The sequence below is a fragment of the Sebastes umbrosus genome, chromosome 6 (assembly GCF_015220745.1).
Source record: "Sebastes umbrosus isolate fSebUmb1 chromosome 6, fSebUmb1.pri, whole genome shotgun sequence".
Classification (NCBI taxonomy): Eukaryota; Metazoa; Chordata; class Actinopteri; order Perciformes; family Sebastidae; genus Sebastes; species Sebastes umbrosus.
This window is the reverse complement of record NC_051274.1, coordinates 9627290-9699378: the sequence shown is the minus strand read 5'-3', so window position 1 is coordinate 9699378 and position 72089 is coordinate 9627290. Positions and strand designations below refer to the sequence as shown.

The 72089-nt window shown below is 41.2% G+C and overlaps 1 protein-coding gene across 1 annotated transcript; it reads left to right on the top strand.

Moving 5' to 3' along the window:
• The first annotated feature begins 61785 nt into the window (after positions 1–61785).
• gata5 (GATA binding protein 5) lies at positions 61786–70517 on the top strand. The gene is made up of 7 exons (XM_037771554.1): positions 61786–62545; positions 63658–64364; positions 67226–67395; positions 68802–68930; positions 69236–69320; positions 69444–69571; positions 70266–70517. Exons 2-7 carry the CDS (start codon positions 63827–63829, stop codon positions 70383–70385), a joined length of 1170 nt encoding a protein of 389 aa, XP_037627482.1. The 5' UTR covers positions 61786–62545; positions 63658–63826; the 3' UTR covers positions 70386–70517.
• The last annotated feature ends 1572 nt before the right edge of the window (positions 70518–72089 follow it).

Below are 72089 nucleotides of genomic sequence, written 5' to 3'. Positions count from 1 at the left end.
TAGGTGTGTGTGTGTGTGTGTGTGTGTGTGTGTGTGTGTGTGGGAACAACAGACTGCGATTCTGGGACTTTGACACCAAAGAAAAAAGTAGAGAGAAAGAAAGAATTAAATTTTAGAAATAAGAGACATTGGAAATAGCAGACAAAACAAGAAGCAAAGGTGGGTGAATGAATGGATGTGTTAAAGTCAGGAAGCAAGAAAGAAACATAATCGCACTGCTGCGGGACGGCCAGCAAAAGAGGAAGAGGAGGTGGGGGGGAGAGATGGAGCCATTGAGGGAGTAACAGGTTACAGGTTGGCTGTTATCTGCCAACTGATTGCTGTTAAATTGACTTTTGTCCCCCTGGCTGAGATGAAACACAGTGGATGTCCTCACCTTCTATTCTTTCTTCTCCTCTTCTCTCCTCCTTTCACCTCCTCATCCTCCACCCCTTCCTCCCCATCCTTAGGCGAGGCCAATCACTCATGCATGAAGAAGACAGCTTGACTGATACCAGACCTTCAGCAGCACATTCTCCTCAGAATGTTAATGCTGCTAACGTTTGCATGTGCCGATGAGGAAGAGGGCCGAGAGGGGCCAAGCACAACGCAAACTGCTCCTCAATAATGCCTGTGTAACCTTGTCCCCAGGTGATTGTATGCTATAAAACTACAAAACTAAGTAAACTTAAATTTAGGTGTAAGCCTGGAGGGGATGATGTGTTTGCGTGTGTTCATCTGTCTGCCTGTCCATGGCTAATCATCTTTCATACTACTTATACTTTGTGCTCATTTATGACTTTATCCTCAAGTACCTCTTTCGTGGTTGTGGTGATGAAAACTTGTAGAAAAAAAGTATTTTACTGACTGTTTTATATCGTCAATGGGTGCTGACTCTGCACTCCTCTTAACCGGCCGGTAGGGGCCGCAAAGTGAACAAAAACTGCTTTAGTTGACTCTTGTTTCCGCTAGCGATTAAGGATGTTCCTGTCCAGATTTGCACGCCTAAGTAAGTCTAGTGCTCCTCATCTCATTTTTTCATCAACAATGATCGTGTGTCAATGTGGTTGAGCGAGAGAGAGACAGAGAGAGAAGACAGGTGTTGGTGATCGGAGCAGAGGGAACAGTTAACAGTGAAGTTGTCTAGTGGCAGTAAATGTACAATGTGTATAGGTTACAGTTTGCCCATGAATAAACACTGCAGCTTCTCAATACCAAAGAAGTTCCCGTTTCTTGCTTTCCAGCTGCTGGGCAAAAGTGAAGGGAGAGTCTGTGGAGTAGAGTCCAGAGAGCAGCACACTCTGCTCCGCCTATAGGTTGCAAAATGTAGATAAATATATTTATTCAGTGCCTTTTCATTGGGCATTAACCTCACGTTTAGGCACGTATTGTAAAAAAAATAGACTTAAAAAACATTTCAGGTCGTGGTTACACCCATGAAACTGAACTATGATCAGTTATGGTTTAAGTCATTGGAACCAAGTGTGTATATTAAATGTTGAATAAGTTAAACAGTACCATGAGAAAATTACCATTTACAGTAAGTGTGTATTTATGTGATTCACATGAACACAAAGGGAGCTGCTACAGTGTTCTATCTATAGACTCCAGTGTTGTCCTAATTACCTCAGAGACCATATGTATGCAAACAAAGATAACTACTAGAAACAGCTCTTTGGGGCTGTGTGAACCAGTGCAGTAACTGACCGTACAATCAGCACGGAACGTAGAAACAGAGACAAACAGCAACAAAGGCAAAAGAAACGCTGAGTGAGAGGGAAAAGTTTGCCAATTGGTGCTGTCACTTCCCGTCATCGCTCTGTGAAACTGCGACTCATTTATAATCTCAGCTCCTCTGTTAATAATCACTGGGATACGCGAGCTGCAATGTTTCATAAGGCACAAAGCAGATTTTGACGTCTGCGTTCTCCACGAGATGAGGCGATCACACCGGGAGGCTGTACCCTCGCCAGTTGGGACAGATCTCCTGCAATGCAGTAAACAGCCAATGCAGATATATACTGCCCCAGTGGCGCGCACACACACACACACACACACTCATGCAAGCACATGAACACAGCAGCATACACCCAATCATGCTCATAACTGCATGCATCACACATAATACACATTATTCTAAATTCACCCACTCACTCAAAAAAATAAGCACATATATGCACATACATTTAAGACACATTTTTAACAAAATAAAAGCACTATTCCTCATTAGCTGCATTTAGCTGCATTCAGAATATGGAGGCCACAGACGCTGCTGCTGCTGCCCGCCCCCACCAGGCTCCACTGTATTACTTCAGCTCACTAAGCTGAGTTCATCTAAAAATGTAATCACGATAGGATGTAGAAATTCTGCGCATTCTACTCTTCAATTATTGTGAGCAAAAATAAAACACTTGATATAAATTGTTGAAATGTATCTTGTGCAGTATTAAGTTTCTGCCCTACTTTAAGAAATGTATTACAAATAATGTTTAGGACTGGGACAATACAACTATCTCCCGATTCGATACTATCCCCATACTTGGGTGCCGATTCGATATGTATTGAGATTGTTAAGTATTGTGATTCAATATTAAGATCTATTGCAATTTTTGTCAACTTGTTTTGAACACTAGACCATGGGAAAATGTTGAATCATACACTTCTAGGGACATTTACTTGGGAATATCTCTAAATTCCTAAAGTAAAAATGCTTGATTTTGTGTCTGTATGTAGTTAGAGATGTCCTGAAGTCAAATATTTCAGTCATTGTCAGGAATTATTAATCAAATTTTTTTCAGCAAACCCCAAATCAAAGAATAAAGACATTTCCCTCACAAATAAGTGGTATTTTCTTTTTAATTTATAAGGGACATGTAATGTTTTATACTTCTGGTGAATATAAGCCAATCAATTTTATTTCCATATATGTATTTTGTATATACAGTTCCCTTTGTTAACACCTTACTTTAAAAACCGGACATAGTCACACGTGTATACTTCCTCTAACTTTGCCAACTCCGTCCCTAGCTCTCCCGTCAGCTTCGTTCTCTTTATACATCCATGGTCAGCTCCATCGGGGCCGTTTGAATGCATTTAACAATAACGTTAGTATATGGGTGAGGAAATATTACTGCAATACGATAACATTACAGAACAGATTCATGACAGAGCCAGCATTTTGATATGTAGGTGAATCAATATTTTTTTCCCCACCCCCTAGTCATTTCTGGTGTGCATGAGATGGGATTAAATAAAAAATCCTGCTGTAATTTTTAAATATAACCTTTTGTTCACTAACTGTTCCTGATTTCTGTGCAGATTCAGAGTGACTGTGAAGACGGAGTGTTTGGCTAAGCGAGAGTGTGTGTGTGTGTGTGTGTGTGTGTGTGTGTGTGTGTGTGTGCGTGTGTGTGCGCGTGTGTGTGTGTGTGAGAGAGAGAGAGGAAGCGAGGTGGAGGAGGAAAGACCTTGGTGGGAAGCAGAGGGCGTCCAGGAAAACATCAATGAAACTCAACTGATGAGGGCTAAAACTGAGTGAGAGCGAAAAACCTTGACTTTGACGAAGAGTTGAGCAAAGATATAGAAGACTTCAAAAACAGACAGTGAGAGAGTGAGCGAGTGATGGAGTGAGTTTGGAGGGAAAGAGAGGGAGACGAGGAGACATGCGGAGAGAGAGTGATAAAGACAGAGATAGATAGGTGACAGGCAGAGAGCATAAATAGACAGGCAGGCAGGCAGAGAGAGATTGACAGAGATGGATAGCTGACATGCAGAGAGAGATGTTCATTTGGACGGAGCGTATGTCGGTGTCGGGGTCACTGGCTGTCATTACTGGCCACGGCCCAATGTCAGCATAACTAAGTCAGGCACAGTACCTGAGCCCCTTAGCATGGCCCCTCATCCCTGTATCTGTGTGTGTGTTGGTGTGTCATCAGTGTAAGCCATGTCCACAGGCAGTTGTACAGGAAAAGCACTGCACAGTCACACAGACACACACAGCATAGTTTCCTCATATAATGGAGGCCAGAAGATTCTGAGCTGTAGATGTGTGTGTGTGTAAACCTGTGTACACTATACAAGCATCTGTCACAGAGAAGAACACAAATGACAACCCTGTCTCCTACAAAGTTACGTTAACGTACAGCTAAACCGCATTCTTAAGTAGAAACAAAACAAAACAAAACCACAAAAAAAACTACTAAAACATCAAGGGACATTGTCGAATATTTAGGGATATATATACTGGCAGAAATGGAATACAAGTAACTAAGAATTGGGGGTTTTTTTAGATGCTGGTGGTTCTACAGTAGCCCAGAACGGTCAAACCAAACACTGGCTCTAGATAGGGCCATTCACGTTTTTGCATCGGCCACCGTAGTTCTCCTCCACGCTTGGCACACGGAAGAAGTTTCAGTTGGTTCCAATCTGCAACTTCACTGCTAGATGTAGCTGATTCCTACACACTGCACCTTTAACATGACTATGTTTGTTATACGTTATTTAAGTTACGGATGTAAATTAAAATAATTCAACATTGAATTTTGGTTTCATATGGGACACGAACAGCGTCCTTCTGAGTGAAAGTCCTGCGTTGCCAGATGGGAAACATTATAAGTATTGTACCAGAGGCTTAAAATGATCGTATTTTGAGGAAAATTGTTGTTTGTGAGTCATAACCGCGAGAACAAATAGGCATGAATGTGTAATTTTACAAAATACATATTTAAACAACTTTTTGACGTGGCTGATCAAACAACGATCCTGCCCTCCTCTTCGCCTCTCCCCTGTCCTCCGCACCTTTCTGTTGCTCAGCACTCATCAACATAGCCTACACCAAACATGATTGGCTGGAAAGAGGTCACGTGAGAAGAGGTGCATGTGTAAACACAGACATAGGATCCATATTTAGTTATCCGGAAATTAATTAAAATGAGATGCAGGGTCTGTGTAGATACAGACACCAGCACACACTTCTAGTGGGACATAGTGATGATTGAGAGGGATTCTTTTTGTATCAGTCTATACATTGTTTTTGTTTTTTTAATTCCTGCATATTATACCGTTAAATTTGACAACAAATATTATTTCAATACAAAAAATTGAATATTTTTTCATCATTAGATGTGTCAGATTAGCGGCCCTTTTGGCATCAAGAGTGTTTGACTGAGTTATACATTATTCACAGCACTCTGACAGGCTGTATGTGAAAAAGCTGACCAATTACACATCATTGCTGTGTAAAAACATATCAGAGTACGTACATTACAGTGCCATTTCTCAATGTCTGGGCCAGGGTCCAGGCCCGAGTGGCAAAAAGATTTAAAACCGTCCTCAAATTATAGTAAAATTAGTATCCAAAGCTATTAGCCGTGTGACGTTGCCAAATCCTTCCCGGGACTCTCCAACAAATAACAGGATGAAGAAAAAAAACGCTGTGACGCAGTAGGTCATGTCTGAAAACACTTTGTTACATTAGCCATAATGTAGGATCTGCACCGCAGTCAGCAAAAGCAGCGGAGGGGAAACTTGGAGAGAAAATATAGCCCCCCTGAGAAAAAAAAAGTTTGAAAACCCCCTGTGATAAAACACAGGAGACGAGTTGATGGGGAGATGGAGAGGTGAAAGGGAGTGACGGGGAGGGCGAATGAAAAGCAGAGAATGATTATGGTGAATGTCTTATCACTCATATTCCTCAGCAGCTTTATTCCCACCACCAGCCGCGTCCTAAAACACAGGTCTATCCTTCATCGCCAAGCAGTGTGTGCTTTATGTGCGTGTGCTTGAATTTGCCAGTCCGGAGCATGAATATGCTGCTGCATTATGTGCACAACTCTGTGTGTGTGTGTGTGTGTGTGTGTGCGTGTGTGTGTGTGTGTGTGTGATTTGAGGAGTCTGTCAGTAAAATGGACTGTCCTCAAAATCACTTCATTAATCTAGAGCGCTGTACATTAATCTCCCGGTTCCTGTTTAATACTCGGGGTGTGTACAGGCTGTCGGGGGTGTGGAGACACACCATCCTGCTTCAATAGCGAGGCCACAATCAGCAAAGGAGAGAGAGAGAAAGAGAGAGAGAGAGAGAGAGAGAGAGAAAGAGAGAGTGGGAGAATGAGGAAGAAACAAAAGAGCAAAGGTCGAAGAGAGACAGTCAGTGACCGTTAGACAGGAAAGAAAAGAAGAAAACAAGAGTGGGAGAGAGAAGAGGGTCGAGCAGACAGATGGATAAACAGACGGATTAATGTAGACAACCTAAAGAGACAGAACTTAGCAAGAGATGACAGAGATGGAAAGATAACACAGACAGAGCGAGCAGTCGAGAGAAAAAGAAAAGAGAACGCCGGTCGTGAGGGGAGAGACAGATGAGACGAGCTGAGAAAAGAGATGACATATAGCTGTATATAAAGGTGGCAACAGCTGGTATAGTCTGCTGTTGTCAGGGCCTTTGCGGTGCTGGAAAAGTAAAGTTCCCTGCCAATGCATCCTTGAATAGCCAGGGCTAAAGACAGACTGCCAATATAGCCTGCTGAACAGCCAGGGCTAAAGAAAGACCCAAACACTGGAGCCATGCAGGGACACAGCCGGGGATATTAAGGGGGAAAGCAGCTGGGATGGCAGTGGTGGAGAGTTGGGTGTTGGGTTGGTGGGTAGGGGCCTTTGGGACACCCTGCCAGGGACAATGTCACCTTAATGTTAGGTAATAGCAGGACGGCAGCCTGTCACTGCATACTCCCTTCACACCCGTCTCGCCCTACTCTCTCTCTTCTTCTATGGATGGACTGTACTGTATGTTTAACACGTGTTTGAATGGCCAGCTCATATGTCTTCATGTTTAACTTGTTTATCTTCCTTTCTTAATCCTATAGACTATAATGAAACAGCTATTATGTGTATTTTATCCATTCCATTTTCCTTTTCCATTGAAAAGATGATAAAGGGCGTTTTTGAATATATACTCCCCAGTCAGTTGGCTGACATTTGAGAGCAGCTATAGCTTTTCGTTCATTTTATTCCAACTCCTTCTGAACACCATCGTAGCAAGTGACCAGACTGTTTAAAAATCACAGCGACGGGTAGTACTGAAACCTCAGCTCTAAATATGATGCCCCATGATTATGATTCATAACATGGAGAAATGTACGGAGTAACTAATGTGCGGAGTAACTGACGGACGGAGTAACTAATGTGTGGATTAACTAACATAGAGAGTAACATATGGAATAACGAACGTACGGAGTAACGAATGAGTAACGAATGAGTAACGAACGTACAGAGTAACGTACAGATTAATGTTCGGTTTAACGTATGGAATGGAGTAACTAACGTACAGATTAACATACTGAAGAGTACAGAGTAACGTACGGAGTATAGAGTAACTCATGTACAAAGTAACTAACATATGGAGTAATATACAGAGTAATGTACAGAGTAACTCACAGATTAATGTACGGAGTAGGCCTAATGTATGGAGTAACCCACGGATTAATGTTTGGAACGGTGTAACTAACATACGGATTGACATACTGAATGGAGTAACGGTGCCAGTAATTGGTGAATTTTGTGAATTTGTGCAGTTGACCTATGAATATGTTTATGAATAAACTTAGCGAACGAGCTAAAAAGCTTTCTAACTGTCACTTAGGAAAGACGCTAAGGGAGCTGTTGTAAATAACTAGCACTAGCAGGCTCCTGGCTGGGAGCATCATGTAGGGGTGTAAATCACCAGTTTCATCACAATACGATATTATAACAATTCTCTGGACAACAATACATTATTTGCCGATATCACAAAGTCTGCCATGATACGACTTTGATTTGATCCAATTCAGGGTCCTGCCATCGATATGAGATGATATCATATCCATCTAACACAGTCAGTTACATTTATATCAACTCACAAAAAGCAACTCAAATTTCTCTTACAGACATTTAAATGAAAAACAATCTTTTCTTTTTTAATAAAAAGAATAAAAACAGACCTCCTTGAACGGAAATGGTAGGCCTATGTATCGATATTTTTACTTTGCATAAATGGTATTGGATCGTTGATCATTGAATCGATACATTGATCTGGATTGATGGATCGCTACACCCCTCGGGACTTGACTTGACATGACTTGATGCAAGTAGTCAATACACTACCAAACCTCCAGAACCAAATTAACGAAAAACATGCGGATGAATTTCACTGTGCCACTTTCTGGTGTGACCAGGTTTTACACTTTTAATGGGAAAATATTGAATATTACCAGCCTTATCCTTTAAAATATATCATTCTATTCTTGTTTTCATGTCTTCTGGTTTCAGATTATATCAAACTGCACAGTGACCCCAAAACCCACCTTATTCTCTATAGTGCCAGTCACAAAGACCAGCTTGTATGACAGCATTGCAATGATGATAATTTATGTGGGGAAGATAATCAGGCCAGGTAGGCTATTAAATGAGCCTGACTTGTAGGCTATAGTCTGCTTTTAAGAAAAAAAATCTCATCTTTAAAATGCTCAAAATGATGCTACTGAACTGGACAAAAAGAAAAAGTCTAATAAAGCCGATACACCCTTGTGCAAGCATTTTATACTGTCTGCTCACACATTGTACAAACATTACTTAGAACATGAAAATGCTGATGCAGGCAATTGTATTTTTGTACATATATTTTGGCAAGACAGTGAAAATATACCAGTTTAGACAGCTGCAGTTTGTAAAGATGACTAATTCCCATTGAACAAAAGTCTTGAAGAAACAACTTCCTAAGTACATCAAAGGATGGTCCGGTTGTATGATCTGATCTGTGAACAAACTTTTGTAGTCATTTGTAGTAAGTTGAGTCTGAGACACTATTTCCAAGTCTTTGCAGGGAATTTAGTATTTCTCCACCATTATATACCAGCCCGGTCTCATTCCCAGGGCGTCAAATACTGACATTTTGTCACAGCCCTCTATGTCTGATACTGACGCACTAGGTACCCTTTATAGCATCTGTATGAGACGCACCAGGCTTTCAACTAAGTCCAATATAAACCCACCCGCGGCAATACGCTCAGTACTGCTCCAGAAGTCAGGTGATTTAGTATAAAGAGCGTCAAAGTTCACATACAGAGGAGGATGAGGTGGATGGATGGATCAAACAAACACAGGACTTTCACCCAGGAGGACGCTGTTTGTGTCCCGTGTGAAAACAAAAGTCAACCTTGACTTATTTTAAGTTATGGAAGTACATTACTTAAACATACGTCACATGCGTAACATAGGATATGTTAACAGATGTACTTATTTTTTACCCAAACCACAATCTTTTACTAAACCTAACCAAGTAATTTTGTTGCCTAAACCTAGGGGTACCCAGTGCATAAAAAAATGAGGCGAAGGGGTCCGGTCCTGAAATATGAGGACTACTTGACAGAAACATTGTTCTAATCTCTTAGAAGTTTTTCGACCATAGTTAAGAGAAGTAGTTTACGTGACATTGAGAACTTTGAATGTTTTTGATATCTTACTGTTTCTAACGGGCTGATATCATCAGCCTAATTTATGCTCCTGAGCGATCTGCTGGCACACCTGGTGTTTATTAGCTGTATCCTGAATATCATTTTTTTGGAGTAACCTATACGTACTGAATATCAGTGAATCTCTAAGTTGAAATAATTCAAACTAGTGGCCACAATGTAAACCTCCAGGATCGTCACATTATCCGAGAGAGTTCGATGTTTCTATGTTAAGAAACATTGAAGATATTGTTGAAAGAAAGATTTGAAATGGAAATACAGAATGTGGAAAAACAGAACCAGCGGCCTCTCCCACATCTCAACTTTAGGGAGGATTCGTTTTTACTGAAATGCTGCCGACTGTTCCCAGGTCAGAGCCATCCATATACAGTCATGATCTTAATTTATCATTTTCAGCAACCCCATATTGGCGCAGCATATCTTTGTAAATAAAACAGCTTATGGCCTCAGTTATTACCTTTCACAGGAGTTTGGGGGCTTATTTGGAAGTAGTGTTACCTGCTAATGCAAGCATTACTTGCCTCGGGTAAACTGCTCCTGCCAGTAATTTTAACGTCAGCACCCACGTATTCTTGATAAATGAGTACCAAGGTTTCCCACAGGCATATTTTATGATACTGCTGCATGTTTCGATGATTGCGAACACCAAGTAGATACACAGCAGTCCTAGTGTCTGAGCAAGGTTGGGTAAAAGGGGAAACGCAGGTGACGGTTTCCCAGCTGCCTGTAACTCACTCGCAAAGGTTCCACAGAACAGAAGGAATTCGGTACAGCAGTTTTACTGCTTTTTGTACACACTAAAGCCCCTAAAGGAATAGCAAGGGACAGACCAGCAGATGGCGGTAATGCAACACTTATGGATGCCAACCGCCATTAAACTCAACAGAAGAAGAAGAAGATGATGGGGGGGGGCAAGACCAGATGTACATGCACACAAGGCGGAAGACATCTCTTATTATGTTCAGGAACATGGCGGGCGAGGAGCTGTCCTTGTCCGGTGCCAATGTCCTTGTAATGTATTTAATATTTTAAAAGTTTTCAAGAGAAGTAGAAATGAAAGCGAAAGCATCGGTGTAAATGCTAAACCGTGAACAAGTCGTAGATTCAAATACGCAATCAGCCGAATGTTGTGATTGGTTCCCTTGCTGCTTGTGAAAGCGTCTTGCGTCAGACGAACGTAACCCTTTACATGTTTGTCGCTGCAATGCTTTTATCCACAACACAGCCATATCCGCATTTTACCCTGAAATGTTATGAGGTCTTGAGGCGGGGATTTCCCTGCTCCCATTCACACATGCAGGAAAGGTTCCTGAACATTTCAGGGATATATAACATGTGTGAAAGGGACTTAACACAAACATGTAAACAGGAATATTGTTGATCTCTGAGGCCCTACATACAGCTCACTGTAATGCCCGCCCATCCTGTCTATGATCAGTCTGTAGTGTTTTCCCTGGGTGCGTTGTCACCGAGCTTACTAGCTCAAACTTCCCACAAATAAAAATGACCAGAACACTGTTGATGCTGTTATTATTTGTCCCGCCATGTTTTCTTCTTCTTCTCCTCCTCTTTCTATCTGTCCTTATTTTCTCCTTCAGACACTTTTTAATTATTTCCCTGCCACATTTCCCTACAGCCAGCTATCAGATCAAATGGGACGTGTTGAGGAGAACGGGTGTGATGTGTTGAGAGAGTGTGTGTACGTGTGTGCCTGTGTGTCTATGTGGCTGCATCTGCCCATATGTCTGCCTGTATGTTTCTGTGCATACTATAGATGTGTGTATGTGAGTTTATGTCAGTGTGCCTGCATTTTACTGTGTGTGTGTGTGTGTGTGCGTGTGTGTGTGTGTGTGTACATGCAAGGGATGTCCTATTGCTCCTAGAGAGGTGATGAAAATGTCATTTTATCAACATTTTCTGACAGAAAGGCTGAGTGAATACTGATGGATGCTGGCTGCTCTGGACTGTGGGGCTCTCGCGGTGTGTGCACTGAGAGCCGGTAAACAGTTGTGAAGGCTGATCTCTGCAGGTGTTGGAAGCCTGTGAGTCCTTTTGATGGAAACAGCATGCAGATGAGCTGAAATGTGTTTGGTCAAACCTGTCCTTCTGCATTTACAAAGGTTTAGTGAGATGTCTTTTACAGTGAAGGCTGCAAACTGTAGAAGGTGTAGCACTACATGGTTTGATATAAAAATACTATAAGGTAAATAGATAAAAAAAATAAACAAATAAAAAAACAGCCAATTCATTTCTCCGTCCTAACACCTAGATCCCACCAGGTGTGCATGCTGCGTTCCGACTGCAATGCAGTCGCCGGAGCAATCGTGGCCATTCCAGACAATGCTTGTGATTTCACCAGACGCGGTTGTTGCACAGAGCAGATCAACCCAGGAAGGTACGGCCTTCAAGGAAGTGGTACGGTCAGAGCATAAGGCCAATTTTCAAAATAAACACCTTTGGCAGACTCCCAATCGTATCACATCACTACAGCCACACATTTTTTGACCTATGTTGTTCATAACTGGACTTTTAATGGTATTGAATTAATGGTAATGGTACTTTGTCTGTAGTCTACAGCACAACAAAGTAGGAAAACACAACAATACACACAATTAAAACAGACAAAAATAAACCATTTAACTACGTAGCCTACTGGTAGAAATAAATCAAATCTGCAAGTCGGGCAGGCAAAGCGCTACGCTTATGAAACGCTCCTGGTGTGGTACCATAGATGTTGAAATCTCCAAGAACAAGAAGATTATCTGAGCAATGTGGGAGAGGAGTTGAGAGGATTCACTGATAATATCAATATTGTGTTTAGGGGGTCTGTATACTAGTAGGCAGAAGACCAGCGGGGCGCTATCTATCACAAAAGTCAAAACTTCAAAAGATGAAAAGGGGCCTTTAGAGATAATGGAGCACTTTAGGGCATTTTGTGAATTACGGCAAACCCACCACCTCGTGCATGTGACCTGGGTTGATGAAAGTGAGAGAAGCTTCAATGAAAGGGGAAGAGGTCATCAGGGGTGAGCCGTGACTCAGTGATAAAGAAACAGTTTAGATTTTGAGACACAATAAACTCTTGACAGATAAATGATTTGTTTGACAGCAATCTCACATTTAGCTGACCGAATTTGGAGGGAGGAGACGACGATGGAGTTCTTGTGTGGTGTAACGGTAATGAGATTGTCATAATTTACTGAACGGGATACTTTGTAGACAGAATTATGGTGTCTGAGTGTTAGACAGATTGGGATGTGATTTACAGGCAGGTCAGCTGAATGTGAGTTTGACACACCATGCCCCATTAGTGGTAGGGGAGGACTTTGGCCAGATGTTGCAGAAATGTGAACAGTACCAGTAAATTTACAGTGGCAGTGAACATTATTTTGATTGTATGTGTGAATTACCTCATAGTGGCAAGGACTGTCTCAGACAGTCTGACAGGCATTTTCCGATAGGATACAATACAATACAATATACTTTATTGTCCCCATAGGGAAATTTGTCTTGGACTCAAATGCCGCACACGTGACATGAACTATCGTCTTATCACATAGCTGCCTCCATAGTGGTCATATTGTATGTATGCAGGTTAACCAATGCATAGTCAATGTTTGCAGAGAGTAGCTTTGCCCCATGCAGGTTTGGATGGAGTCTGTCCGGTCTGTACAGTTCGGTCTACGGTTCCAGAACAGGTCAAAATTGTCAATAAACTCCAGGTTCATTTGTGCTGCACTGGATTCTCCTTTCAGCTAAGTGTGCAGTGACAGTAAACGGGAAAAGCGACCACAGCCCCCACCCAAGGGACACGATTGGACCAGATATAAGGATGTGTTTCCCAGTGTCCTTTAGGGCAGAGATGAGTAGTTGGGAATCCACACTGATGATTTCCGACCATTGGCTAACGTCATTTGATCCTTCGTGGATGACCAGGTTGGAGCAGTCTGCCCAGGACACGGGCCCCAGGAAAGCGATATATGTAGTGGAATCTTTGAGCTCTAATGTTCCTTACCATGGAGTTTCAAGAATCAGTGTCGAGGGACAAGGCTGAGATAGGGATTGTGGCAGTCGGGGTGGCAGATTTCGGTGACTCCAATTATTTTGCCTGGGGAGGCGAGACCAGGAATTCCCAGGCCGTGATATGGAAGAGGAGCCAGTTGAGATGACCACAGGAGGATCAGCGGTGGTAGGATGTGAGATGGCCGCTGCAGCAGAGGAGGAACCTGGGGCACTGTCTCATTGTAGCCAGCGTTGGATTGAGCGAGGAAAGCACGAGCAGCAGTGGAAAGTATAACTTGACAAGCAACAGAGCTTTTAGATTTACACTTTTTTTTATATTGTCAAACAGTATATTTCTCTTTTACAAGACAAAAGGCTTTTAGGATGAGGACAAACATAAAGCTATCTTGGGTAACAAGTTTGGTCTGGGTTGCAGAGTGTATACTACCTAACCCCAAATCTACAAAGACCAGCACAGAGCTCCTAGCATTATAACTCTCATATATAGGAATCCTAGAACACTGAGTGAATGTGTCAGTCCTGAACCAGGCTTTTTTGAAAGTTTCCTGTAACTTCACAAAATAAGGCGATTTACTACTACACTGGTTGTCTTCAGGAGAAATGCTAAGTAACTGCAATCGGTAGTAAGCTTGTTGTTTTGGCATGCGGAGGTTTGCAGCAACCACAACTGCATGGCAGGCCTTTCAGGCTTTAGATTCCTCCACAGGTTGAAGTGGTGTGCTGGTGTCTTTTTCAACCTTTCCAAAACAATGGACTTAATGAACTGCCAAAGCACACAGGATACAAGCACAACAGACCAGACAGTTTTAAACTACTTTTGACTGTCTGATTGATCAGGGAAAATCTCTTCACGCACGTGCTGAGGCGCATAGTATGTGTCATCATGGTATTTATGAAAATATATACTGTGCATGGCTTATACAAATCAATCGTAGGTTCGCTTCCTAAACAGTTCGTGACCCACAGATGGATTTAGTTAAGCTTTTGTAATCATGCTGAAATCACATATGTACTGTCAAAAAGTCCTGTGGTCGGTACACTCTCGCATCACAAATGAACCATACCAGAGTCCGATTGGAAACATACTGAGACCCTCCTTTTCAGGTGGTCTTGGTCCAATTGTTTGGTCCGCACCAGAGATTGATTGACAGCTTTCAGACCGGCCTAAACAAACCAGGCAAATGCACCGGGGTTTCTTTCAACCGAATCAAACAGGTTAGGTTGTGGAAGCACCCTAAGATGATAATTATCTCTAATAAGCCATAATATCAGTCATCATTTTGAGATCACTTTCTTTTGGGGTCCTCTTGTGTTTTTGCCCCGGTATGAGGAAGATTACTATCTAAAAGTCAGATTTCTATATGCATTTCAGAGTCTTCAAAGCAGACATTTTTTCTCCCTGAACATCATAAATAAACTGTCGTTGCTCTCTGCTTTGCCTTGGCATCCTATCCAGATTGCCAATATTGCTGAATCAAGCAGTAAGAGCAGCTTTGCATTCCCTAATGAGCATCAGCAGCACTGCTCCTCCCGTCCATACCACACACACACACACACAAGATTTGCAAACACAAACACATGACTGTTAAGGAGGTGAGCATATTGACTGATTAATTCCTGTCTGTGTGACCCCGGGGTCTGAGTCGATACGCAGCTGATCATCAGGACTGGACGAGGCCTGGGCTCAGCCTCTCCAGCTCATAAACCCCCAGTGGAAACATCAGACCACAGAGACGTGAGCGAGTCATTTCAACGCCGCCCTTCCCTCCTGATTTGATTTTAATAGGGTCATTATCTTTCAGATTTTTCACTTTAAAGTAGAGGAGCTACATCATTTCTTTCAAATGGTTCACTCTTGAGTTAAACCCTCCAGCAGTTGTTGAGAAGTATTGAGTTTCCTCTTTGTATAGTCACCCTGTAAATTAATAAACTGGAACTTCACTAATGTCACATCTACATCAGAATCTGTTTGGGCCTGAAGTCACATAAGCAGCTTGTCTCTTACTGTAATACATACTCTGTCAGCACTGTGTAGGCTTGTGAAACACTACACAGAAATTCACTTAACTGAAATTAGAGCCAATATCCCACAATTATAGATTATAATATCCTATAAAATATTAATATTGAATCTAATTTCAACTGGAATACATATTGTTTTGGAGTAAATTATGTCCGACATGTAATTACTTTTGCGTGTGTGTGTAAGTCCCCAGCAACAGTGACATAATCATGTAACGATGCAATACCGTATCAGTGAGTGAAGGGCATGGATGTATAAAGAGAACTGGATACAGCGTTGGAGGCGGGGCCCCGTTCATTCCTATGAACGTTGCTCAGTGGTGCATGAAACCTAAATGGCTCGACTTCCGTCTGAAAAAGTACCCGGATCTTGGACACATGGAAGTAGTGTCCGCTCGGTCACATGACTCTGTCACGGGGTCCCAACGTCCCGCCTTCGTAACGGCTTGTTTTCTAGCCTTGGTCTGTGTCTCATTCACATAAACGGAGGATGGGATATAACTCTGGATTCAGCTATTAGTGCATTTACAACTTTAAAAACGTAATTTTTTAAATAAGGGCTATTAGAGTGTCCGTACTGGGAAGTTGATTCACCTAAAAAAAAAAGATCCGCTGAGTTACAGACGTCTCTGTCCCAATGTAAGTCTATGGGAAAAAGTATTTTTGGGCCCAATGGCATCACGTGACAGACACAGAAGTTGCAGTACCGCCGTTTGGCCACTACGAAAGTTGGGATCGACGATCGGTGCTCTTCCTGGGGGCTTGGAGTAGACAGAAGGGGATGAGAGGATGAGGTGTGTGTATGTGTGTGTGTGTGTGTGTGTGTGTGGTCCAGGGAGGGGTGCATTCGGGGTTAGAGGGCTGGTTACCAGAGCAGAGGAGAAAGGTGGTGTTGGTGCGTCTCTAATATCTGAACAGCTGTCAGTAATTTGGCTCCGCCACTCGTACAGCTTTGAACAAATCTGCTTCAGCTGCTGAATTGCAAAGTGTACGTGTCAGTGGAGCGTGTGTGTGTGTGTGTGTGTGTGTGTGCGCACGCATATGGGCATACAAACAGAATTTTTTAACGGCGCTCCAAAAGTGAATTCAAGGTCACCATATATTAAAATATGTTTCATTTTTCTAATGCATCTGTCAATGCAACTTTTACTGTAACCTCTTGGTCAGTACTAAATAAACAGCCAACATGCTTGTAATACTGTCCCATCTTAGTTCATGATCACATTTAAAATAATGACTTGCTGAGCTGATTGTCTGACAAAGTTTGACTAAGAATATATGAATGGACACCGGGGGAAATGGTTCTAATTTTCTGATAATATTCTCATTGGGACTGGGACTCTATTCCTTTGTGAATTTAAAATTAACTCACCAAACACAATCTTTTTAAGCCCATAACGCTGCCACTCTGGGAGTTTGGCTCTTTAAATGTCAAACTAATTTTACAAGAGCTAGAATCAACATAATAAAATCATTACCTACACAATATGATGCAAATAAATGATCAGCTCAGTACGTGAGATACTATACCTTTGTCAGCCCTGTATTGTTTATCTTAAACCTCAGTGCCAATGCCGGAAACACTATGCCCTTTACTGTAGGCTATGCAGCAAAGTATAGAAAGTGAGTGTGGAGGTTGGAGGCTGGATGGGCCTGTAGTGCATCAGACTTTCATGCTGGAGACCAGAATTTGCATCCTGTCACAGACCTGCAATAAACAGCCACCTTTAAAATAATTATAACCGCCCCAATATCAAAAATAAAAGTAGGCTCCTCATTATACAGAATGACCCCTTCCAGAATAATGTATATTATATTATTGGATTATAATTATTGATCCCTTTATAATTAACATCCCTTTCATGTTCTCATAAGGTGGGGCTGATTACTTTATATACTGCAGGGTAGCTTTCCTATAATAACTAACCTTTAATAATAAATCATCATTTAATTGTTAATTATATGTTGCATTATTAAACTGAATCTGCAAAGTAACTGTAACTAAAGTTATCAAGTACATGTAGTGGAGTAAAAAGTACAATTTTGCCTCTGAATTGTAGGAGTCGATGTACAAAGAAGCAGAAAATGGAGGTCCACGTACCTCAAAATTGCACTTGAGTACAGTACTTGAGTAAATGTACTTAGTTACTCTCTTAACCATACCTTACACAGTACTGTTCCCCGTAGCCAGCCCGGTCTCTTAAAAATTACACTTCCATACAACTAAACTGAATTGTCAATTACATTTCGAGGGAAAATATTTTCTCCCGGATTACGTTTGTTTTTGACGTATGACAAATACATGTGTGATCAAAGTCCACAGGACTTTCGCCCAGGAAATCTCTGTTTGTGTCCCGTGTGAGGCTGTTTGTAACTTCTTACACGTATAACTCACCCGGGTCGGTGTCCCATGCGCGCTCGCGCGAGCTCGCATATGCGCACTCGCATATGCACGCTCGCGTGTGGCTACGCTGTTCAGACAAGACTTCAACACAAACTACACAGAAGCACCAAAACCGCAAAGTTATATCTAGTGAAGCCCGTCTTGCAAAACAGTGTTGGCCGCGGTAGAAAGAAAATATGTTTCTCTCAAAAGGTAATTGAAAATCCAGTTTGGTTTTATGGGAACGTAATTTTGTGGGGCACAGGGTTGGTGGGGCCCTACCCGCTAGCACTCACGTGGAACAGGCAAGAGAACTAAATAAATGCCTGTGAAATATTTTATAGTACCCAACTCTGCTTCTATATTTATGTCACTGCCTCTTATACTGTATATAATATATATATGTTCTTAATATGCCCTTTACAAAGTATTTCCTTTTATTATTGTAATATAACTTATTCTTTTTAATGGAGCTTCCCAGCAAAAAGTATTTCACACGATTGTACTTGTATAACTGGCGTGACAATAAACATCTTGAGTCTTGAATCTTGAATCCCACATCTGTAGCTTGTTCAAGCAATTTTCATACTTTTTTTAGCTCCTCATCAGACACCGATAATGGCTGCTCGACAGATGATTTAGTCCCTGGTCTGTCTCTGCAGTGACGGCGTTGAGAGATGTTGTTTTGACTCGTTTTCACTTGTCAAGAATTTATTTCCTCTGTGGCAGCAAAACACATTACACGAGCCATCAGAAAGTCTTGAACGTTAAACTGGACTAAATGAAAACTCTTAGGACTGGATAAAAACACACACTATAAACAGACTTTGACAGACTTGCCAGCCTAGTGACAAAAAGGTTACAAACCACCCATAGTGCACTCTGTAATGCAGGGACAGAGCAATGTTTGCTATTTAATTTCAATATCATTTCTGCAGGATTCTTTGCATTATTATGAATTATTGTTTAAGGGTGGTCCCCTGTGGGGGCTGTGGCGGTACATTTCACGGCCTTAGCTGTATAGTTTATTTGCCATATAACACTATCTTTCCCCAACCATACCCTATGGAGATTTTGATCTCATTATCAGTGTTGCCATGTCCGCGGTTTTCCTGCAGAATTGGGCTACTTTTGTGCACTGGTTGGGTAGACCTATTTTACATGCAAATGACATGGATAATATCTATAAATAAAAATCCATCAGATCAGCATGTACAAACATGGACGGGACATATCACATGCCCACATCCGTATACTCAGTACAAAGTCAATCACGTTTCCGGTGGGTGTTGACCTCCCCCAGGGTTGTCCCTTGTCACCGATCCTGTTCGTGATTTTCATTGACAGGATCTCAAGGCGCAGCCATGAGGAGGAGAGTGTCCGGTTTGGGGACCTCAGAATTGCATCTCTGCAGATGATGTGGTTCTGTTGGCTTCATCAGACCGTGACCTTCAGCACGTACTGGGGCGGTTTGTAGCAGAGTGTGAAGCAGTCGGGATGAGAGTCAGTACCTCCAAGTCTGAGGCCATGGTTCTCTGCTGGAAAGCGGTGGATTGCGCCCTCCGGGTTTGGAGTTAATCATTGCCCCAAGCGATAAGTATCTTGGGGTCTTATTCATTAGTGAGGGTAAAATGGAGCAGGAGATGGACAGGCAGTTCGGTGCACCGTCCGCAGTTATGCAGGCGTTGTACCGGACCGTTGTGGAGAAGAGGGAGCTGAGCCAGAAGGCAAAGCTCTCTATTTACCAGTCCATCTACGTTCCAACCCTCACCTATGGTCATGAGTAGTGGGTAGTGACCGGAAGAATGAAGACGCGGACACAAGCGGCCGAAATGAGTTTCCTTTGTAGGGTGGCTGGACTCAGCCTTAGTGATAGGGTGAGGAGCTCAGACATCCGGAGAGAGCTCGGAGTATATCCGCTGCTCCTTCGCGTCAAAAGGGGAAAGCTGAGGTGGTTCGGGCATCTGATCAGGATGCCTCCTGGATGCCTCCTTTTAGAGGTTTTCCGGGCATGGACAACAGGTAAGAGGCCCCGGGGTAGACCCGGAACACGCTGCAGAGATTATATATCTCGTCTGGCCTGGGAACGCCTCGGGGTCGCCCAGGAAGAGCTGGAAAACACTGCTGGGGAGAGGGACGTCTGATTGCGTCCTGCCCCCGCGACCCGGCCCCGGATAAGAGGAAGAGAATGGATGGATGGATGGTGCATCAGTTGATATAAAATAAACAAAAAAGCTAACAGTGTATGTCGGCTATATGATTAAAATATAGTGAACCAACATGATAGGGTGTAGTTGAACTAAGGTATTAACTACAGTATGAAGTAAAATTCATGTTCATGTTCATGTTGTCCAGGCCACTCTTATTCTTGTCAATCCAAACTTTATTACGGGCTCATGGTAGTTCTTTATTAAAACATAGAAGCTGTTGTGAACCTTGCCGGCATGTTGTGTGTCTCTTTAAACACACATCTACATATGAATGAATTGCACCGGCATTAAGCGCAGATTTATATATCTGTCCCCAAACAAAGCACATGGACCACAGGTCCAGAGCCACCGCTGAGGGCAGCTTTAAGTTCTAAATTGGTCTGGCAATTTCCCCTGTCGCATGTTGAGTGATAATAGTGAGGTCAGCCTCTGGTCAGCCAAATAGTTATGGGAGAATAGAGACGTTACAATCTGTTTTACTGTTCCACCCCTATCAGCAAGATTCCACCATTTTACAGAGACAGAGAATAAGTAAGATAGAGAGGGAAGGAGAGAGAGAGAAAGAAAGAGAGAGAAAGAGAGAGAGAGAGAAGGAGGAAGGGGTGGTCTTTTTCAGCACAACGGACAGTCGGTTCATTAGAATTAATTGTTTGGTAAAACGTTGAAAGTTTTTGGCTAAGAGAATTCTCCGTTCAATTTGTAATTTGGACAGTTTCCAGTTTGTCTTTCCGCTCCTCCAATCGATTATGATGACACTTTTAACTGCAAAGAGCCCGAGGTGTATCACTCAAACCAGGCCTGTCCTGAACCTCCTGTGTGTGTGTGTGTGTGTGTGTGTGTGTGTGTATGCATGTGTTTGAGCCACACCAGAAGAGCTGAAGGCTGCTGCCTCAGTAGTAATGAATGTCAAGAGGCGTGCGTTAATAAATTAGCCATGCGTGTATTTTACCTTATTAATGGTCTCAGAGGCAAATCACAACCTCTTTAATGCATTTCACTTAGTGTAGCTTATGGGTGCATTTCATAAAACATGGCAGCTTTTTAGACACTTATTCTGGGTGTAAATTTATCACCCTCTCTGCTTCCTTTCAGGCCTCTCTCTCTTCTCCTGTTTCATTTCCCCGTGCACCTTTTCCTTGTATTGCTGCTACTGCAAGTTCTTTCCCTGCATGCATGTCTAAGGTAACTTTCTGAATGAAATGTGTTCAATCTATGATTTAATCTGGAAGACTTTGTCATTATGAACCATTTCAGTGAGGGCAAAGATGAGCACAGATGTTCAAACAGAAGCACAGGCCACATACTGTGCTGCTATCCCCGAACCGCACACATAAGTGATACATGATGATCTGAATAGATCATTTGGTGTCTCTGATTCCTTACTTCAATAGATTAACCATCACATACTTGCATTTTCTATTTATGTATAATGATAGCTTCACTTTAATGTCCCCCCCCAAAAAATACATGTGAGTTCTGCTACTCTAACAATGCACAATATAGACTCATATCAACCAATAGCTATACATAAAGGGACTGTTTGTAAGAATCAGAAATGGTTGGTAACAGCGACACCTGTGGCCATTAAGTCAACGAAAGTCAGATGCTCGCTCTACATAGACATGAACGACCATCGCTCAAAACAGTGAGGCGACACACGTCAGCTAAAACCACAATATCACTCTATATTTCACCTGCTTTGCAACCGGTCGGAGACAAAAACGTTTCTCTCTGCGGAGCCCCGTCACTTCACAAGACACAGAAAACCTCTGTTGGTCTGGAGGAGCTGCAGCATTTATTTCTGCGTAAACGTCCACTGTACATTTACTAGATATTCTCAGAGCTACGAAGTCTTCTGCAGTGTGTAGTGTGCGCACATGCACGTGAGGTGGAGCAAGCTGAGTGAAGGCAAGTAGCAGGCAGAGGAGCAGAGGAGCAGAGTACAGCAGAGACTCCGGCCCTGGAGACCAAAGCTACGGTCTCCTCCGCGTACTACGACCGCAGCCAACACTGTTTAACAGACGGGCTTCACTAAATATAACTTTGAGGTTTTGGTGCTTCGGTGTAGTTTGTGTTGAAGTCTGAGTCTGAACAGCGTAGCCACACCTGAGCGCGCATGGGACACCGACCCAGATTGATTTATACGTGAACACCTGGTCCTAATTAAACTGTTCTTCTCTTGTTCATATAGACCCTCTATTTCTCCCTATAACACCTCTCTGCTTCCTCTTTCCTTCCTCCCCTACGTCCCTCCCACCTCCGAAGTGCCTCCACTATCCCTCCCCCCCCCCCCCCAGATCCTGAAGGTCAGCTCCTGGTGAGTGATCTCCCATTCTGCTGAGTCCACCAAACGCTGGAGCAGAGTGGCGCTGCGTTGCGACCCGGCCGGCCACTGACGTCCATAAACCAAACCGGGAATGACAGGTGTCGCTGGGTCCCTTCTTCTGCCTCCCCTCTTCACACACTTTTCCTTTCCCTTTTTCTTTCTTCCCCTCTTTTTTCCCACAATGCCTTCCCCGCCATTCCGTGTTGATTTATGGTTTATTGTTCCTTGTCGTGTTTCAAGGTCGCTGCTAACGCGGGCCAAACTAGGCCCAGGGGGGGTGTCTTTCAGCGTACCTGCCAGGGAGCCACCAACACGGCCGTGGCTGCCGTCAGAGCTCCTTCTGCCAGTGAAAAAGGCTAAAATAAGGCTGGGGGTCCCACTGAGTCTCCCCAACACTCTCCCTCTGTGGTTCATGAACTACATCATCAGCCTGAGAGGTGACGCTAATCAATAGCAATAATGTCAGAGGTTACATCAGCACTGCACCTTTGAAAAACCCACAAGGCAGAGCCTTACAGAAGCTTACTGTTCCCGTGTGTTGTTGCCAGACTGGAATCATTTTTTAGACTTCTCTCTTTCTTTTACAAAATCCTCTCTTCAGCTGTTTTTTTTATTTTTCCAATCGATTTCCTGATTTGTGTATTAGTGTTAATTGCCCTGGGAGACCGAGAATATAAGAGGGAGAAAGGGAGCATTAAAAAGCAAGAACACATGCTCACTGCGGCAGACGTGGTTCCTCCCTGAACTGTAGTCAATGAAAGAAAGATCCATCATGGCGCTCCCAGGGGAGTCGCAGATATCTAAATAGAAATTAGCAGGACACTACCAGGCAGTATAGATCTCTCTGCTCACTGGTAGACAATTTACCTCTGTTGGAGAGTGTGTGTGTGTGTGTGTGTGTGTGTGTGTGTGTGTGTGTGTGCCCTGTGGTGGCGTTCTGTTTCCAAAGGATCTTAGTTGTTTCCTGGTTGACTCTGGATCTCTCTACTACTAAATGGAACCTGTCAGGACATTAACATCTGTGATGGGCGTCAACAGAGAGTGTGTCGGAGGGAATTGTCTTTGCGCCTGTGTGTGTTTGTGTGTGAGTCAGAGTCTCCACCCAGACATGCATACAAATGTCCGTTGCAGGCTTGTATCGGCGCAGAGAGCTGTCATTAGGACTTTGATAGAGTGTGTTTGCGTGTGTGTATGCCCATGCATGCTCATGAGAACAAGCCTCAGTGTGTGGCACACTGCACTTCACCTTTGGGGCACGGTTTGTGGTGATTTGGATAAGGTTAGTCATTTGTCATATTGATCATAGATAGATTATTTCGGTCCATCCTAACTCATTAATCACTATACGGATTAGCTATTGGAAAGAAACTATTGCCTATTATGGTCTTGAACAGGACTTGTTCTTGACTTGGACTCGATTAAGTCCGACTTGACTACATTCTTGTCATATTCTCATCCTTCCTGTTTCTCTGATATTGTAACCTCCTCTCCCTCCCAGCCCTTACCTTTCCTTTCCTATAATCCCTTTAACCCGTCCACATCACCTTCTTCCACTTTCTTTTTTTTTTTTCTTCTTAAATTTTCTTTGGTCCAAGGGATGCTTCCTCCCTCCTCCTCCTCCTCCCTCCTCCCTCCTCCCCTGTTTGAAATGTGCGTGTGAGAGGAGCAGCTCTGCAACAGTCCTTCCTGAGTTTTCCAGGTCACGCTCTCCCTACAGACAAATCAACCTCTGGCTTCCCTCTCTTTTTCTCCTCCATCCTACCTTTGTTACACTTCATTCTGACTCAGAGCATTTCTTATTTTACTTTTAGCGTGATTGCTTGACATGTAAGTCAAAGAAAGATAAATTGTCAAATTCAAAAATCACTTTTGATGATATCATTTGAGAGAGAGGAGCCGAGGTAATAGTCATGCTAATATCACTATACTTACAGTCCATGCTTCTATTTTAGGAAACTTATGTTACATTTCTTCTGTATTCGCAGAGACGTAATATAATGTGACATTTGTAAAAAGTACACAAGCAAAATGTTTTCTCCCTACACATACAGTAGTAGCAATAAAGCTGTGGTCGGCAGAATGGAGCAGATATGATTAAAAAAAGTTATTTTTATAAAACGGTCACTATATCCTGACAGTAGTGCATAAAACAGGTAATCTGGAAAAAATGATGTCCCTCTGTGTCCTCCGGTGTCCTCTGGTGGTCTTAATGGCATCTGCAAGATTTCACAGACCGGAGGAAACAACCAATCACAGCTGAGCTGGAGCCTGCCGTTTCTGGTAGCTGCTGTCAATCACTCGCAAAGTCTGACAAAACAGTCAAACTAGGCAGCGCTGATCAAACATGAATCAATATTCTGTTACTGTAATGCCCTTTTCTCACATAAAATATTTTCAGAAACATCTTGTAGTGTACTGTTTAGCTGTAAAATGTAAAAGTTTGTGACCCGGCAGCCATGTTGAGATCAGTTGAGGAAATACCAAGCACCGCCCCCCAGCCGGAGCAAACTTTCTCATTATATTATATTTGATCAGCGCTGCCTTTTTGGACTGTTTATGCTGAAAGGTTATTATGGAATTTTTGCCCAATGACACCAAAAACATTCTGCCTACTGCCACTTTAAAGGTTACAGTGTTGTGTATGTATTTCGTTTCAGAGATGTCTACTGAAATTAGCATGCTAACCAGCTAGCCCCAGTGGTAGAAGTGAAATGCTGCCCCATATTTGTTTGGAGCATGTGGCCAGGTATTACTCCTTGCACCTTTAAATGTGCTCCACTCATACTGTAAGAATGGCGCACCTTTGCCACGGTTGCAATGGGCTTTAAACACAGCTTTGCACAGGTAAAACACTGTGGGTTGGAATGTCATGTCACATCATGCTGCATAGGGATTTTACAGCACACTGTCGGCACCATCAAGTAGCCTATATGTCTTTGAAAATACTGTGAAGCATATATGACGGGGAGGAGAGGGAGAAACGGTCACTTCTCCTTGTAGGGAAGTGTGACCTGAACAGGTAGCGGGGACGCCCAGCTCCCGCAATACCGGCACCCACACTTAAATCCCAAATATGGACTGATGCTGAAAATGGAAAACAATACAACATATAGAGGTGTTTCCCTATCATATCATAGATTTGTTTATGTTGAGATCAGCTGTACGTAGCGGAGCATCATAAAACACGCGCCATCAGTTACGCTGCGCATGTCTTAAGGCCTGTGGTGTAAATGCACAGGCTTAGCGGAGTTATTAAAAGAAATTCCTGAAGCCGGATCATGATCCGGATCGCCACCAAAATCAAATGGATTGTTCATTGTGCCACACCCCACCCCTCCAAAAAATTTCATTCAAATCCTCCGAGGACTTTTGGAGTAATCCTCGAAACCAACAAACCAACAAACAAACTAACGCCGGTGAAAACATAACCTCCTTCCTAGGCCTTCGGCCTTGGCGTAATAAAATAAAAGTGTTCCAACATAAAATATATTAAAAAAAACAAAAACAAATCAGCATTACCACCGTCATATTTGGGGAAATAAGTTGTGTAAACATAGTGTGCAGATGTCACTTTGGAGTGTTATGGTCCAATTTGAATGTTTCCTCTGAACAGTCTGGGTCATCTTCAAGTCAAAAAGATTGGCTTTCACTTTACTGCTGCAGTAGTTAAATTCCTGGCTCAGCAGAGAAAGATGTTGTCTGTGATGAAATGCATTTATTTACATACCAAATAGATGAGTTGTACACTTGTGTGGACTGATCTGCAAACTGCAGCCATTTCTAACCAAATAAAACCTCATTGACCTCCATTCACATGATTTACTGGAGATGCTTACATCCACTCCCCGAGCAAATTGTTTCATGTTCATTAATGGCCCAGTAGCAGATATTTACTTGTTAAATACCAAAGAAAAAAATGTAGTTAATTTGCCAGTCCTCTCTAGAGAAATCACCAAAACCATAACCACAAACTGCAGCCCTTTGCTTGTACTGTGCCTGTGTATCCTCAGAACTGCTAAAAAAAAAAACACACTTAACTTTTGAGTTTGGTGATCTGTTTGTCCCTGTTGTGCTCACTAACGTCAGTTTTTTTTTAACTAGTGGTCAAAATGTCATTATACATCATTAAAACGAGCAGCGGGAAATGGCACAGAATGTCTTTGCACTCCTCTGTGACTGTGAGCGAGTGGATGACTGCTGCAGCACCGACCCAAAGCACAGGGTTGATCAAGGGCCATCTCAAATTTATGCTTTCTTCTCTCTCTGTCTCTCTCACTCTCGCCCACACACACACTAGTTGGGAGGTAAAACTCAAGCAGAGCAACTGAGGGGAAACCCAAATGTCAAGAGAGAAACAGTTTTATGCTAAAGTCCACCTTGATATGAACGCACCCCTGCAGAAGTAATTGATTTTCATTTTTGGTGAGCCGCTGGGTGCTTTGCTCTGGAGTCTGATGTTGAGTGTTTGTTGCCATCTACATATCAGGCCATGCACCAGTGATGACTCAACTTAGTACAAAATGTTAAAGTACAGCATAGCCCTGGGAAAACCTTTGAGAGTTTGCCAGAAACTCTTTTTATCCCTTTACCTTTGATCAGCTTGTCCCAATGAATGCACAAAAGCATGTACAACATTTAACATTTAGAGTTACTGGGAGGAACTTTTAACTGGTTATGAAACAGTGTCAATACTGATGTCTCTGTATGACCTACATACTGTAAGTAAACGAGACCATCAGAGAAAAGATTGGCTATTTCTATATAGTTATTCTTAATGCTTGTCATCGGTGAATCAGACGAAATCATGCAGGTTGAGCAGAAAGTCCTTCAGCTCAGACTCTATGATACCTCCAGCAGCGACCAGCCCACCGCGGACAGACTCAGATCCGGCTTCGCTGCCGCCTTCGACCTGCAGTCGTTTTAGGTGTTTTTCAAAGGCTTTGATGAATGCCGCTGGTCTGTGGCTCTGAGGCCGACTGGTTGTATTGGTGAAGGTCAGAGCCAGCTGTTCCAGTGGTTCCACAACCACACACCACCGATTCCTCAGGACACTTTCCGGGTTTTAGATGGAGCAAAATGAAACTCTCCTAATGAGTATAATTTTACTTTTTGAATATGACTGATCTTCACAGTCCCAAAGGAAGGGGTGGGGTCGGCCTACTGCTTTCTCCGTCTTCCTCTAGAACACACACATAAGCACACATTACTCTCTGCGTTTGCATTGTGACAACGCCCCATCTTACTGACAGGCCTCGATCTGTAAGAATCAATGGCTCAAGCCAAGAGTCAGGAAAGAGAGGCTGCCTTAGCTGGAGTCAGCACTCTCTCTCTCTATCGCTCTGTCACTTGCTTCCTCTCTGTTTCCTCACACTCACAATCTCTCTCTCTCTCTCTCACACACACACACACCTCATTTTAAAATCAGAAGCACTACGACATGGTTTGTTGGTCAGAGGAAAAAACTGCTCTGTGTTGTACTGAGTCTTACTTCAGTCAAGGTGATTAGTTACAGTCTCCCTCTACTGGCACTGAGGCCTTACTGCAGCAGGCAGACACTACCAAATAACTGCTAAATACCATATTAACCAGCAGGTAATGTGGGCTTTTATGTGTTCTTTACACATGAGAACTATGCATATAAATATAGAAAGACAGGAACATGGGAGAAAGAAATTTGACAAATTTGAGTATAAATGGAGGAGAAAGATTAATGACAATCTAAATGGTTGTAGGAATCACATCTGAGAAGCAAGGAATAAATGATTAAGAAAGTGAAAGAGAAACAGACCTAGAAAAGCTGTGTTGACATACGAAAAAAAGATGTGTACAATGTGTAAAAGAACATAAACCAAGTGAGAAGGACATGATATGCACCCTGGCCGTCCTGAGCTAGCAGAACAGCCAATTTGTATTTTTAACCTGTCCAGAGCACAGCTGGTTGAATCCTGTCATGTCAGGTTTCCATGTTCATGATAGATGCCCCGTTTCCCTCTGGCTCCAGGCATGTAGCCGAGGCTCAGTAGAATTCCTCTATCTGGTATTGTCCTTTTCTGACGAGATATCCATTTTCCTCCTACTCCCTTCGGTCACCACCATACCTGTCTTTGCAATTATCCATCCATCCCCATTATCCATCCTAATGTGGCAGATACCTGCCCGCATCTCTCCAGACAGACAGATCTCAGAGGGCATGAGCAGGGGATATCTCTGTGATTGAGTGAAACAGAAATGTGGGTCTTCACACTGTAGGGTGGAACATGTGTGGAGTTAAAAAGTAATAATTACTATATAATGTCTGCACACAAATATGACCATTGTCAACGTACCTATTAATTTCTATCTTGTGTCATGATTCTCAAAATTAAGACGTTTCCCATGAATTCTGTTGGCTCTTGTGAAGGGTAAAAAAGTTGAAATTTGCATCAACCTTAAAGGTGCTCAGTACGGAATTCAGAGCATATCTATTGATTCCACATGGCTCTCAACATGGAGACGGGTGAAGATGGCTAGCAGCTAATGGTGCTAACAAGACGAACAGTGCAAACAATGGCAAGCGTGCTGACAGAGCTAACTGAGGGCAACGTGAACTAACCCCTACTCATAATATTTTAGTGCTTTGAAAGAAGCCTTTTGCATAGTGTCTTGATGCTGACAGGTCGCGCGTGATTAAAGGTGCTAAATATAAGATTGGGAGCATTTCTATTTCCTCCATACGGCTCTCAATATGGTGAACTAAGCTGGCTGATGGTGCTAACAGCGAAAACAACGGCATCAGTGCTGACAGAGCTAACAGTGTTAATGTGAGGGAGAACTGCAGGGCGGGTGCTACGCTTCCGCAAAGGCGCATTCAGTTGGGACAGCGTTATCACGCGCTAACGGCCGGCTGGCTATGTAAACAAAGAACAGAAGACATAAGCGTGTCACCATGTGGTCGCGGACATTTTCCCTGATACATATCATAAAGTTAAAAAGGAGTTAAAGCAGAGGTGTGTTGAGCTCCGTGTATTTTAACAGTTCCCCAATAAAAAGTGAGTGAAACGTACCAACCCCACAGTAACTATCCTTCTATAATATTACCATACAAAATGCCTCTTTTTCATCCTGTGTTTTTGGGATGATCCATACCGTAAAAAAAACATACCGCTACTCGATTCTCTCTGGAATCAGAAGACGGAGAGGTGCAGGTGAACAGTCTCATGACAAAATTAAATATAGTGACACAGTGTTTGGTCGCGCTGACCTGCTAGTTAGTGGAATAAATAGCTCACTAAATGAAATGTGAACTAATGTTTGAAAATACCAACTCAACCCAAACGTTACTGGGAAATGTCCTTAAACTAGTAACATACCCCCCAGATTACGAGGAACCAGGACTTAATACCGAAATTCCCAAGAAACTCACCGCCAAAATCTCTGCTCTTTGCAGATGATGTGGTTCTGTTGGCTTCATCGAACTGTGACCTGCAGCACGCACTGGGGCAGTTTGCAGCCGAGTATGAAGCGGTCGGGATGAATGTCAGTACCTCCAAGTCTGAGGCCATGGTTCTCTGCCGGAAACCAGTGGATTGCACCCTCTGGGTGGGGAGTGAGTCTTTGCCCCAAGCGCGGGAGTTTAAGTATCTCAGGGTCTTGTTCATGAGTAAACATTAATATTTGCCCATGACGACTTTTCACTAAAATGACTCAACTTAACGCAACTCAACGGTGCAATACAGCTCACATTAGAGAATTGGTGTGTATACAGAACACAGGGAGAGGAGAGACCTTAGAGCAAACAAAAGCTCAGGTATAAATGCAACGTGTGAAGGTTTGGTTTATTTGTTTTTCTAACGAAGCATCTATCCAATCTAATAAGTGATTTGGTGCGCTGTACTGTCATATCTTTTAACTCAGACACCAGCATCAGCAATAAAGAGAGGGATTTATGATGGAGAGAAGACGGAGGCATTACAGAGAAGTGAGTGTCGGCGTGTCCATTTTAGAGAGGAGCTGATGGCAGTATGAGTGGTAACATCTAGAAGAGTAAGGTGTGGCTCAGAGGGGGAGAAGGGGAAATAAGGAAGATGGGAAAAACACTTAGAGAGATTAAACACAGTGAGATGAGTGAGGACTTTGTTTTTATGTGCATGTGTCTGCAAATGTGCAAGTGTGTGTGGGGGGGGTTGGGGGTGGGGGCAGGGGTAGAGACAGGGTTTTGGATCAGTTTCAGGTCCTGCCTGGCAATCCATTATGGATTAGTGGCGGGTCGGCCCTGTTTTTATTATGTATGGAATCTATCATTAATGGACATCTAGAGGACTTCATAGGTATTCAATGAGAAAGACATCACTCCACTGTCAGCACTAACAGTGTTTGCCTCAGTGGCGCTCAGTGTTGTGGAACCAGGAAACGGTGTTAAACTACTATTATTGGGACAAAGAGTGATACTGGACCTAGGTTATTCCATTCATCACATGTTGACATCAGTGGGAACACACAGCCATCTACCAGGGTGGGTGGAATTAACAGGACTGTGTTTATGTACGCATATGACCGGACCAGTTTTAACCCTTGAGAGAGAAGCTGATTGAACAATGAAATGAAAATGTAAAGGAAGGGTACCAGAGAAACTGACACGTATGATGGTTGTACTTACATTAATTCCAATCATACACACAGAATACAAAAACATAAGTGGACTAAAGCAGGCTTTTCATTTCTAGTTCTGACCATCAACAAAATCACAACTGTCGCTGTCAGATTTTGTCAGATGTAGCTAGTGAGCTAATTAAGTTAACATTAGCTCCATGAGTTGGTTGAAAAGACTGACTGTATCTGACACCTCATACTATACTAGTGGTACAACCTCATACTATGCTAGTAGTACGTACTGGCCAAAATGTAGTATGTAGATGCAGTATGCGACCAAAAGCAAAATCTACAGTATGCCAAAAATACCTGGATGTCGTACTGATTTGGAAAAAAATTCCAGTATGCATCGGACCACACTACCTCACCTACTGTATCCCACAATACAAAGCGCTGGAACGGGACAGGCTAGGGTTACAACAACAGCAGCAGTCAACTAAGTACAAAATAGGTTTCTCATATTACTCAAACTCCAGTCTACATAGTGAAACTCCTGAATTTGACCTATTTATCCACCACAATCTACTCCTTGCATGTACTTTGTCGTTCTTTATATTACTTCTACTATTACCGTGTGTAAATAGCTGAAAAGCTGCCGTGTGACTATTCTCACCCGGGTGCAAATAGACACTGTATATATTTTGTATCAGCCTTGTCATCACTAGTCAGAATATCCTCCATTGCTGAAGTATCTCCAGAAAACAGTATGTTCAGAGTCTCCTGGGTTGAATATTCATACTTATTTGTCCCATATATGACGGAGTATTAGGGCCACATTGTGGGAAAAAAAAAACGGATATTACAAGAATAAAGTCATAATTTTACGAGAAAAAGACGTAATATTACGACAATGAAGTCATAACTTTACGAGAAAAAAAGTAATTTCCTCCTCCACAAACGAGTTAATTTCCCCCAGGTCTGTGTGGTTATTTCCTCAGAATAAACTCATTTTCTTGCACATTTTTTTCAAGGTCCTGATACTGATAATGTGGTGCTGATGTGCCAAAAGATCAAGTATTTGGTTATCCGTGAAACCTAAACTAAAGTATATCTTCACAAGATGCTCCACGTTCCTCATTTTCACACTATTTCCCCTCTAAAATAACATATCAAATTACTACTTTATAATATTATGACTTTATTCTCATAATACAACATTTTTCTCATAAACCTATGACTTTATTCTCATATTATTATGACTTTATTCTCGAAATGTCTGATTTTTTTTTTCCTCAATGTGGCCATAATACTCCGTCGTAGTCCCATTCTCGAGTTGCGTGCATGAATATTTCAACAGTGATATGACAAAAGGACAATAGTGTGTGGAGAGTAATAATTTTCATCACCATCTCCAAAGGAAGTAAATAAAGGAAAGGATGAGAACCCCAAGAGGAGAGTATGTGTGAGGAAATGCATGTGTGGGATGTCTGGTGGAGGTCCTTACTAGTCAGTGGTGGGAAGAAGAAAAACAAGATGAGTAGGTTTGGGAGAACTTATCGATTGTCGCTTGGCTGAGGCAGAGCTGAGCTGAAAACTATTACAAAATACCATCAGGCTGTTTAAAAGAACGGGCTTGGCTAAAGTTTATCATGACACATTGTTACCTTTGAGGCTATTGCACTTTGTGACAAGTCATATAGCAAGGACCTAGAGGTTTTTCAATTATTCCAACCAATTTGGAATAATGTAACTGTGACCTGAAGCCGTTTACGATGAAGGCGTTATTACAGGAGAAAGCAAAGACTGAGTGCAGACGGAGGCAAAATGCAGAGCAGGGTGTTTTTTTTACCCTTGGATTGCCCTAATTATACAGAGCATTGATTTTACAATGCATCCATGGATTGATTAGAAGAGCCCTGCACCTCCCCTAAGGAAAAAAGGCTTCACTCTTTGGTCTCCTGCTTACTGTTCTGCTCTCCACTCGTCCTTTGGTCCCTTTTACTTTAATTGCACCTTTTTCTTCTTTTTCCCTTATTGTATCCTTCATCTTCCTATCCCGTTTTACCTTTCTTGACCTTTCCTTTCCGGTGCTCCTCTCTATATGATCTCTATTCAGATACTTCCTGATTGCACAATTACACCTGTAGTGAAACCACTGAAATGTGTAATATTTATGTGAATTTTAAAGCTTGATTTATAGTTGACACAAGGGGTTAACAGCAGTGCCGTCATAGATAGGATCGACGTTTCAGTGGATTTCTCCCATTGATAGAACCACTGCAAAACAAACATAAAGACAGATGTATTGTGCATGATTAGGCTGTATTGTGCTTTAATAGAGTGCTGCAGTAATGAGTCCTAAAACCCGTAAATGAGTTAGCAATTTAGCACTTCCGATTCCCTCGTCTGGAAGTCAATGGGTTTTTAGTTAGATGTCTGAAATAAGGTCTGTGGTTAACACAAGCTGAAGGGATTTTGACATTTTGTTCTACGATATAAAATACGTCATTAAATATCCCACTCGTGAATTTTGAAGCCTTTATTTGTCTTAAAAAAGGCGGTTGCTAACAAATGGCTAAATGAGACTATTAAACGCCATCACGCCGACTCGTCTGCCTTTACAGCCTCGTTTAAACTCGCGTTTGTGTGTCCGTGGTGTAGTTCGTTTATAGCCTAACGTTAGCTTATCACTTCTACCGATTGCATTCACACTTATAAAATCATAAAAGTGGTGTTTATTTGTGGAGATTATCATACGGAACAAAACGTGTAAGTATCATAAACTTGTGTTTGCCACAGAGTTTATTTTCTGCTATAATCCAAAACCCAATGGAACAATCCCATTGGGCGAAGCTAACTTCCTGGTTTACCTACAAAAATATTTCATCCCATGGCTGTTGTGTAGCGGGTTAACCAAGGCTCTCACACTGACATTTGAGGCTCATACGATACGTGAATATTCACTGTCAGTGTGGTAAATGGCTAAATGATGCTGGTGACAGTGACTAGCATGGCCAGCTAACGTTAGCTTGAGTGTGAGGCTAATGCAGTAATACATTAACGTTGTAGCAGCATCAGACTGTCGCCTCCAACTAAATGTCAGCCTATAGATCAAACAGTTGGTTATTAACACGTTGTTTTTTTACAGACAACACTTAGACTAACGGGATTCAATCAGATATGTAGAGATGTCTGGATAAGCAGTATCCGGCCACTGTGTTGGACATGGCGGCGATCAACCTTAATTTATTAAGGTATCGTGAACGCTCAGGTTCAGGCAAGGTCACAAAATAATTATTAGACATGTGTAAAGAGATGAATGCATACAAACTTGACAAAGTTACTATTCAAATATACGTCAAATTGCAGTGACATCTATGGGATCTTTGGTTTTCTATCCCCCAAAAGGGGACGTGGCCTTGATTTTTTCCGAAGTACACATATTATGTGCCGGTCTGATGTATCATATCATTGGGGTACAACACGTGTGCAGTCAAATCTGGTCTGTACTTTCCGAAAGGCTCACTAGCTGGCACACAATCATAGAACACAAGGATGATTGCTTCGTGTCACTGAGGCGTCTGCAGAGAGGGTGTCAGTCGTACTTTATAGGTGAGAATTACAATGCCAAAATTATTGAAAAGATCTTCAGTAAAAGACCATAAACAAATCCTGCACGCTTAAGTTAAAGCACCACTGTGTAAGTACAACCGCTATACTCTTAGTCTTGTTATTTTTCACACAACTACTTCCTTTACTTTTGTGTACAACCGAGTCCTAACAAAGTGTCTGAAGGTGTTCTCCATTAACCCCATTTGAACGATTATTGCATCTCCCTCCAGTCTATGACGGTAGACTTTTCACTCTTCCTTTTTACAAACACCTCTGTCTTCAGACTTGTTCGGAAGACATAGCGTACAAACTAGTTTGTTTAAAGAATACTCCAGCCTTCGTGCCTCTTTTACCACCTCCCTCTTTCTGTCCCCCTCCATCTCTCCGTCCATCCTCCTTGGTCCTCCTCATTCATGCCCTCCCTTCTTCTCATTCACCCTTCACTCCTCTCTTTTCCCCTCTACTCTACTGTGTTCCTCCTCTCCCACCCTCCCTATGTGGAATAACTTGTTCCTGTCAGATAGTAGGGAGGGGCTAAAGAGAAGCCAATATATAATGAAAGACAGAAATGCGGAGATGACGATGTTTATCTTATAATGAAGAGATGAATATAGAGGTACATAGTCAGATTGGAAGGATCAATTGCTGTGGGCAACAGGGGAAAGTGGAAAATATAGTAGTGCAGGAATGGAGAGAGACGAGTGTGTTTAAAAATCAATTACACAGTAAATATGACACGAGTCAGCAACGACGCCCTCGGGGGAACCCAGGAAATATGTTCCTGCCTGCATGTCGGTAAATCTGCTCTCCCTACAAATGAATTACTAATTTTATGTACAGGAGTGGGAAGAAAAAGCCCACCCTGTGTGTATGCGAGTGCGCTGCTTATGTACACAAGCTGTAATTCCCATAGGAGAGTATTATTAATTGATGGAGTAGAGTGAAGTTTTTTTTTTTTTTTTTCTGCTGAGGGAGAGGAGGAAGGAGCGGAACGCAGACCCGGTATTACCTCTGATCTTTGGGAGTGTCAGCAGGTCGGCGAGCCAAAGGAAAACATTGCAGCAGCTGCTGCTTTGAACCAGCCTCAAAGATTGACCTGAGGAGGCTGGGAGAAGTGAATGGGAGGACACGGAGGAAAAGAGACAGAGAGAGACAAAGATGATGGGAAGGCCAGGAAAAACTGTCCAGAGGGAGACATTGGGGTGGGATGATGTGAGAACAGAGACTGGATGGTAGATTAAATCAAAAGCGGGGACAATGCACATTCGGAAGGCGTGGCCGTTCGGAGCGAGCCGATTGCTTGGTGTATCTGAATATTTCTGCATACTGGGGTCCCTAAACAGTCTTTAATTACATAAATTGGGTATCACAGTAAAGCTGAGACTCTTGTGGATCGGATGAGCCCAACTGTATTCATGTGTGATGATGTCAGTCCCCATAGGAGACATTTCATTGTAGTAGAGACCATTTTTTTTTTTATTTGACCTCACTGTATAAATTGACCTGTGGTGACCTCTAGGATAATCACAGCCTCATGAGGCTTTCCTAGCTAGATTGACAATAAGTGGGTTTCTGAGCAGTTTCCAGAACAAAAGTGCTCGCCATCTATTGCCGAAAAATTAAATTCTTGCAGAAATTTCCGAATGTCAAAAGTTTTTGAAACCAAATCACAGCATGGCTTTTTCCAAGGTTTTGGTTTTGGTTCCTAATGTGGTATTTTGGAGGGATTATTGATCATTTTTATCAATTCTCGATGGTAACATTTTTTTTTTAATTTAGCACCAAATCTGTGTAACAAATGGTATCAACCAAAAATTGCTGACACAACTTATGAGACATAATAGAGAATGGGAATGGCCATCACATACTTCTATTATAATGTTCTAAGCCCTTATACACTTTTACAATTCACCATTTCTATGTGACATATACTGTTGTCCTGCTATATCTCCCTAAAGACCCCCTGTACATCCCTAAAATAGACAAAAACAGGTCTATTGTGGGTTCAAATTAAGTCACAATGAAAGAGTTTAATTTTTTCCAAAAGGCTCAGTAATTTCCTGAAAGGAATAATTCAACATTTTGGTAAATAGACAACGCTTGACGCTAAATTGTGAGTAGCATCATAACATAAAAGAGAAGCATGAGCAAAACGCAGTGGGCTACCTCCAGGTGTGAAAAGTGAAGCCAATGCAGAAGTGCCGTAAACTCGCATTCTCTCTAACAGCCAGCAGGGGGCGACTCCTCTGGTTGCAAAAAGAAGTCTGATTGTATAGAAGTCTGTAAGAAAATGAGCCTACATCTCACTTGATTTATTACCTCAGTAAACATTGTAAACATGAGTTTATGGTCTCAATCGCTGGTTTCAAGTCTTCTTCAATACAGCATGATGTTCATTTAGTAAATTATGGTCCCATTTAGAGTCAAATAGACCATAAAGCAGGGTATGCTTTAGGGCGTGGCTACCTTGTGATTGACAGGTCACTACAACGGCGTTGTCCGGTCTGGGAGTTGTCCGTGTTTTCGTCTTAAAACTTTAACCCTTTCACACTGTGTTTTCACTTCATTAAAGTTAATTGTAACATTTCGGTCGTCTAGAAATGTTTTATTCAGCATTCGTTTGTACTTAACTCCACTGTCTTGTGTCACTTTGGGTTGCAAATAACCAAGATGGTGATGGCAAAAAAACAAGATGCAATGGCCAAAATGCCAAACTCGAGGCTTCTAAACGTCAATCCACAAACCAATGGGTGATATCACGGTGACTGCACCCCCTTCTTATATACAGTCAATGGCAAAAATAGAGTTTATAAAAATAGCCTGCAAGTGACTTTCAGTCTGTGACTGTGTGGTCAGTGGACTGAAAGCTGAACTATATGGTCAATTTAAGGCTATATATCCAGCACATCGTTAGTACCATCACTGCATCTCCTCCCATTAATATGCAAGGACCATTTCCTCCCCAAGAAACTATAAAATACAAAGTGACACACCCGCAGAATCACACAAACACACTGCCAGTCATTCTCTCTCTCTCTCTCTCTCTCTCTCTCTCTCTCTCTCTCTCTCTCTCTCTGCATTTTCACCAGCTCTGCATTTCCCCTATAGTCTTCATTTGGGTGGCTGGCTTGGCTTGGCAGGGCAGCAGTATTGGGTCCGGCCCTAATGAAGAGCATTGATCCTTGTTGGGTTATGAGCAGGCTTTAGTGGCTGTGTTGAGATGTTAATAAGCCTGGCCTTATTCCGGAGGAGCTTTAATTAGCCTGTTGGAAATGTGCTTACGGGGTGCACTGTCACTCTGTTGTGGCACACATTGCTGAACACGTACACACATACAGGAGAGGTCGCACACCAGCAAATGCGTGCAAGGGCACACTCAAATACACACATATACAGTATAGTCACTCATTTCATGGACCACTGAGATGGCGATCAAAACAAGATTCTCCATTTATTCAATTAATAGTTTCATTAGCGAGTCAGGCAGTGTGAATTTAGTCACTCATGCCACCCACACACACCGCTCATCTTCATCTATTGTGCTGTATGTACTCTCTGTTCTTTTATTCTGTCTTCATTGCCACCATCCTCTTCTGTCTGCTTCTTTAACTTTTGGTGATGGGACTTAACCAAAGCTAAGCATTCATCCTATCCTTTTAGGATACTTTCCACACCTACCCTGTTTTCTTCGGTTGTGAAGACATTATCAGGCCAAAATTTTAATTTTTCCGCTTTATGAAAAAATACCTTTAGGTTTTGTGCTAATTAAATGTTAGCAAGCTATGCTAAACCAAGTTGTCATGTGAGCGTGTTAGAAAGATACAGCCTCACAGAGCCACTAGCATGGCTATAGACTCTAAGACTCTTCTACTATATAATAACTTTGTGTTGAATGTAAACGCCTTCCTTTAAATTCCTTCATTCACATTATTTTCCTCATTTAGCATCACCCAGACTGCCAACACACTGGGCCCTCACATTTTCAGCAGCTGTTACTTTGAACAATTGGTGTGGATATTCAAGCCTCACTGAGAGACACAACAGAAAGCTGCTGATGCTGCTGAAAATATTTTTTTTTACATCAAATGGCTGTTTGGAAGATCTAGTTAGATCCTCGTAGGGAACATCTGGAGGGAGTGAAAAGGGGACGTTTTTTTTTTCACTCATGTCGTTTTCTGTCTCTCCATTTTATAAAGCGTGAGGTAAATTGTGAATTCTTGCGGGCTTAGTTTTCATTCAACTTTAATCTGGAGTGTGTTAGTGTTATCACTTGATTTACTCATTGAGAGAATGGTCCATGGAGGTCAGCTCAGCACTCTGCTTCATATTCATACAGTTACACGTATTTACAGTTTGAACACAGTGTGCGACTGCTTTGTAAGTATGCGCATTCAAAAATCTCTTCAACAGGAGTTGGACCAAGACTGACAGTCTGGTTGGAAAACAGAATAAACAGTCAGGGCAGTTTGGACAAGGAAAAGCCTGGTGTTTTGCTTGTTGGGTTGTGTGCGTGTGTGTGTATGGTCCGGCCTCTGTGCCATCTCCCTCAGGACAGGAGAGAGGGATGTTGTCTACTGCTGCCTGCTCACTGGGGACACTTTGTAAAACACAGAGCAGCGGATCTGTTCATCAATGTCACACACTGAGGCTATCACTAGCCCAAGCCCTGCTCATCCACGGTCACGGGCTGTTGACCCACCACTGGGGCAAGACAAGCCTGGGTTAGGGCAGAGAGGGGGTGGTGGGTTCTGTCACATCAAGCTGTCTGTGATAACCAAGCTCAGTGATGGGCTGTAACGCATCACATATGCAACACAGAAGAGCATTTGTTCTACACTGTAAGAAAAAGAATCAAGTCCTCGAATACATTTTTGTGGGTTGACGTACTTCTGTTTCTCACTAAAGAAAATCAACTTCTCTCTTGAATTCCATCAAGAAAGTGTGTCAGTATTGTGTTTACAGCTTGTTGTGAATATATATTTGGACAATTATTATAATTTATTAACATACAATTAATATGCTCTCCTCAGAGCCACCAGACTCAAGTCAGACAACAGTCATTTTACCTCACTGATCGTCATAAAACACACGTCATTCAAACTCGACAGACAAATAAAAACTCATCAAAACCATCTTTGTTAGTTTTTCCACTGTTCTAACAATCACCAACTCTGGTTTGAGAGTTTGAAAGAGAGATTGAATAAGTAACAGATATAAAAAAAGAAAAGAAATAACCACCGTAGCATTTTTACTGTTTACTAGCCTTATTTTCCAGCAAGGAAAAAAAAACAACAACAGAAAGGCATACTCATCTACTGGCAATGAAAAGGAGACTGTCACCTATTTTTGGTAGGTTTTCCTGTGTTTACAAATCCTGCATGTACATGGTTGGTTTAAGTGACCAAAATGCTGATCCTGACCTCTGACCTTTCTATGAAAATAGGCATGCAAACTGATTTGTCCTATTAACGGTCATTACGGATTCATTAACATTGCAAATTTGTTAATTTTTTTTACTGCCAATTTGTAAATTGGAGACTTTGATATTTTAATGATATTTGTAAGAACCATACACTATAAAGATGGACGACATGAAAGGTCCCCAAAAGAGAAGCCAAACTACTATATCGCCCCCTGGTGGCTGGCTGCAGTATAGGTCATAAATCCCACCCCCCTCCATGTTAGTGGATGGGACATGGACCAAACTAAAAAGTCAAAGTAGACAACAAATCAATTTTCCCAAAGATGGTTTCTGTCATTTCAGGTAGTTCTTATCACGCTGAAGTTTGCTTCTATCCTAGCTTTTATTTTTAGCTTGTTTTTAATTTCTAATATTTAATGTTTTTATGTTTTTTATGTTTTTATGTTTTAATTATGTCTTAATGTTCTTTTGCACTTTGTCGCAATGTTCTTTAATGTTTATGTAAAGCACTTTGAATTGCCCTGTTGCTGAAATGTGCTATACAAATAAAGCTGCCTTGCCTTCTGATAAGTTTGGTTTTAATTTGTTATTTGATATAACTATTAAAAGGGGGTGAGACGTCATAAATGGCAGCTGTGAGTCTCTCTCGCTGACAAACTGCGACCGTGCTCGGCTCACGATCGGTTTGGGCGATACCTCGAGACCGCGGCTGTGCAGACTCTGGCTCCAAATGACGTCAAAATCTCAAGATGGCAGCTCCCGTATCCGGGACATTTTGACTTCACTTCTGTACAGTGGGAGGAAGTGGAGACGCGTTGTCCATCTTTATATACATCACGCACCTGAAGTCGCTGTCTGCAAGTGTACAGTGTACTTTACAACTGTCGGTCTGGTCCCAGGTCTGTAAAGGTCTTGTAGTTGTTGATATGCTGACCTCAGTGCTGTCCGGGAATAGCTACCTGGGCAGGACCCCTAGAGCCACATTCTAATAAACAGCATGGGGATCTCTCGGACACCATGCATGCAAACCTCCTGTCTGTCTCTCTCTCTCTCTCTCTCTCTCTTTATAACAAGCTCAAATTTCCCTCATGCAGAAACTCCCTGTAGTCAAAAACAGCTTTGGACAGCAAACCTGAACGGCCCAGGGCTGCAAGGACACGCTGCTCAAAATTCGATGAAGCATTTATTAATAGACAGTGAGTTTGTCTGTGTATGCACTATATACCGTGCCTGTACATAAATTGCTTACAATTCTTGGAGGAGTGTAGATAAAACGCAAAGATACGATTACACGAAACAATAAATGACATTTCGCTTTTGTATGTATGTAGTTGCCAAGCTCTGGTAAAAACGCATTTCTCTTCCTCTGTCTTTCCACCTCCCACACACATCGCTCACACACACACACATACACACCTGAGTGGGGTGCCGTAGTGCCTCCGAGGCCCACTTAGTGGCTGTGTGGATTTGATGAGAAGGGCCTTTTGCTTTATTTAGTGAAGTGCTGCCTAATATGATTATGGTCAGCGTGCCTCCTATTCGCTATCACATTGGAGAACACACTGGGAGCTATTACCCAAGTCCCCGATGACCGACCCCTTCCTGGAGAGAGAGAGAGAGAGAGAGACAGGACGAGACAACAAGACACCTTAAAACATGACAGTTAACTCCAATATCTGCAGCGGAAAATCTGACATTTGCAGACATTTGTAGACAATGTGCAAAACATCTTTAAGTAGACACACCTGACCTCTTCAGGCATAACAAATAATCCCGTCTGCATTCGGGCATAACTGATCATCTGTCATTGTCCCGCAGAGGTCACATTTAATAGGATACTGGCAGTCAGCAGGCGTGATGTCCACAGCCAATGAGGAAAGCGCATTAAGCATTAAAACAAAGCTCTCCGGTATAGTATGTCACACCGCACACACTATACATATTACATAGAGACAAACAAATCACACAGGATGGTTTTACAAGGCTTATCAAAGCCCTCCCAGGTCTGATAGAAGTTGGATCGCACACATAGCATCTGCTCAAACAGTCGTCATTTACCAGGAGTACGTAGCGGCACATGTAAGCAAAAATACAATTCATTCTGAGGGATGTCAGACAGCAAGGATTGCTCCACAAAAGCACCAGTTATTTTAATCACTTAGAGGAGAGCATGATACCAATATCTGCACAACAGAGACCGAAACATGACAGAAGCCAACGTCTCGAGAGATTCACTCAAATGGAAATAAATAAAAAAGTATGTAAAGCTTTTGTAAAACAATGAGTCAATTTGTTTTAACCACCAGCAGTATTTAAATGTCATCTCACTGCTTGCCTGTAAAGTTGGATAAAACATCGTCACATCTTGTCCATTGATTTGCACTTCACAGGCTGACAATCCCTTTCAACTGTGGGTTTAGAACAATTCAATACCGACTTCACCTTTTCATTACAGCTCCTTGTTTGCAGGAGCTCATTTTTTTATATTTATTGTGAATGGCTTCTTAATGATTTTTCTCCCCCAGATGTTGCACTAACACAGCAGCATATACTCTGGAGGAAAACTGTAAGGCAACAACACTTTAGCAGGCGTTGCTTAAAAGTGAGCAGCACAAACTGTTGGCCTTGCCGTAGCAGTAAATATACAGGACGGTGTTGGATCAGAACACTGAGTCCAAGGAAGCTACTGTGACTTGACTGCAGTCTCTCAGCCTGTAGACGCAGTGCAGAGACCTGTCACAGTCATCGATGAGAATGTGCATACTGCCCCCTCCTGGGGACTCTCTGCATAGCACCTCCTGCACACAGTGAGTGCAATGAAAGCTCACCATTAACCCTGCAGTTGTCTTTGGGGTCAGAAATGGTCTGTTAATAACATAAAAAACACCTTGAATACAATATTTTACAGTTTAAATTAAGTATCAATCAATTATTTTATAAAGTAAACAACTATAAAGCATTTTAAAGAACACACATGCAGCATTGTCTCTATACCTCACGCCCAACTCAGAGGCCCCAAAAGCCTCAGGTTTACTGTGTGTCAGCTGCTTTTATAGTTATTTGATTACTTGCAAATTTGTTGGGGAATTTGCACCACTAAGGTACAATTTTAACAATGAAATCTAGATTCATCTAGTTCCATCAACTTCTAACTGACATAATATAACGATTCCACTGAGGCTGTAATTATGCAAATAAACTGGCATTTAAAGGTTAAAATTCTGAAAATTAATGAATGTTCAGTTATGATCAGGACTGAAGTTTGTTAAAAATTGAACTCAGTGAAAGTGGAAAATAATATTAATATGTAATTTTTATGTCGTTTTTTTGATGTGGACATTTTTTGTTCTCTAAGGACATCAGAGCAACGTTTTTAAGGGATAAAGAAGTTACATTACACAGCAAAACACTCTTTTATCCTATGTTTTGTAGTAAAAGCGATTAGGGAGTAACTGTTTTTTCCTACTTCACAGTGCAGAGAGGCATTCAGTGCACAGCAACCTGTTGAGTGGCTGGTTGTTTCTTTATGCAAAATGTATTTCAGGTTTAAGGGGGTTTCATCATGAGGGCAAGGGGATCAGCTTTGTTTTTTTTACATGAAGTTTGTCCACAAAAGCTGCACATTTTCAACGTTGCCTTCAGATTGAATTGTCTCGGTCCATATTTGTGTTTGTGTGTGTTGTAGATAAAAGAAGCCAACGGTCAGCATAATTACCCAGGTAAAGCTGATGCAGGTGATAGCTCTTGCATAACCTCAGCTAATGATTAGAGGGTGGCTCTAAACAGGCCCAAATTCTCAACACTCAGAGTATTTAACCATTTGTGAACACATATGCTTTGGTCATAAGGTCTCTTTCACGTTTTGTTTTCTCTCTGTTGTTGTAAAATCTGTCACAATCATCTTGTTTTTTTCGTATATGTGATGATAATGAATGAAATAAATAATTAAATGAATCAGTTCCACTGAGTGCGGTGTTACTGTGAGGACCTCATCAAGGGTCACTTTGCAGCATCACACTTTTATTTTGTGTGAGAGTAGAACCTGTGTGACAACGGTGTTGCTGTTTGAACAGACGCCAAATGGTTTGTACGTGTTTTTGTGTGCATGTGTGTGTGCTGAGCGTGCTTGTTTCTATCTCAAGGTCAGTCAGGCAAGTATTTCCTAGTTCGCTATCAGCTTAGTATGTTTATCTGTGTATGTGTGTGTGTGTGTGTGTGTGTGGCCTGTTATGCAGGCTTTGCATAAGTGCATGCACTTGCAATCGCAAGTGTACTGTGTGTGTACTACTGTATATGTAGAAGCATACTTATGACTAAATGCATCGGGTAAGTTCACTGTGTTGTTTGCTGACTACAGCCCTTCTCTTGTCTGGAAAGTAATGGAGTATTGTGTAAGAGAAAAAAAAGAAGTAAAAAAAGACAAAATTGGGTAAGGAGGGAGAAATACTGCAGAATCAGAAAAAAGAATGTGGAATTATTAGATCCTCTGAAAACTTGGTTCTAATCGAGTATTTCTTTATAACATTCCATATTAAAGTGGCAGTAGGCAGTATATTTTTGGCATCGTTGGGCAAAAATTCTATAATAACCTTTCAGCATATTGTAATTCAAGTGTTCTGAGAGATAACTAGACTTCTGCACCTCCTCATGGCTCTGTTTTCAGGCTTTAGAAAATCTAGCCCCTTTGACCAATCACAGGTAATTTCAGAGAGAGAGCGTTCCTATTGGCTGTGATCCGGTCACATTAGGAGTTTAACACTCAAAAACTGTGTGGATGTTGTTTGTAGTGGTTGTAATCGTGAAGTAGTGGTTGCTGGGAGAAATACATTTTTCAGTTTAATATTTTTCTGTCAGTCAACTTTCATGGATGTAGCTAATGTAGCCGTGTTTGTGACCTCAGCACACAGTACGTTACTCTGTGATTTGGTCACATAGTGTTAAATGTCAATTTAAGGGAGAAAATCCGATCCTTTTTTATCTGTTGTATCCAGCCGGGGGTTATGTGTTCAAAGGCATTTTTTGATGCCCAGATTTCCATTTGTCTGCACGGAGAGATAACATTTTTGACAGGTGAAAAACCAGCGTTTAAATCGAATGTTTCCTGTCTGCACAGCGACTTCACGTATGTTCCAGCAAAAAGGGAAAGCAGCGCATGGGCAAAAAGTAGACACCTCACAAAAATAACTCTTGAGAAACAACCCACTGCTAGATAAAAGGGAAAAAAAGGCTTTTCCTGTTAGGATTGTTGAGGTCAAAGATGGACTAGGTAGCTAGGAAGACTCTGATTGGTCAATTGTTTCTCTAACTGGGGGAAACAGGACTTATTTCAATCTCAAATCTGTAATGTGAAAAAAAAACAATATAACTGTCATCAGATTTTGATTAAAATCAATTCCAATTGGTGCACCGAAATACGTGACATCACCTTTTTTCAGCCCAGAAGAGCAGAGACAAAAACAAAAATACAGAAATCTCTCAATTGAATCAACCAAAATTGTTCCAACGTTGGCAGGTAATGTTGTTGTTCATGTAGGATAATGCACATCGTAGGAAACTGCTTGAGACAACAGGTTTTAGGAGACATACGATATACATCCGACAGCAGAGAAGGCAGACATTTAGAATAGATAGCAGAGGAGGAGAGGAAGAATGAATAAAAGTGGGAGGTGAGGAGGGCATGTAACAGAGCCAGCCCGTGGCATAGGTGGTATGGGCGAATGCTATATAGCGCCATCCATCCATGAAGGGAGGAAAATCCCCAAATGAGGGAGGAAAAAACATTTAGTTTATAACTTGTACTATTGTTTACTATTACTATACTATTATTTCGAAATATTAGAAAAAAAAGCCCACAACAACATAACTACATAGCCACTCTTAGTTAGACAGCTGAGTGATACGGTTAACATCAGTAGCCTCAAATATACTGTATCATGTCAAAAAGATTGTCCAAAGGGGCCCAGAGAAGAAGAAAAGAAGAGGCGGTAAAACGGGAAATGACAGATGTAATGTGATGAATGAATAGCAGAGTGCTACTAGCTTACTTTGGCCAATTTGCTAATTTGATAAAGAGATTTAACGTCTCACAATTAAATTCATTAGGTAAAGTAGGAAAGAATCTGCAAGTGTTTGGGGAATAACCTACAACATCATTTTGAGAATTACACTTTTTTCTTTTATGTGTGCTGCATAGTAGTTATTAGATTAGTGTTTTATTCTGGGGGGGGTTTTGTTTCTAAAAAAAAAAAAACTATCTCAAAGACATAGAGTTATGCAGTGTCTGTGTGGATGTGTGAACACAGTGATGCGATGAAAAGGCCACCAGCTAAAGTCTTGCCTCGGGCACCAAATTGTTCAGGGCAGGCTCTGATGTAACACAAGGCTTAGTTGGGGCTGGAAGAGAAAAGGAGTAGGAGCTATAGCGAGGTGAGTCAGGTAAAGTGCCTACCTGAGCATTCCAACAGCTCTCCAGCAGGCAGGGAGACAGACAAATGTGTGGAGTGGCATTTACTCAAGATAAGAGCAGGTCTGATACGACACCCCCGTACATGAGGCCCTGCCTCTCTGTTTGTCTGCCAGGCACTTCAGGTGTGAGCTTGTTCTTCTATCACAGTAGCCTGTGTGAGACACATGCTGGTACTGCTGGAGGTATTCTATCAAACAGGTTCTGTCAGTTATTTCCTAACTGAGGATGGTGCAATGTATAGTCTGCCAAGGAAGTGATTTTAAAATGTTATAAAATGTTTATAATGAGTGTACCTTGGGGATGGAAAATCATTATCAATGAGATATTTAAAGTGGCAGTAGGCAGTATATTTTTGGCATCATTGGGCAAAAATTCCATAATAACCTTTCAGCATATTGTAATTCAAGTGTTCTGAGAGATAACTAGACTTCTACACCTCCTCATGGCTCTGTTTTCGGGCTTTAGAAAATCTAGCCCGTGACGGGAGACTTTGACCAATCACAGGTCATTTCATTGAGAGAGCGTTCCTATTGGCTGTGCTCCGGTCATGTGACTGGAACTTGGCGTTCCTTCACCAGATTTCACAATGGCGGCGGCATCTCAAACTTTCTCATTTTACAGCTAAACCGTGCACTACAAGATGATTCTGAAAACATTTGAGGAGAAAAATAGGCTTTAACGTAACATAATAGTGATTCATATTTGATCAGCGCGGCCTAGTTTGACCGTTTGGTCGGAGTTCACGAGTGATTGACAGCTGGCTCTCATAGACGGCAGCTGGACAGCGGACCTCAGATCAGCTCTGACTGCTTGTTTTTTCCTCCGGTCTGTGAAATCTTGCAGATGCCATTAGGACCACCGGAGGACATAGATGCACATGATTTTTTTTCAGGTTACCTGTTTCATGTTCTACTGTCAGGATATAGCGACCGTTTTATAAAAATAACTTTTTTTAATCATATTTGCTCCAATCTGCCTACTTCAGCTTTAAAGCTGCTATAATCAATTTGAAATCAAATTTGTTTATTATATTTATATTAGCCAAGTTAGTGACTGGCTAATAAACATATAGCTGCTAGAGAACCTTGGTGCCCTGGTGCAGAGGCCAGAGCTAAACCCAGACTGAATGTTGGACTTCCATTCATCAGGTGGAAACAGCAACAGCCTGATTGTGATTTTTGGGGAAATGTGGTCTGGATTTTGCAAAGCTCTAAAACTAACATTATTTCCCCTTGTGGGATAATAAAGTTGACCTTTGACCTTTGAGCAATAATGAGTTTTTTTGGTGATTATACCTGCCAATTATTTTGGTGTTTAAAAAAGAGTTGTATGTAATTAATACGTTACAAATGAAGGAATGGAGTGAGCTTTTAATACTCTGTTAGATGAGCCCTTTCTTTCTGGTGAAGTGCAGAATACATGTTTATGGTTTCCATCATTAGACAGAGGGTAAGTCCTGTCTTGTTGCCTGATGAGGTCAGTGTCTAAACACTGTGGATGGTGGACTATTGGACTCTGACGTGAAGTCCATCCAACACAGCTCTTCTGTTTCCTATAGGTGAGAGGCATCACTAGTTCACACCCTCAGTGACTGAATGCTGTTAACTGGATCAATGTGAAGAAAAAGCTGTACAGTTGTGATCAGAAGTAGTTTTTGAATTCTGTCACTGTATATTTTTATTTTTATTTTACAAAATTCTAGCATTATACACGGTTGGCTCTTTTCAATGGATCTCTATCTGTACAGCACAATATTGTTAACATTCATCCTTTATCTAAAGGTGAGCTTATTGAAAAAAATAGTAAGTGGTTCTTGAGTTGAAGTAATTTGGTCAAGTTACCATTTGCGAGGTCAAGAGTGAACTGTCACACTCACTCACACTGAAGAGTCATAAAACCAGACAACTCACTCATTAATGTCAGTTACAGAGCAACATCTAAATCAACTTAGCTAACATTAGCCACGACAAGCTACTGGTCAAACCAGACCAAGAAGCAGCAAAACCCGCTAGACCGCTAACATGGAGGGGGCTGGGTTTATAACCTACACTGCAGTCAGCCACCAGGGGGGCAACCGAGATGTTTTGGCTACACTTTAGGGGAGCTGTCATGTCGTCCATCTTTATATGCAGTCTATATATGGATAAAAGTAAATGCTAAACATCGTGTAACTGCAGCACCAGTAAAGAAGAGTCATAACGTCAGCAAACTGATTGAGTAATGTCAGTTACACAGCAATATCTATTTGAAATTTGCTAACATTTGCCACACAAGATAATCGTCATATGCTGCCTACTGTGTTCACGAGAAGAGATGAACGTCAGCGCGGGCAGCTTTTGTTGGAAGACTAATGGCCTGAGGGATATATTGAGTTTTATTTTGTTTCTGTCCAGTCTGAATAAAGTGTGTTTTAACGATGAGTTAACAAGACAATGAAGCCCGTCTTAGTTCGTTGTAAGACAGAAACTTGAAGTGTACGTTGATATTTATTTTGTGGTTGCGTGTAAGAATATTTCCTTCATTGACATTTTGTGAGTTTATTTTGTCTATTTATCAGACGTACATGTAGCAAACTCGCAGCTCACGCGCAATGCATCCTGGTACATGTAGGCACAGCCACCGCAGCCCCGCAGCAGGAGAATCAGCTTTCTCTGTCAGTATAGCAGAACTGGTGAATTTATTTCTTCAGTGGACTACATTTACCATCAGCGCTGACTGCACATCCACATAAAAGGTGTTGAAATTTCCCTTTAGCTCACAAAAATGTGCTCTTCTTAGCCTCTAGAGTATTTCACAGTTTCTTCGAAACAAATTTGATTTGCTTAATCGTTTATAATTAAACACATATTATGACAGCATTTTCTGGTGAGTGATCACATGCTCATCTGTACATAAACATAAGTCAATAATCCTGCCCTTCAGCACACACACACACACATTCCCTGTGTCTTTGGCTCATCTCCTGTTTGTGCTGTTTGACCTTTGAGAGAGAAGACAACCTGCATGGATCAATCCCGCTGTGAATGAGTCATTCTGGAGACAACCGACGCCAAACACTGAACATAAAAGTCATCACAGATACATGCAGATAGCAGCATTAGCAGCAAAACACAAACACATATGCAAACAAACCCTGAAAAGCACCCTTGGGTCTCTCTCTCTCTCTCTCTCTTACGCATACACACACATGCACATACAGGCAATCTCCTCCCACTGCCAGCGCTGCATATTTGCCAGCAGCCTGTGTGACAGCTGGTCGCGAGGCTCCGTGTGGTGCGATTGAACCACGGGTAAATGATCTGTGTAAATTGGCCTTTTATGGGACTGTGGGGGAAAATGTTTCACACCCTATTTAACTCTTCATCATTGTTTGGTCAAAAAAGGCTCAATCTGCAGGAGATTATGTAGAGTAATGATAAGAAACAGTGATTCAACATTACAAGGTACCGTGAGACTCCAAGAGCACCGAGAGAGACTCTGAGCAGGAAGGCTGTTGGAATTACACAACGTTGATCAAGTGATGTATTTTGAAAGCACAGGGCCGATTTCAGCAACATTTAGCTGTAAGGATATTAAAGTTTAATTTGAGGCTATTTTGTCTTAGAAGGTTTTACAATCGTACAACATATGACACCCTCATTAGACCCTCAATAAGGGGAGAAGTCCACAAAATGTTCCATTTAACAAGGCGAATAAACTCTACCACGACAGACGTGCATTTTGTAAACGAAGAGGAGACAGAAGGCAACTCAAGGATATCATCCATAGAGGAAGAGACAAGAAATGTGTCTGAGTACCAGATCCGAGACATGTATGTATTCAGCGGAAAGTTCTTTTTTCTATTCTTTCTCCAGCTCACCTCCAAACAAGACTAAAGGCCCCTTCACACTGTGCAATTTAGGATTTTGGACAACGAAAGTTGACATTCGTGAGAGAAACTTCTTTTGTCGCCAATACAAAACGGTGGTGCCAGATTTGGAGCTTTGGAAACCAAAATTCAGACAGAAATTTAGGACCAAGTTCTCACAATCTCACTGCGGCTGTGCCCAAAGTCTATAAAACCAACCAGTCAGAGTATGACATGAAATGATGTTGAATACGTTGACTGGTGCGACATTTCGTAAGAAGCATTTTTTAAAGAAGTTTAGGAGAAAAAACATGCATTCAAACCAAAACAATGGAGGGGAAACAAAAAAGATGTTGGGGGACTCTAAGAAGAAAACCTTGCTGAGCTGTAGCGGTGCAGATGAATGACACATGCTGATGACACATCTCCACTCTCATATACTTGTTTCCATCAAAGTGTTACCATTCATCACGCATTCATCGCACAATCTGACATGTCTCAAACTGATAACGTAGAGTCTGACTCAGATTCAAACCAACATTTTATTAGACCCACTAACAAGCAATAAACATACACAATCGTTGTCTTACAGTCTGGCGGCATATCGACAGAGTCTACAAGCACGCATAGCAACTCTGCTGACTTCAGCTTGCTGACAGTCTGACCGACTGACACTGCCATCCGGAGAGCCACAAGTTGCACAAGTGCTAGGCTTGTTATCTGCAAGTATCTTAGCAAACAATGTAATACAGACAAACATCAACAATGCTACGTCTTATCAACTGGCATAACTGGACTCCTAACGCACTCAGCGGGGGCTAATAAAATCTTGCACCTTCACAAAAGGATTAAATCCACTTATCAACTAACAGGTCTAGCAAACAGTATGCAAAACCTGAATCAAACAGACTATTGTTGTGAAACGACATGTTATCTCACCAGGGAACTTCTGTATTTTCTTGGAGGTGTACTTTGTTAACTGCTTTCACCAAATAATTTGAATGTAAAATATAATTGCCAATCTCAAATGCTACAGGAGCAGAAGTTAAAGGACATGACAACTAATTAACATGAGGCATTTCCGACAGAAGGTTCTCCTCTACTGTGTGATGCTGTGCTCGGCTGTGTAGGGCAGATCTTTGCATCCTTCTGTGTCCCACTGATGTTACACATACCTGTACTAATGACCTTTAATAATCTGGTGCAGCATCCCAACCCTGTCCCCCTAGACAAGTAAGTTTATGTAGAACTTAATTGTTTTCCCAATTACATTGTGGTAAAAGCCATTTCTTTGAGTGACTGAAGCATTATGAACTGCACCCCAGTCGACAATGTGGAGTCCTTCCGCTTCCTGGGTACCATCATCACCCAGGACCTGAACATATGATGATGTCACTACATCGCCATCAGTCCATCCTCACCTCCTCCATCACCGCTGCAGACTGCAGAGTATCATTCGCTCTGCTGAGAAGGTGATTGGCTGCACTCTGCTGTCCCTCCAGGACCTCTGGCAGGAGGCTGTGGTTACTTCCCGTCTGCTGCTGGTCTCATCAAAAACTCTGTCGCCCTCACCAACACATTCTCACTTCCAACTGGTCAAATACCGACGCTTGGTCAGCGGCCATCTACACTTCAAACTATGACAATGTAGGTACCCCTCTGGTGTCAGTTTTGGATGCATCTGAGACGGCGTATCAGTTTTCAAAATAAACCTCCATTTAACATCGCTCGTTACATGCATACAGTGTCTTTTTAAAATAAACTTCCAACATAGGTTTACTTCGTTTTTAGGTCTTGGTTAGGTTTAGACAACAAAACTACTACTACTTGTGAGAACAGACTTTACATTGCACATATTCTTTATACTTCATACTGTGAACTTTTGTACATTCCTGCACAGAACTGCTCATCTATTCCATTATATATATATATATGTATACACACAGAGCACCCTGTTACCTGCTGATACAACTCTTCAAAATGAAATGTTCTTCCCATTTAATTTGAACTTCTTAGTGATGGACGCACCTAAATTCCTGTGAAAAGAACTGTACCTTTTATTTGTCCTTTCCTCACAAACATACTTGTCCCCAACCTCGTGTTTGTGTTTCTTCTCTATCTTTTTTTTTTGTTATATATAAAAAATATCTCTAAATTGTTTTTAAAAATATGTAACATGAGACCAAGGCAAAAAAAAAAGGCTGAATCTTTGAGACATTTTTTTTTACAATCTTGGACATATCAGATGCTAATGCTTTCGAGGGCATACAATTTATTTTATACATCTACATAAAGTATAATTCAGTAATATTCCATAAATTGCATTTTTCCATCAATATATGTTTACTCTACGTTTACGACGTGTCAAAAGCAGATTTGCTATGAACTCATGGATTAACATGTTCTGACACAGTGAACTTTATTCCCACATGAACAAGAGGTGTGTCCACTTCAGCACGGAGCAAAAACAGGGCTCACACCAGCATAATGTCTTCACTTTTATTGCTTTTACCAGGAATTTGCTCCATTATATTCATTATACTGCCGATAAACAAGAGAAGGCACTGCCTTATCACACACACACATACACACACACACACACACACACACACACACATGCGTGCCTATATGGTTAATATTTTATCTTTGTGCAATTCTTTGGTTTATGACCAAATATTGTCAAAGTGAATCAAATTCCCGTCAGCCTCAGCCATACTTTGTGTTTAGTACTATTTTTCATGTTGGTGTTAAATGTTAATATCCAAACGCACTGACTGAAATACTGAATTTAATGATAAATAATAGATGAACTATAAAAACATTATTAATTTCTCATGTAAGCAAGAATTCAAGTCCGCACAGTCACAACAAATTGGCAGTATATGGATGTCCGTACAGCTATGCGCACATGCACGTGACGCACATGAAATATACGTCAGGCAGACCCGAACGTATGTGTAAAGTACAATTTCAGCTTTAGTCTTCAGATGACAATATACATCAAGATATGGCAAATGTTTGAATTTAAAGTAATCAAACTGATGTTTCAAGCGATGAACTGTGTTCTCTTCTATGCATTTCACCAAACATTAACTCATTTTCTTGTTTCATTAATTGACTCAGAATCATTAACAGAATTTTATGAAATGATTATACGATGTGATCATAAACCCAATTCTATTCCACTGAAAGACGATAAAGATGTAATATTTAAGCATCCCCAGTCCTATGTGTGAGTATATATTCTGCTGGCCCTGCTGTCCCTGGGCCTGATCCAAGCAGTAGCGGCCCAGATAGGGCCTGACAGGATGAAATGAAACACACAGATAGGGAAGTGGCAGCCAGGCAGACAGGAGCCAGTCTCTCATGGGCGCTAGAGATTAGCCTGACTCCTACTCCACATTCCCCAGCAAGCAGAGCACCAGGGGCGTGTTCCAGGCCTCCAAATCCTTTCTTCCCCTCTATCTGCTCCCTGTGTACACTGGCATGTTTCTGGGAGAAGTCTACTGAGGGTGAGTTGTAAGAGACGAGGAGAAAGTTCACATTTTCGGGATGATCTGACCAAAGCAATAGACCAGATACGCAACGTACAGGCAAGAGATGAGGCCCCAGCCCACCCTGCATGGCTCCACGAGGCCGCAGAAGTCTGCCGGAGGGAGGTCTGGGAAAGGCTTGTGGCAGAAAATGCTGATTAGTTTGAAAAGAAGACATCCATCATGAGTCATTACATGGTTAACTGTATCGTTTTTGTATCGTATCGCAGACCATGTATCGAGATGCGTATTCAATGGTCTTGAGAGGTAATGATGCACACTCCTAATAAGTACGGAAGTCACAAATGTCACTAAACAACACGTGACAAACGTCACTAACGTAACTTGCAAAACAAAACTCCTGCTTAAAAGTCGTATGTTTATTGGACCCATCCACCTCCCCTTCCACCCGCCATAAGCGGCCTTTCCCACCTTCTATTCTACATCACTAGCTCTACGGACATTGTCTCAGTACAGACTACATGGTATACAAAATGACACGTCAAAAGCAAGAAATGCGATCGTATTGCACGCTAAGCGATCAAACAGTCTTTTCGTGCAAACGCGCCAGCATTACAGTAACAGAAACAAGCGTAACATTACGTTACAAGCTTGAAGTCAACATTTACTTCTGGCTTCACACGGGACACGAACGGCGGCCCTCCCGCCCTGCTTGTTAAACTCGTTATTATACCGCGTAACTTTCTCACTTGCTCTTGCAACGTATCATACAAAAGAAACATACAATGCCGTCATTTTTCCTGGGCTGTACTAGTTTCCATCTAATTATTGCTATAGAGAAATACCTCAGTCACAGTGGTTGTATCAGACGACCCCGATCTTTTAAATAACTGGGGTGAAATATTTATTTCCCATAATGGTGTCACTACTGTATTTCCCACACAGAAACAATGGGGACCAGAGCACACACACACACACACACACACACACATACAGCAGACTGACTGTAATCACACAGCATATTCTGCTGTCTCTCCAGACATCAGAGACAACCTCCACACATCACTCAAGATTTGAACGTATACCCCACATATGGGAACACAGTCATCTGCCATCAAGCTAAGAGGAGAAATGCAGCCGAGATCTGCCTCCCGTTGAGTTGAAATCAGCCACAACGATAGCCGGTATCTGAGCTTTACTCCTGTCCAAGTGTCTACTCCTCTGTCAACCTTCTTCTACACACCATCACCAGTCCTATCAGAGCTATTTCAACATGTCTTTGCTAACTGCTCATTGTGGTTTTGGGGGTTTCTTTGAGTTGATAACACTTGATGAATGAAGAATGGGAAGAGCTTATCTGGAGTGATCATAGCGTCAATTTGCACCACTGACAAGAAATTAGAAAAAAAAACAACTCTAAAACAAGACTCGGAGCACACACACACAACTTTAGTCTGTTCTCTCAATAAATACCTTTGGAAAATTCCTAACTTATCTTGCAGGCATGTGTATGTGAGATGAAGATAGAGGCTGGAATTCCATTCCAGTAGAATGCAGCCGTAAAGGACAGTGGCGTTGCATTTGAGTGGTGATCAAAGTTAAAAGGCATTTCTATCCAGAGACAATGTCTCCCTGGTGGATAGGCCTATCAGTCGGTCCACAGTAACATTACCAAAAACTGACATAAACAGCAGATATGCGGCCCGCCACGGGAATGCGGCGCATTTGCGGGTCCCAGTTTTTATTGACATAACCACAGACTGACCGGAGGGAGCTGTAACAGTGCCACGGGCCCCCCGACACACTGCCGCGTGGAGCGCCATGATGGACTGTGTAAATGAGGCTGTGGTGGAGCGGACCCTCACCAGTCACCTCATTCATAAGGTCGCTATCTGACTCCCGTACTGAGAGACGAAAATTACTCCAGTGCTAAACCATCTTGTTGGCCTTTTCTCAAGGGTGAAGGATTGGGGTTACGGCATGTGGAGTGAATATGCAATATGTCCAAAAATCTATTGAAATCCCTCCTATTATTATCGAGGATGAGGTCAAACCAATAACCTTTTGATTAAGTATTTTATTCCTTTGTATTTGTGTTTTTAGTAAAAAATCAATTTGTCATGTCATTATATATTGTGTCGTTATGGTTGCATCTGTATTTTTGATAACAATATAAAAAATATACTTACACCAAAGACTAACTATTAAAGTATCTTGCTGTATAAATTTAGATTTCAATCCCCCTACTTAGCATTTATAAGCTGTACATTGTCGACACCTAGTCAATGTTTTCTTAATTAATGTATTTTTGTCGTGCCTCTGTGTGCTTTTTGGCACCTCTGACCAAATTAATTTCGCACTGTATAACAAAGTTTAATTTAATTTAATTTTGACTTGATTCATTTAAGGTCCACTTACTAGCTTTCTTCCAGCTCTTTATTGCGCATGCTCTGTATGCTACTTAATATTATTACCACTTTTTCAATGGGGGACAGAAACCAATACAATGTATTAGAAGCAATTATCTTCTTCTTCAAAACAGTATCAACAATCAGCTACAGTACGTAATGAGAGAAGAGAAAGGGGAAGGTTAAAAAGAGAAGTGTGGATTCTTCTTCTATAAAGAAACTGACATAATTGTAACTGTTTGGAAAGTGCACTTTTATTTGATTTTCTCCATCACAAGATAAGTGAGTGTGTTACCTAGCTTTGTTTGTAATATTGATGGTTATGATATCATTGTTTGTATTGATGGTTATGCTGGAGGTTGAGAGAACATTGCAGAAAGATTTATGTCACTGATACATTCACAGTAAAGTAGCCTATTCTTTCATTTACCTTTACCTTTTATTGGCCATAAAAACTACCTTTGTACATACCTTGTTTTTTGTTCATACATAATTACATTTTTCATAGCGAATACAGGTTTGCATCAAGCCCCAAAAACATTCAATAAATAAATACAGAAATAAATACAGAAATAGATTGTGTAAAATATATAAGTAGACAAATAAAACTCAACTCATTAATGTTATTTAATTATTCCTACAGTATTTTCATGTTATTGTTATCATTCTTATTTCAAAATGCTTGTTTTTTCCATTTTTCCCAATGACATGTTTATTTCATAATGTACCCTTTTATTCAACAATTTTTCATACTGTCATTTTTTATTCCATAATGTCACTTTCCGTGACAGGGGAGTTGTCCCCACCCCCCGTCACCTATCAGCTGATCATATGCCTGGCAGCCTCTCTTAGTGTGGCTCAACAACTGCTACCACATTTAGCCAGTTAGCTCCTGTTAACTAAAGCAACAACAGAGTCTAAGTAATTCTGAATCAATCAAGTATTTGCTGCTATGAATAAAGACAGTGCAGACACAGTAAAAAAAAATTGCTTTTATTCCACTTCACACTGCTACCTACCTATTTTTTTTTTTTTCATTAGCGTTCAAGTGGTTAAGTTGTGAGGAACACCACTGCTAGGCAACAGCAACATGGACGGAATAGTTACTGTTTAAAAAGGCTAATAATTTAGCATGCTATTGAGCGGGTAACATACAACAACTAGAATGGCACTCGGAGAGCGCGTACCTCCGCCAAGGTGCGTGACTTTAAAACACAGCTCACAGCTCACAGCTGGCGGTACCGTAAGGTGGTCAGCTTATTATTAACATGGTGTGTTTCCGTGTAAGGTATCGGCGAATGCCTCTCTCATTCAGCAGCCTTGTTATGTCTGTATAACGTTACACTACGTTGTCGCTCATCCCGTTAATGCTCAGGCTGATCGGAATTCTTAAAAAGATTTCTGAATCCGGATCATGATTCGGATCGCCAGCAAAATCGAATGGATTGTTTATTATGCCACACCCCACCCCTCCAAAAAATGTCATTCAAATCCATCACGAACTTTTGGAGTAATCCTGCTAACAGACAGACAGACGGCATAAAAAGGGCACCAGCTGCACATGGTGGGGCACCAACGCGTTGCATGCAGAACATTTTCTAGCATGTAGAGAAGCCTATATGGCCCTGCATCATCTCAATTTTAAGGCCACCCTAGAGGGCACTTCAGCACATGTTCTCTACTGGAAGGGCACCATAGAATGCACTTCATCATGTTTTCTTCATTCACTCTGCAGCGTCTTTTGTTTGACCATCCCTTCCTCCTAAATCCCCACTTCTTTCAAACCCCGCACTCTCATGACAGCACTGTTTTTTAGTGCTGCTGTTGGTTGAAAGCTGTGTTTGAACTTAGTTCCTGCTGGAGAGAAGCTTCCTGCCACAACAGATCAATATGGACAAATTACTACTGGACACAAAGCATCATAGGAAACCATCTGGAAAGCATACACTGCTTGCAATAATTAAATCAAAAGATGTCACAGATAAAAGACAAAAAATAATAGACAAAAAAAATAAATAATGAATATTCCTTAGCCACCTGGAGGTGGGCGTTGCTGCAGCACCCTCACATACAATGGGGCACGCAATGCACCATGGGCAGGCATTGGCATTGCACTGCTTAGTGACGGCCTACCTGGGCCAAGAGGTGACAAAATCAGCTTACAGCACCTCTAAATTTGACTAAATAACACGTGATATTGTATTTGTTCGATCTAACTGAAGTGTAACAACAACTTGCGGTTTTACGAGAGGTTGTGTGCTGGACTGTTTCGTGGTGTCTACATAATATAACATGTTAATTGTGAGCATTAGAGGTGCTGGTACTGTACTGTAGGCAGATGTTGTTACCTGTCTTTATGCTAAGCTGAACTAACCGTCTCCATGGCTTCATACAGACAGATATGAGTGGTATCCAGATTGCCTTTTAACTATTGTGGCAAGAAAGTGATTAAGCTTATTTCCCAAAATGTCCAACTGTTCCTTTGATGACTATTTTTATGTTTTATGTAAAGCTCTTTGAACTGCCTTGTTGTATTACGGTGCCATACAAATAAACGTGCCTTGTTACACTAAATCATTTTGCATTCCTCTGCAGGCGTAACGGCTTGGATTTGTTTTACCTGTCAGCAGCTACTACAACATCATTTCTTATGTACAATATAGACTTAACTGTACAATAATTTCTGCAATAATTCAACTGTGGAATACTCTGGCATTAACACTGTACATTTCAAGAAATGTATACTATTCTAGCATTTATATTTAACACACTTAATCACACTTCTCAGCATTTATACTTATTTACACTGTGTTTTTATATAGTATATGTTTTATGCATATATTGTATATATTTTTTAATATTACCCTACATATATTGTAGCATTATCTACATAATTTAACATACTCTTTTTATTTCTATTTTTGTCATATTTCTTATGCTTATATATACAAGAGCAACTGTAATGACATGTTAACTGTCTTGTGTGATGCAGGTTTATCCAGTCACAAACTTCCCAGACCCTATACTACAGTGGTAAAAACCACAAAAGGCTCATGGGAGAGCACCAAGCCAAGTGTTTGCAAACTTCACACATTTTACAGACACTAATCAGAGGTAACCATCGAGCTGCTCCCATATTACCAAGCTAACCTACGAATGGAAGGGAGAGTCACATACAGTGTGTTCTTTGTGTATAAAAGAGAGCTCATATAGTCAGGAGGACTGCCCTGCTGCCTGCTGATGTGACTCAACGTCATCCTGCCCACAATTTTTGCTTTTTTAATGATTTCATCAGGAGAGTATCTGGCTATAATATATATATATAAACACTGTGATAAGCTTGGTGATGTAGCTTACATTGTCCAAATGTTTTCCATACATGTATCCATCCTATCCACCTCTTTTTCTTGCAGTTTACAGTTTACCCACCTGTCATTGGAATATATAGGAGAGTATTCCTACCCATCTGTAGTAGCACACCCACCTCATCAACGACCACTGACATTACTGTTTCACTTCCCATGATATATAAGTAAAGTGTTAAAGGCGATAATATATTATTACACTTGAATCAGTTAAGTAAACTCTATCTGGCAGAGGTTATAAATGTGCATGAGGGTGATGAAGTTCTGATTATCTATGATTAGAATGGAGGCCCCAAGATAAGGAGGCTAATGTGATCTAGCAGTTATACCTGTGCAGTGATAATAAATCTTCTTGTTATTTGAGAAGATGTTTGTTTGGCTGCTGCAGCCTGTGCAGTTCTATATAGGCCCATAAATATCTCAACAACATTTTTCTTTTTCTCTTTTTTTTTTATTTATAAGATATTCAAATTATGTTGAAATTGGAATATGGATTTTTAAAGCCACATTGGATCTGGAAGTTTATATTCACTTGCATGGACGGTATATAACCTATACTCACGCAATTAATAAATAAATAAATAACAATATTTAAAAAATCAATAAAACGAGAATAGATCTATAATAGAAAATGTTACATTTCTCTTTCAGTTTCAGTGTCATATTGTAATATCACAAGGTCTGCTTCCTCGAATGGGCCACGTAATGATATCCAACAGTGACATATTAGTTCAATAATCTATCTAAATATCTGCAGGCGGCACTAGAAGCCGTTTCACAGATCGGCATCAAGTGTCCGGCCATCAGGAGAAGACTGACGGAAGCAGACAGACAGACTCCTCTCTTCGTCCTGGAGGAGATGGACGGATGTAGAAAACCAAGGGAAGGATTAATGAATGGACTCCAGACAAGAGACAGTGTCAGACCTTAATCATATTAGTCGGTTGAAAGCGTTTCTAAATAACAGATTATATCAAAGGCTGTCAGGAGAAATATTTACATGTCTGCTCTGAATACAATTTAAAGGAGGACATTTTAGAGGCATCTTTTTATTGTTTTTTTTTACTTTTAACTTTTTATTGTATATTCGCTAATGTTAAAGACAGGCTTTAACATTTAAGACGGTCTTAAATGTTCGTCTTTAAAATTTCCGACAAATGTTAAGAATAAATACAATATATAAATAATCTTAGGAATGTCTTAATTATTTGAAATCACTTATTTTTTATTTTTATTTCGTTATTAAATCATCAGTTCACTTATGTTTTTGGTAATATATTCCACACAATACCAAATTATACTTTTTGTTGGACAAAACGTATACACATTTAAATTCACAAAATACTGGAATCAGCGAAAAAATATGTTTACTTCTTTTTTTCATTTTAAATAAAAACAATATTTGATTTTATTTCATGCTATACGGCTCTGATTTATTAGCACAAAGTGATCGTGTTGTATCTTTTTCCTGTGAACGATTATGACCTTATAGCTATAGGCCTGTTTTATTTTAGCGTCAGCGTCAAATTATTCAAGCTATATTATCATTTCATATCTCTGTTGTGATGAATTTTCTTTTCTACTTTGACATCATGAAGTTACTGTTAGTTATTTTTTTTTATCGGGCTGCATCGTTTTACAGAGAAGTCGCTCACATTTATATCACCATAAAGAAACTCTCTCTTTTCCAATAATACATTTTATTACAATGTGTGTTTATTTATTCTGAACGCCGCTGATTGAATCAATATCAGATGAAGGCGTTAAGTGGAGTTATTGTTTTATAGTCAATTGTGCATGAAATTGATTTTAGGCCCAGTTTGATTTTCCGCATCGAATTTGGAGAAAATATAATATTCAAGTAAATATAATTTTCAAGTAACGGAAAGAGCCGGTGTGGTAAGTATAATATCTAAAGTTATTTAATAATGTTGTGAATTGAAACCTGGATCATCATCATCATCATCATCATCATCATCATCATCATCATCATCATCATCATAAGGCAAACAACCACCAGGAAAGTGTAAATTCGTGCACCTTTAAAATCCCCCTAAACACAATCATATACAATACAATACAATCATACGAAATTGAAACTGTCTTAAATGTTGAAGACTGTCTTTAACAAGAGCGAATATACAATAAAAAGTTAAAATGTGTGAAAGTGACATCATGAAAAACAATAAAAAGATGTATCCTTTAGGAAAATATCTCCTTTTAAATTGTAAATATTTCTCCGGACAGCCTTTGATACAATGATTTGTGTAGCCTGGAGGCAATCACACTCATTTCATGCATAAAACATATTAAAAACCACATATAATAAAAACGAGCCTCTTGATGGTTGTTGGGTTCATCCTTCATATCGTGCCTGGATTGAAGTGGATCCAAATATGGCGTCCGTGTTTCTAATGAAACCCCCTAAAAAAAAAAAAAAAAAAAAAAAGGCACCCAGTCAACCCTCAGATGTGGGCCCTCTCCTCTCCTCCGACACCCAGGGGTCCTCGTTCCCTCCCTTCCTCCCTCCCTACCTCCCTCCTTCCTACCTAGGCCTACCTCGGAGCGGCGGATTGCGTCACGTGTTTTTCTCCCGTACAAATCTTCCAGTAGGGGAGCGAATAGGAGCACACTCATATCAGCGATTATCAGCGACAGTAACTATCTCCAGATATACCAGGCAGGAAGAGAAAACACCGCAGTCCTCCTGGACCCCAAAAAACAACTTTGGTTTCACTCATCTCCAATCAGTGCGCGCAACTTTTACGCATCAAAACAAGAGATATTTGGAGACGCTCCTCTGAGCTCCGTCGCTCGTCTCTATCTGTTTTGGAGTGACACAGTTTGCACTCTCTACTACTGAGTTTTGGACGTCCAGAGGAACCGGACTGCTTTATCACCCGACCGTCCTTATCTGGTGAGATAATACACTGAGAGCCCTTGGAAAGAAATGGTGTTCCTCATATACGCAGCATTCAATGAGCTATTATCAGCTTTATGTGATTTGAGTTACTATTGATAGAAAATATGGTAGATATGGAACTGGAGCTCGCTATCTGTTTGTGCTGTTTGATTTGGTTTCCGTTATGGTTATGATTTAATGAGGATATCTGGGGTCGCTGATAGTCTGCTGATATCTGCACGGACAGATACCAGAGGTCGTTAATGTCATTTTAATCCATTTCATGTCAATCACAATCATGCATGCAGGTGAAATATGACTGATGATACTGAATGATCTCTATCTGAGCTCTATTTCCATGCGTAATTGTAAACCAACATCAGTTTAACTCATACAAATTGTTTTGGATTTTTACAACACAAACTTAAAAAGGACTCAAACATGTTACAAATCAGATGCCCTTGAAACTTTGCCTTATAGCTACATAGGTCTGCTTTATTTTAGCGTGAGCGTCCATTATTCAAGCTATATCATCATTTCATATCTCTGTTGGTGCTGAATTTTTTTTTCTACTTTGACATCAAGAAGTTTTTGCAAGTTATTTTTCTAACCGGGCTGCAGTTTTTTACAGTGAAGTCGATCCCATTTATCAAAAAAAAGAACTCTCTCTTTCCAATAATACATTTTACTACAGTGTGTGTAATTTTAATCCATTTCATGTCAATCACAATCATGCAGGTGAAATATGACTGATGATACTGAATGATCTCTATCTGAGCTCTATTTCCATGCGTAATTGTATAAGCCAACATCAGTTTAACTCATACAAATTGTTTTGGATTTTTACAACACAAACTTAAAAAAATGACTCAAACATGTTACAAATCAGATGCCCTTCATTAAGTTAAGTTTCATTAAGTTTAGTTTATTGATCACATACACATTGACATGGCAGTGAGATTCTTTGTTCCTGTTTGTCATCTCTGTATAATAGACAATCGATCAATCAATCAATTGAATAACAATAATGAAGTAAAATATAATCATATTCCTTGAAACTTTGCCAGACATGAATTACTTTCTTCTGTTCTCACGTTTATAAAAATCTCTCTTATAATTTCTTTCAGGTGGACAAGAATCTCCACAAGAGTCTCATGAAGCTATTAAGTTCATAAAGGCACGTACAGATTCTTCTGAGGAAGGGTGGAAAGTCTCTCCTCCACAGGACTGGGACCAGCCTGAGAAATCATCCCTATATATTATATATTTCCTATATCCTCCACAACAGTTGTGAAGATGTATCAGAGCCTCGCCTTGTCCTCCAACCTCCAACAGTCTCATTACGCGCATGACACCGGGAATTACATGCACCCCACCTCGGCCAGCTCTCCGGTCTACGTCCCGACCACCAGAGTCCCATCCATGCTGCCCACTCTGCCCTACCTGCAGACCTGCGACTCGACCCACCAGTCTCACGGCCTCGGCGGGCACCACGGCTGGCCTCAGAGCGGCACTGACGGCTCCTCCTTCACGCCCAGCAGCCCTCACCCTCACCACGGCTTCTCGTACTCGCACAGCCCGCCGGTCAGCAGCAACACTGGCCGGGAGGCGACCTACCAGAGCCCGCTGGTGCTCGGAAACGGCGGCTCTCGGGTGGATCAGTACGGAGGCGCGCTGGTGCGCTCCGTCGGAGTCGGAGGATCCTACTCCAGCCCTTACGCCTACATGAGCCCGGAGATGGCGACGTCCTCCTGGACGCCGGGACCCTTCGAGAGCGGGGTGATCAGCCTGCAGGGACGACATGGAGGACTGTCTGGGAGAAGGTCCAGTCTTGGTAAGACATATAGGCCTCAAACAGTTTCCACATCCAGACCATGAAGTGGATTTTGATTCTTGAGATCAAACCCTGAGATTTATTATCATCATTTAAAAAAATATATAGAATATATATACAAATATCAGTAAGATAAGATAAGATAAGATGAACCTTTATTAATCCCCGGAGGGATATTCAGGTGTCAAAGCAGCAACATCAGCAAACAGAGTGAAACACAGGAGAGGTAAAGGTATTCAAAAATTATAAAAACAATAATAGAGATATAAAAGACAGAAAAACAGAGTGAATGGGTGAGCATAGTGTGTGCAGTCCGTCAATAAATAAATGTAGTATGTGCAATAAATAAATGTAAAGTATTAGTAGATCAAACATATGAGGAAAAGTGGAGCTTTTTTTTTATATCACTGAAAATATTATTTTAGTCAGGGCCAGAGTGCCAAATATATTTATATATCACCAGCAGCTGATTCATGAACAGGCCTGCTCAATGGTTTCATATTTAAATCAAACTGTGGGACCTTTTTTTGTTTGATTTGCGCTCTCATTTGAACCATTTTCAACCATTTAAAAAGTGCTAAATCACATTTGGACCACTGAATATTCCCATATACCCTCCCATGTAGGCCTCCTCCTCTAAATACTGCAAATTATTGCTGTTTAAGTCTCAAAATATCTGCAAATAAGCAATCATATTTATTACTTTTTATTGTTTTCGTTATTTCGACACCCTCCCTCCAACATGTCAGTGGCTGGTTCGTTTATCAAGGGTTGTAAAAGGCAGTTATATGAGGCTGCGGTTGTTATTTATTATAGGAGGCGATAGAGAGGTCTACAACAACAGTATAATGGCTGATGTGTCATGTCATGGGGTCGGGAGGATTGAGATTCAATCAAAGTCGAGCTAAACAATCCTATATTACATTCAGACAATACGCATTCTTCAGAAGAAGAGGGTCTAAAGACAATCAATTAGAATGTTAATTTAATCCCACAGTGACAGAGTTCATTCAATACACACGGAGACAAAAACGCACTGAAAAGAGCCGCTGGCACAACAATCAGAGCAGTTCTCACCTCCATCAGACGACAGGTCTGAAACATCTCCACCTGAAACACTCAGAGTCTCTTCAGAAGGTGAAGAGCACGAGCGTTTGAAGTTGATGATGATTACAGCCCCCCCAACAGGAAAAAAAAAATCATAATTTCCCGCCCTTCTAAAATAATTTAAAAAATGCACTGACACATAGGACGAACTATAATGTGTTTGTTTTTTTTTATTATTGTTTTACGTTGCTCTATTTTTTTTTTAACCTTTTCTTATTTCATTGTCTCGAATGGCAGAGATTCATATTTAATTATTAATTAATTAATGAATATGAATAAAGTACAACCATAAGCAATCATAAACCGTTCATGTAACATTACATTTGAAAGTAATGAAAAAAAAAGACAAACCACTCACAGAACTGTATAGTACTATAGAACCGGTAGTATAATAATAATGGCAATTCGTTAAATGTATGTATGATTATGATTAAATTTGCTAATGATTAATTCGGACGGTGGTGCATGGTTGCCATGTTTTTTTTATCAATATACCGGGGTGTGTGTTATAATAATTACTGCCATGGTTGGTTTGATGATTTGGCCTTTAGACGGTGACAAATTGATTAAATCTAAATTTTGTTGAATTATGGATGAATTTCACACCAAAATGTTCCTGAATATCGCTCAGTATTTTATGGTCATTATAATATCATTATGACGTGTCTATACAAAATAGAAGTGCGTGTGTTAATGAATATAAGCTTTTATAGAATTCAAACATGATCTTAATGGTTATTTTAGGTTTTGGGTTGTTTTTTTTATTCCACCAGCTCAGCTTTTATTTTTTTTTTGTGATGTATTTTCTTCTGCTGGAATGATAAGAACCACAATCACAAGTTCAAAGAAATCCAGGCAGCCTCAGGACAGCTGTATCCTGACCTGTGGGGTCTTCCTCAGGTCTCTCTCTCTCTCTCTCTCTCTCTCTCTCTCTCTCTCTCTCTCTAAATTGAGGGATTAGGAATTTGGGCAATTAATGCCAGGAGTCCGTCGTGTGTCAGAGCTGTGATGGATGGAGGGGACCCCTGGATCCTTCAGGCTGATAACACCCCACCCCACCCCTCTGCAGACAGAGTCCTCCATCAGTCTGTCTCTGATTCAAGAGGGGGGGGGGTGATCATCATCACAGGATAGAGGGGCTTTAAATTCCTCCTCCGTCTATTCATCATCGGCCCGTATAACCAGAACCCCCATCATAGGTTTTAAAAGTTCTCGTAAACAGGAATGTTGTTTATTCCAGAATAGAATGTTGTTCTCTTTTAGAAGGAAGAATGCTGTCACAGGAGAAACAGTGACGTCACAAAGGGAAGGGAGATGGAAAGAGGAGTTTGATCATAATATACCTTTAGAAATATCAGAGGAATATTAGGCCTATATACAGATACCCAAACATCAATAAAAGGTTGATAGTTCACTGATTGGGCTGTGGTGATACCAAAAGCAGCAGAACATGACTGAGTACCATTAAAATCTCTCACAGGATATTTAGAGGAATAGAAAAATAAATATAGTATATGGCACATGCAGATCTCTGGAGTGTTACAGTTTATTTGTTTGTTTTTTCTTTATTTGTTTTGCAAATTAACAAACTATTAACAAAAAAATGATATACAGTGCAGGAATTGGCTTATCTGAAGCCTCCACCTGGAGACAAGATTAATATACATAAATAATATGACTACATAACGGTCTCGCTGGTGATGTTGTAATTGAAAGGTTCAGTCTTAATAACGTGTCTTTTGTCCTGTGTTCAGACCTGATAGAGGACATGGCCATGGAGGGCAGAGAGTGTGTAAACTGCGGCTCGGTGTCCACGCCGCTGTGGCGCAGAGACGGAACCGGACACTACCTGTGCAACGCCTGCGGCCTCTACCACAAGATGAACGGCATCAACAGGCCGCTCATCAAACCACAGAAACGGCTGGTAAGACACGCAGAGAAGAAGACCCAAACACACAACAACACACTCACACTGGATATTCATTGATATGTCATTTATAAGATGTGTGCTATAGAAGCATTTACAATTCTGATGTATGATCGCCTATACTTGAAATCAAACAATAATAAATAATACAAAATTTCAAATTTATCCCTCAGATAAAGTTACTTGGCAGATTAGGATTTTACATTCAAAAACATCTGATCAGTGAATTAAATATGATGCATTGTTATAATTTAACAACCCAACAATATTACAATTAGCTCCATTCCAACAGCTATAGCTGCTTTGTCTCTTTGTCCAGGGCCCCATCAGAATACCTATAGACTACACTATAGTCTGTATATTTTAAGTAAATACTGTAAGTTTTATATTGGAATAAAATTAAGCATTATAATACTGTCACTCTTGTTATTCATGTATCATAAAATGAACCAAGGGGAGCATGGGGTGAATGTAATGTACATATATATATATATATATACTCATTAATTAACGTAGAAAAACATCCTCCAGGAACCCCCCAGGCAAGCAGGGTTTCTTGGTTATCCCCAGAGTTTCTTGAGGCTCTCCTGATTCAAAGGGTGTGTATAGCTTTAAGATGCTTGTAATGACAATCTTATAATACATATAATAACATCACACTCTGAAGGGTGCCAATGTTTACATTGTGGTATATTTAGACTTAAGTAAAAGATCTGAATTCTTCCACATCTGCATATTGATAACACTACAAGTTAGTCAAATAGCAAAACATTAATATTGTTATGAGAATTTGTAATGCAAAATCCTCTTAGAGAGCATTTAGAAAATGGACAAAGCTTTGTTGTGGTGCAGGGAGGGAGGCCGGGGGTGTCAAGGCTTCCCGGCTGTGTATTTCCCAGGAACTTGCCTCTCTAGAGCAGCTGTGAGTTGCCCAACATCTCCTTCCACCACTGGGCTGTTTTTATTTGTCCTGCAGCGACCTTGCCCTTGGACAGGCCTGTTTTTAAACGAGGCTCTTGTGAAGCAACGTGACTCTCTCCCTGCTGTTGTGTGATGCTTTTTGCTCCACACTTGTGCAAAACCAAGCTGATAGTCACACCATGGTGTGAGACAAAAGTCATTATTTATGTTGCCTTTAAAAGTTGTCCAACTAATGATTTATTGGAACTTTGCATGGGATACATGGAGGGATAATTCCTCATTGTTGTACCAAATCACATACAGACATCCTGCGATTCATTGTTAGTTATAGGAACAGTTCAACTCAAGTTTCTCAAACTATAGTTCAGGGATACAAAGGTGTGAGCTGTCAGCTTATTTCTGACTGCACCGACATTTCTCAGAAAACAAAAGTCAAACTTTTTTTCATTCAAATGTCTTTTCTCTCTCTTCTATACCTACAGCAGACCACATCTCGCCGGGCCGGCCTTTGCTGCACTAACTGCCACACCAGCACCACCACGCTGTGGAGACGCAATGCTGAGGGAGAGCCTGTGTGTAACGCCTGTGGCCTCTACATGAAGCTGCACGGGGTAGGTCACATCAGGTCCAGTTCTTTCAAATCCGCTCTGTTGCTCTATAATATGTCCTATGTAAAGCCCAGGCTTCTCATGTACCTCCCCAGGAACCTGTGTGTAAAACAGCTCCTCTACAGTATAGGGAGCAGTTCATTATTTGCGCAGTGTAAAACCTCTCCAAGGGCATTGTGGTCATTGTTATCAGAGCGGCAGTGTGTGGGAGGGAGAGCTTGTGTGGGTTGTCATGACACTGTGGCCTCATGGTGTATCAGGGACTGGGAGGTTCACTCAACTAATGTGTGTTGCTGTACTCCCTATAGGTGGCAAGACCTCTGGCCATGAAGAAAGAGAGCATTCAGACCAGGAAGCGCAAACCCAAGATGCCCAAGAATAAATCGTCCACAGGTAGGACCAAGAGATACAGAGAAAGGGGAGAAGGAAGTGTAGAACCCTAACCCTAAACCTCTGAAAAGAGTCTTAATAGTAGTTATTTTTTCAATCTGAGAGCTCACTATTTTTTTCTTTTAGGATCCACCACCTCTGACACCAGCTCCCCAACCTCCCTGTCAGTCTCAGAACATGCCTCAACCATTAAAAGCGAACCCAACATGACCCCTTCACCCTACGCTGGCCAGACGGTCACAGTTGCCACTCAGGTGAAGCACCTTGCCATACAAATACCACACATACAAATACCACACAAATGTACTGTGTATAGTATGCAATGGGCATTTTGGACACTCAGGATTGAATACCTTTTCTTTCAAAAAGTAGTTATTGAAGTTGGGGCAGTGGCCCTCGGCGTCTTCATACCGATGCACAAGGCATCCTTTAGCGTCTGTATGAGACGCACCGGGCTTTCAGCTAACTCCAATGTAAACCCATCCGCATCATTATTAGACGCTCAGAGTAACTGACGTAATAAAGAGAGAGAAATCCCGCTACGGGTGGGAAGGCGGGGTGGTGGACGGGTCAAACAAACACAGGGCTTTCCCTCAGGGGACCAGCGTTCATTGACACAACGTCACTGAGTCACATGACGTTACGTCTGTAGCTTGAGTTACATAACAAGCGCACATATTTTAAACCAAACCATGATGTTTGTTCTAACCCTAACCAAGTATAGCTTTGTTGCCTAAACCTAACACAACGTTAACCACGTGTAACAACGTTGACCACGGACAGACCTTCTGCGTCAAGATACTATGCAAAAGGTGGCTTCTGCCCAGAGCGGCACAATATGACGAGTCGGGATGAGATCACAATGCACTTATAGTCACTTTTTTCATATATATTTAACACAGTGCCAATGATTATTTTTGCTTTAAATGATCTCTTTCCTCCCTGCAGGTGGCTTCTCATTTAGACAGCACAGGATCAGGACATGTGGACATTAAATATGAGGATTATCCCTTTACCCCGACCTCCATGGCCCCACAGAACTCCTGGTGCGCTCTGTCTCAAGCGTGAGCAACCGCGACCGACGTGACCGCCGTACTGACATCACACAGCAGCTCTCCATCCTGCAACTCTTCCTCCCACCCTGGAGCTGTGGAGTAACTGTGTTGTATAAACATTAAAATGGGGTTCATGCTGATGGCTATATATATGTGGCGCTCTTGACCTGAGCAACCTTGACCTAATCCGCTTGCCGTACTACATACTGTAATACACTGGCAGGTCTCAACACAGCTCACCTGGACCGTACTTTAGCTTCACAAGGACACAGGGTACCCTGGAAAAACGATGTGTGTGTGTGTTATCCAAAGCACACCAACTGGACAGCTCAGCCAGGGCAAAGAATACAGTTGAATAGGACTTAATCAGTGACCTTGGCTCTCCTGAACTCACACCCAACAAGGCCATATTTCCTCAACAGGACAACGACAACTACCTATTTCTAAAAGAAATCTCCATTTTTTTGGAGAAACTACACCAAATACACCAAAGAAAATCAAGTGGAATGTAAAACGAAATGGAAAGCCCTTTTTATAGCCGATAACTGATTTTAGTTTCATTAAGATTGTGTTGCTGTCGCTGGTGTTTGTCCATATTACCTTCACCGCTTTCTGTGGCATTTCCAAGAAACATAATGAGAGAACGTTCAGCATGTTATTGTCATCGCAGAAAGAAAAGCGGAAAATGGACAGAAAATACCGTTTTTTATGGCTGTTGAACATGCTTCATTACAAACGTGTAGATGATTAACTTTTATAGGCACATTATTTATGTTGCGATAAGGACAGTTAAAAGTCATAGGGGACACTAAAAGCAGCCAGTTATAGCCCTCTGCTCACTGTTGTAGAATGGCTGGTCTGGTGAACAACAACTGGTGTTTAATAAGATTTAATAAGATATAAACAGTATGATTTATTTGAAAACCAGAACCAATCGTTTTGATTCTGACATCATTACTACATATCAGGAGTCGATCATTTTACTGCTTTAATATTTGACATTATTGAAAGTGCAATGACTGAATTTTTCATTTAAGCAATTGAAGGTAAAAACAAAACGTTGAGTTTGAAATAATTCTAAACATAATAATCTAATTTTATTGTCTGTATTTTGTCAATATGTAAGGAAATTTTATTCTAATGTTCTAAAGAACTCTCTCTTGTTCCCTTTTCTTTTTTTTCAATGTTCTTTGGAATCTGTTCAGGTTAATAAACTGATTGACATTTTATTCATTTGATTTATGAAAATTTGATTGGTCAGATCGAGTGAATCTCACAAATATCTTCAGTGTACTTAAGATGATGATCTCATTCTGTGTGCTCGGAGATGGACTCTCATGTCACGTCATAAATCAGTGGTTTCCCAACCCGACCCGCACAGCAAGCCCTCATCAGCACCGCCCAAATATGTTCTTATCAATGGATTATGGATGTGGTTTAATACTGATGATTAGACAAAAGTGGATATTGTTACAGTATTTCTTCATACGATGTTTAGGTTGGTGTGGTCAGGTTTGCATTTATAGGCCACTAGTACTTCTTGGAGTTGCTGACGCTAGACCATTCATCCATTACTTTTAGCTTTTAACTGTTAGAACTATTTATACATTATTTTAGCTAAATCTTCCAACTCTTTATCCATTAGCCTACTTTTAGCTATTTCAACTCTTTATACATTATTTTAGCTAACTCTTTTCAACTGTTCAATACATTATTT

Excerpts from the sequence above, each read along its gene's own strand:
- gata5 (XM_037771554.1), top strand. The coding sequence starts at position 63,827 with ATGTATCAGAGCCTCGCCTTGTCCTCCAACCTCCAACAGTCTCATTAC. Across the intron at positions 64,365-67,225 it reads TGGGAGAAGGTCCAGTCTTG|ACCTGATAGAGGACATGGCC; the intron begins GTAAGACATATA and ends TCCTGTGTTCAG. Across the intron at positions 68,931-69,235 it reads TCTACATGAAGCTGCACGGG|GTGGCAAGACCTCTGGCCAT; the intron begins GTAGGTCACATC and ends TACTCCCTATAG.